This window comes from Diadema antillarum, unplaced genomic scaffold (assembly GCF_040938485.1).
Source record: "Diadema antillarum isolate AM-2024a unplaced genomic scaffold, OU_Dant_1.0 scf00000170, whole genome shotgun sequence".
In the NCBI taxonomy this organism is placed as follows: Eukaryota; Metazoa; Echinodermata; class Echinoidea; order Diadematoida; family Diadematidae; genus Diadema; species Diadema antillarum.
This window is the reverse complement of record NW_027271059.1, coordinates 3,450,950-3,520,529: the sequence shown is the minus strand read 5'-3', so window position 1 is coordinate 3,520,529 and position 69,580 is coordinate 3,450,950. Positions and strand designations below refer to the sequence as shown.

Genomic DNA, 69,580 nt, shown 5'->3' with positions numbered 1-69,580 from the left:
TACGAGACCGACACCCACGAGTCATACAGCCCACGAGTTTGACATTGAAAACAGGCCCATGAGTCATACAGCTCCTGACTCATACAGCCCATGAGTCTGAGGATTTTTAAGGGACCATTTGCAGGGGGAAATCCAGGGATTCCCTTAAAAAAAGAGGGAGGGGCGCAAGAAAAAAAAATCTGGTGCTACTTCCGGATTTCATTTCACTTTTTTTCTTTCTATTTCTTTTGTCTTAACAAAAATAAAGGGGGCGCGCACCCGGTGCTCCCACTTTGGATCTGCCACTGCTTTGGATTTAACTCATAGGCGACGTTAACTATATGAAGAGTTTGTTTGCAAAAACCGATAAGTCCATATTTGCCAAATGGAGATATTTGCGATGAAAGGTCAAGAAAATAAAGAGAATAATAAGAAAATGTTTGCTTCTTTTGACCATAACTTCAAAAATATACCTTTATATGTAGTGACCAATATATCATTTAAAAGGTATTATTTTGTACTTAATGACAGAGATCGTACTTCAAAATCTTCAAAAATGGACTTATCGGTTTTTGCAAACAAACCCTTCATATATTCCCTCCACTCTAATTATCATCACAGCTTTCATCCCACCTGGAGGGAGAGATAAAGAGAATAAGAAAAAAAAGTGTGTAAGTTACCGTAAAAGTCAATGACTGATATTTTTTTTTCACTTTAATTACATCATGGTATAAAATTAAAATTTCGCATGGAATTATGTTTTGCTGTCGAAAATGGACCAGGATTCATCATTAGACTACGAAAATCACATTCCTTATTGTGCAAAAATTCCTGCAACAAACAGACAACAGCCTGTATGGTAGGAATCAGTGCCGTATATAAAGAGAGTCTGGCCAACTCGGTTTTCGGCATATGAGATTTGAAGCCTGTGATTGGTCAAAAGCTGGTCCCATGATCTACAGGCGCCATGTCGTTACCAAAGTCAATTACGCGGGCGCGAGCATAGCTCACACGCAGTGCCCATTGTTCATTTCGCGCAGCTACGCGCTAATGTTGCTTACCTTTAGGACGTCCCCAATATTGGTCACGGTGCAGTGGGTATAATAATTGTCATTGCCGTTGTCTACTTTATCGAAGTAGAAGGTATGCACGAAAGATATTTTGATATTATTATCTTACCGCGATAAACTAGGGAGGTGACTCCCTGGATAAACTGAAGATTCGTCATGCCTTCCTGCGCAGCATGGCGTTGCATGAAAGAACCTGGCACAAGTGTAATTGCACACCGCTTTCCGACAGATCTAAAAGGAAGGAAAAAGTGGGAAATCGGAGTGCGACGAGAAAGCAGATCCAAACACAAAAGGAAGGAAAAAGTGGGAAATGAGAGTGCGACCAGAAATCTGGTCATCGAGTAGCAACTCGTTTCTGTTCCAGGTGAGATTCATTTTACAGGTCAAAGGATCAAAGTTAGGAAAATGTTGAAATTCTACTATCTACAGGTGTGATCTATTGTTGAAATATTAGTACATAGTTCCTCCATACCTTGGGGATTACCCAATGTATATAAAAAAAAAAAAACAGTATTGGCATGCCACCATCACTCCAAATTGACACGTACGGAAAGGTTTTGGCTATGATGGTCAAAGGTCAAGTGAAATACTAACATGACAGGATTTTCCCTATATTTTTAAAATGACCGCTCAAAGTATTTGAATTGTCATAAAGATAGATTAGTCAAAGTAAAAATGCTCAAATTCCTTAATACTTGCTCAGTCTGCGAGTCTTTAACAATAAAATTCCATCCATTCACACCTAGTTTAAGGAAAGTAAACACTCGACGCATTAAATTTTGTGACAAACACGCCATTTTTTTTTTTCTACCAGGTATGTGAAACTTTCGTGTAACATTGGAAAGACGTACTCCAGACCTGTTAAGAGAACAATATGGCGGAGGTCTACCAGTCGCCGTTATCTTGTATAGAGCATTTTCATTTGTTTTTTTACTTACTACATATCTATTCAATGATCATGGCAGTGTAGTTCTAATTTGGTGCGGATGCCACCGAGGATATCCCTCATAACGTAATCCAGGTACTGTCTTGTGCTTAGTTCAATTTCAGATCTTTCTCTTTAAATTATTTTTAAACAATTTGAGATCATTTTACATACCTTAATACGCATTTATCGATGACGTTGCCATGTTGTACATTGTACATAAGTGTATTCCTTTTGAATTACATACTAATGTGTACTAGTAGGCCTTCATGCCAGTTTCATACATATGGGAGTAAATAGGATGGTAATTGATGGTTATGTACGTGCGAATCATTAACAATTGTGGAATTCGTCTATCGTCTGTGCACAGCTAGAATTGTAATTTTATATATCATTTTGTTATACAACAATCTTGTTACCTGGACAACTTGCTAAATACAATATATTTATAGCATACAGTCTGGTGACAGATAATGACCCCGCCATTGTAACTTCCTTTTTTTTTTACAGCAATTTATCATGATATTCCTATAAAGGAATTATGCCTATCATTCATCAAGTTTATGTACCTTTGTGTTTGTGTCTATATGAATGTGTAAGAATGATTGCCATGACAGTTGGCTTTGTTCAACATGGTTGGAATGAAAGAATGTCCCTCCCCCAACCTACCCCCCCCCCCTTTCTCTCTCTCCCTCTCTAAGAAAAAAAAAAAGTTAAGCATTGCAGACAGTATGTCCCTTGCGCCTTTGGGACGCCTGCGCGTACACGCTAGTTCCCCAAGCGCACGCGCTAAAACCTTAAGCGCACTGTCCGCTGGGTAACGACATGGCGTCCAATTCATGAGTTGGCCAGACTCTCTTAATATACGGCACTGGTAGGAATACTGTAGAAATATTTCTATTCATTGCTTCAATTTGTCCCTTGTTGGATTTGCGTTTGTTTGTTTGTTAGTTTGTTTGTATGTATATTTTTTGGGCCGCCGAAGATTGATTCTTTTGGGAGGTAATTTTGTAGATATGTAATCTTAATCAAACAGTACTATCGATTTTGTAACATATTACGGTGATTATGTACATACTTTTCTGCCAAAAGTGGTATATTTGATATTTCATCTTTTATACAAGTGATTATCATATATGATTACATTATGTACTTATAATGTACGAAAAAAAATGCACAGGTGCCGTTATGTCTTATTGTAGCAAACTCAATTTGTTTTATTGCGTGACGTCAAGTTCTGAGAATCACTAACGTTGATATAAAATTTGAGCTTTGGGGCAAGAAAAAGGGAATTCTAACGGGAGATTGGAATATTATTTTTGCAAGTACAAGCATGAATGCGCTGTATTATGCATGTTAAGATCGTTGAGCTGATATCAGACTTATATTTACAATCTTAAACGCCAAGATATAATTTTGATCAAGAGAGTATATGTCTTAGATTGGCTAATTCTTAATTTTCTTGTCAAAAATACGATCTACCTTGTTTGAATTGTATCTCCAATGCTAAGTCTTATAAGGTCTTTCTCGTTTACAACGGTCTCTATAATTATGGGCTCGCAAAATCCTAAATGCGTGTAACTTTCACGAAACTTTCTTTTTGTTTTTTTTTTTCTTCTCACCTGTTATATAGTCAAGTCGTGCTACATCAAGATTAGATGTGCTGTGTTACAAGCATTGCTTCCTTGGTTACTGTCCATTGGCCAATATGGTTTGATATAACTTACGTAATACATTCACGAAAATAATAGTACTGCGTGCTTTTGCGTGAACGTGTGTGATATACGAAATGTATGTAAGCAAACTACCGCAGGAATATTGTGTTAGCATTGTTTCGTTGGTTATCAATGTTATATGACCGTTCTGGAAGTGGTACTCCCTTTGATCACAATGAAATACCACCTAGATTGGAATACTGTTAGATTACTTATACAGCTGTGATAGGTATGGACTTCAGTCCCTGAGTACGACACGTTAGTGTACTGTAGAATTTTTTTCTTTTTATTTCTTTTGTTTTAAAAAAAAAATTAAAGGGGAAGGGCGCGTCCGGTGCCCTTCCCCTGGATTCGCCGTTTGTAGTTTTGTCAGCACAAAGCACACATCATTTGTACATGATTTCTAGCAGACCCAGATGTTCACTCTTGTATTATGATGTTAAGAGATCTTTCCACGTGCTGTTAAGTCATGCAAATTTTACTTAGAATGTATACTGTTGTTCCTGTGCTCATGTCATTCTGTTTATTAAAAGGCTGAATTTCCTTTACGATGTCCAACAACCATGCAGTATCTGGAGGTTATTGTACTGGGCAATTTACAGTGTATTTCACTTGACATGCTTGAATGCATTGATATGAAGAACGTTGCGATAAATTATTTTTTTTTCTTCATTCGAATTTCGTTCAGTGCCACAAAATCAAAACAAAACATTGTACGAAGACAAACAAGATAATACACAAACTTTGTACAGAGATATGTCAATCGTACAGATCTGACATTATGACTCTTCAGAGCAAAAACGAAAGCAGCTTTCTTTTAAACACAAATTATTCTCGACAAGTGCCCAAAACTGGACACGATAGTTTTCTTAAGGCAATTAGGCACATTTTACCACACGTTTCTTGAAAGAAAGAAAGAAAGAAAAAAATCTTTTTTTTTGTATTGTACATAGGCCTAAGGGTGTTTAAGAATGCACGCAATAAACATGGAGTAATACAAACAGGACTGCGAGTTGTTAGCAATACTACACGTATGATGCAGCTGTACTATCAATACGAAACGTGACAAACCAAAGAAACAACAAAACAGCTTTACACAGAAACACCAGACAATCAAAATCGCAGGACATGTAATAATTTACTAAAATTAGAGCTATGTTGGACTGAACTAGGTAACTCAAATACATAACTAAGAAAGTAGTAGGGGATCAATGTAGGCCCTATATCGAATTCTCCTTTTTAACAACTTTGAAAACTTTTAATTAAGATCCAACACTGTGTAATCACACTGCACTGTTTTAGCTGGTGATAAAGCACGATCAGTTCTTTTCCAATTTCCCGTTTCATAACCTGCCTTAATTTCACTGCCTCTCCATAAGTTAGTCGGGTTCCTGTTCTATATACTTAAAAAGAAGTTTGAAAAGAATACTTGTTTTAGGACTAGGAAGCCAGATGCGTCATGATTTTAGCGCTAAAAACCATTCGACTTTCCACAATGGACCTACATACATCATCACAGTATAGCAGTTATCACCAATCGCTACCCTTGCGGTACTGGCGGACCTGATGCCGGTCTCTGCGAGGAAAACATATTACATGTACTCGTTCTCTGGCAACCCTATTATCCGTTATAAAATGGGTTTCAGAATCTATGCAATCTGATTGGTCAATTGTCATGCATTGATTTTTACTGATCCACACTGAGCCATGCGTCCGGTGAAATCCGAACGCATGGCTCAAGTCTTGTACAGTGTTGTAAGTGCACCGAGCACATGATGGGGAAAATGGTTGTGGGCCCATGTTATAACACAAATGATGCACAGGCCATTTTCGTGGATCAGTGAGAATTGGATGCTCTTGTTTAATTCTGGAACAGCCACAAACCCAATCGCTGCGCTCGTGGGTTTAAATAGTTAAACTCGCGCATCCAATTCTCACCGATCCACTCTGTCCTGTGCATCATTTATATAACTGCTGTTGTTCACATGTCATTGTACAAACCCCAACGCTGCAATAGTCGGAATGGTGCCTCTTGTTTGCTTGGTTGTTTTTAGAATAATTACCTTCTCACGTTCTGGTTTCACACTTATAGTTTAATCAGTTACAGACTGATGTTTTGTTATAGGATAAGTGTTAACAAATTTGTCTTGTTTTATCTTGAATGCATAAGGTTGAAATGATATTAGATAAACAAACTGCTACTGAGAGCCAAAGATGACAGCAGATGTTCATTATAGCTTATAACTGACGTGAGGATGATCGTAAACAATTTTCCACTTAAAACGTTTGAAATTATTGTTACTGATAGATGTTAAGTCTCATCAGACGTTGCCTTTCTGTCTGTCTCATTTTTTTTTCGCAAAGTAAGTTCCTTTATATCGCGGGAATGAAGTACAAAAAAAAAAGAGATAGAGAGAGAGAGAGAGAGAGAAAGAAATCATAGCGTAATTTTATTTACAAGCACTGGTGTACTCCAAGCCGGAAACTTGTTTCTGAAATGGACAATTTTCATACGAGAAAAATAATTACAAAGCTGTATCTTCTGAAACGGTTTTTGATTTTGCTTTGTTTATTGAAATCTTGCTAATTCATAGTGCAGGACCATTTCCTACGCAAATATTCTATGAATTCCTGAACTTTTGCACCCAGATGACAAGTCAGTGTGTCATGTGCTGATGGGAATTCCCACTTCATAGGATTGCGACATGATGGAAGCAAGATCGCAGTCTTTGTTGATTCTTTTATGGTTGATCAAAAACGGTATGTGGGCAGGGAGAGAGAGAGAGAGAGAGAGGGGGGGGGGGTGGGGGAGAGAGAGAGGGAGGGAGAGAGAGGGAGAGAGAGAGGGAGAGAGATGGGGTCGGTGGAGGTAGCTATGAGAAAGGGAGAGACAGGAAGAGAGAAGGAAAGAAATAAAGAGAAATAAATGTTAAGTGAACATGATAGAGTGGAAGAAGCAATCATCAATTATCTATTATCTATTGTCTTTCTGATGGAATGTTCATAAAAGATATTTGTTGTTTCAGGGGAATTAGTGAATCGTTTACAATATATCGCCGCAATGTGGTTGATATAATTATGATAATTATATTATATATAAAAAAACCTATTACATGAGTGTCTATACATATACTAATATTAATTGTAATAGCCTCTCGTAATGCACTGAAGTCCATCAAGAATGATGCTCATGGCGCTCGTACATAACCAGCATGAACAGTACATAATACGGGTGCACGTCACGTGACCGACACCCACGAGTCATACAGCCCACGAGTCATACAGCTCACAAGTCATACAGCCCATGAGTTATACAGCTCACGAGTCATACAGCCCATGAGTTCGACACTAAGCTAACAAGGCCCACGAGACCGACACATTAAGCGCTGTGTTGTATCTGTCGAACTCGTGGGCTGTTTTCACTTAGTGTCGGTCTCATGGGCTTTATTTGCCTAATGTCGAGCTCACGGGCCGTAGGACTCGTGAGCTGTATGATTCATGGACCTGTTTTCAATGTCGAACTTGTGGGCTGTATGACTCGTGGGTGTCGGTCTAGTGGGATGACCCCCATAATACCACCATACAATATTTAGGTACGATAACTTATCAGAGCAAATGAAATACAAACAAAAACAAAATGCTTTGCTGTAAATAACGAAATTAATCTCAGAACATAGTACAAACCCATCATGTACGAAATATGCAGTAATGCGTACAAAACAATTCAAATTATAGCAATCATACTTCATTCACACTAAGAATCAAACAGATATGTTTTAAGGAGTTGCTTAAAGGATTTTGGTTGAGGAAACCTGGCGAAGAAAAAGGGGAAGATTGTTTCAGAGAGAAGGACCAGCATGGGAAAAGACGTGGTCCCCCAAGTTTAAGAGGATCGAGGGACCTGGAGAAATGAAGTACCAGCTGAACGGAGTCTACGAGGGGGTTGATATGAATGTATGGAGCTCTGGTAGAGTGGCGAGGTCCATGGACTTTGTGGAAGAGCAGTAAGAGAACTTTGAAGATGATGCGCCTTTCGACTTTTAACCAGTGAAGGGACTGAAGAACGGGAGTTATGTGACAGGATTTCTTAGTGAGGGTGACAAGTCGAGCTGTAGAGTTTTGGAGGCGTTGGAGCTTGGAGAGCTGTCGTTGGGTTAAAGGCCGGGGAGAGAGTTATAACCATGCCCGTTTTAACGGCAGACGGTGCACTGTATAGGCCTACTGGAGCTATGTTAAATACTTGCTGGATCAACAATTAGTGTTTAAATTGTGCCGGGTGTGCACTGGAAATTTGTTAGATTTGTTTGCTGGATGAGTGTTTAATTTTCATGACTGAAAGTTAGACGGGGATTTCAAATATGTTGGGGTAATGTTTTAATACCAACATCTCTTGAACATTGAAGTTGTCAGTGTGTTTCTTTTTCATCATGCCAACTTAACGTTGATCAAACAATGCTAAGTGATGTCGGTGGAAGATCTTTCGAAGATGATGCAAACACACACACACAACCACACACACTCACACGCACACACACACCCACACGGCACACACACACACATACACACACACACACAATCCAGCTTGGAAAGAATGAGGGATCCATATTCTTCGAACTTAAAAAAAAATAATTATTTTATTTGAGACATTTATCCAGTTCGAAGGAGGTACATCTGCCGCAGTAACTCCTTTAGTCACTTCCCAGCGTCGGACCAATATAGATTGAGCACATCGTTAGAAAACGACGTTGGTTTAACAAGATCCAACACGCACTGCGTCAACGCTTACCTAGCATTGTCCCAACTTTCGTTTCATGCTGAGAGAATGTAGCTTGCGCAACGATAAACTGGCGGGGAATCCCAGTCACAAGAGTTCCACACAAGATCCGATTGTTGCGGTCTTCAAGTACATTCAACAGTAATTCGCTTCTTGACTCTCCGCAAAATTATAGAAAAAAAATGAAGAGAGATAAAGAGAGAGAGGGGGGGGGGGGGTAGAGTGCGAGATAGAGAATTTAAAAGAATAAAACAGAATGCAACCGCACGAAAAAAATTCTCTTTCTGGAAAAAAAAAAAACCGAATACAAAAAGTATTGGGGCAAATTTTAATGCAGCTGCATGAAGCTTCTTTGCGTGTATTATTATGGACTGATATTCGGAATGGGAATGTAAGAAAAAATGAGGAGGGATCGACTCCAGTCATGTGGGCGTGATCTAGACTCACTCCACTCAAAATGAAGATTTTCCACAAACTGCGCATCATTCTTTTGTGGCACAATGAAAATTATTCTCGTGGTACATTTATTTTTTAAAAACACACAAACTGTGAGATAGAGTTCGGTGTTGTTAATGAAATCTTCAGAGGCGTTCCTGTTTTGCAGCTTTATGTCAAACTTTTCGTTCGCATTTAGGGCTGCCTGCATCCAGTACAACAAAAGGAAACTAACAGAAATTAGGTGAGTCCATTTCGTCTGGTATTTGATAGGGCAAATATAATTTTCTTACATTGTGCCATTGTAGAATGCTGGAATAAGAGACATTGAAATGATTAAACTTTTCTGCGGAATCACCTTCAGTAGGAATTCATCAGCATAGTTAGACTGCGAGTGAGTACTTATTTCTGTTTCATTTTTTCTTTCCGAAAAAGGGGGGGGGGGGCGTCGTGGACTCTTTATTATTTTATAAAGTGATATCATAAAATAAAGAGCTTTGTGGAAGATAATGCAGACAATACCAATGACAAAAGGGTACCAATATAAACATGAGCACTCTCTACCTGTGTATTTCTTGATAGGAGTATAGCAAGACTATTTCTTAATGTAATCTTTGCTTACTTTGCTTTACTTTTATAACACATTTGAATGAATTGTTAAATATAGTGATTTCAGAATTTTGATGATAGTTCATCTTCCACGTAGTCAGATATATCCATGATATTATTCGTAGCCACCCACCATGCCTTAAACGCACATGAAAAGTACATGTGGAAAGAATGAAAGAAACTGGATTACAAAACCAGATTAAAAAAAAACAATAAAAAAAAAACATTTGTCTCCTCATTTTCTTTCTGTCAACTCAGAATGGCGGCAACTGCAACGTTCATATTCCTGGCTACCTGCAGTATTTTCCTTCGACATGTTCAAGGTAGGAATCAAACACTGAGTACCTAGTATTTCCTACTAAACAAATCGTTATCATATCGTTATGTGGTAATCACAATAACAATATCATCTATCTATGTGAACATGCGGGTAAGTGATTAATTTGAAGGTGATATGAAAATGTGAGGAAAATGATTTCTGTTTTGTTTCCTAGCAGATATCAATTAGAGAGATGGAAAATGTTATATTGATGAATAATTTTCCTAATTTCCATTATAAGAACAATAATATGTTTAAAAAGAAAAAAAAAACTGTAAGGGTTTTATTGTCAAAGTCGGCTTTACATGCATTTTTGTTTCATTTATGATCTCCGACTTTAGACAGGTAACGCGATAACGCCCCATCTTTACATATATACATATATTTAATGAGTTTGAGTTTGAGTTTGAGTTTATTTATAAAAACAACATGTACAAGAAAGTTTGAATACAGGTTTATACATTAACATTAATACATAGCACACGTAATAGTCCGGGAGCCAGCGGGGGTCAGCCTAGCTGAATAGGTTTCCAATTTTTATGTATATAGCAATTTAGTACATATGCCCCTGAGTATGGAAATGCACGTCTGGCTGGTCATCGGTGGTGGGTGTGGCCAGGAGGGCCACAAAAAGGACCCCCCAAAATTAGGCTAGCCTAGCTGGAAAAGTAACCCCATGAAAACAACTGGAACTTGTTCGTTACACTTACAGGATAAATGAATGACCATTGCCAGACGTTTTAAGTGGTGGGGGGGGGGGGGGTAGCCGCCAGACGCTCTTAAAGACCCAACTCCAGCTAGGCTAGCCTAGCTGAAAAAGTAACCCCATGAAAACCACTGGAACTTGTTCGTTACACTTACAGGATAAGTGAATGTCCATTGACAGACATTTTAAGTGGTGGGGGGTAGACTACAGACGCCCTTAAAGACCCAAATTTTTCCAGCTAGGCTAGCCTAGCTGAAAAAGTAACCTAATGAAACCTACTGGAACTTGTTCGTTACACTTACAGGATAAATGAATGACCATTGCCAGACGTTTTAAGTGGTGGGGGGTAGCCGCAAGACGCCCTTAAAGACCCAAATTTTTCCAGCTAGGCTAGCCTAGCTGACAAAGTAACCTAATGAAACCCACTGGAACTTGTTCGTTACACTTACAAGATAAATGCATGACCATTGCCAGACGTTTTAAGTGGTGGGGGGTAGCCGCCAGACGCCCTTAAAGACCCAAATTTTTCCAGCTAGGCTAGCCTAGCTGAAAAAATAACCTAATGAACCCCACTGGAACTTGTTCGTTACACTTACAAGATAAATGCATGACCATTGCCAGACGTTTTAAGTGGTGGGGGGTAGCCGCCAGACGCCCTTAAAGACCCAAATTTTTCCAGCTAGGCTAGCCTAGCTGAAAAAATAACCTAATGAACCCCACTGGAACTTGTTCTTTACACTTACAGGATATATGCATGGCCGTTGCCAGAAGTTTTAAGATGTGGGGGGGGGGGGGGGGGGTAGCCGCCAGATGCCCTCATAGACCCAATTTTACCAGCTAGACTATAGCCCTGGCTGGAAAAGTAACCTCCTGAAACCCACTGGAACTTGTTCTATGTTTGTATCTCACCTGATAAACACTGTCGACATAGTATTCTGGTGTTCTTTCAATAACTTTCCACACTTTTGAGCCATATATGACCACCAAATTCACTCCTCAGATCATCTAATGCTAATGATTGCTGTCAAGTGCTAATATTGGTGAAGTCCGACTACGTCAACAGTCAAAATGTCAATGAACTATACCATTTGAAAATCTCTGTAATCACAAAGTCGATAAGTGGACGAGACATCACTTCGCTTTTGCCTTTTTAGATGGCGAATATGTGTAAGCTTCCGTTTCTTATTCATACAGCACCAGCATACATGTCTGAGAATAGCGGTAAAGAAGATTAGAGTCTTTGGCAAACAAGTGCAAAATTAAATTCTGTGCCTTATTTGCTGAACAAACGTCGTAGGAGGACAACGACCTGTTAGGCAATATGGCGAACCAATAGCTCTATATTATTAGTGTTTTAGAATAAATGACAATGATGTAGTTCTGAAGCATACTCTTCATTAGATACTTTTGCAATGACTCAATGTATACTTTTAATCGAACTAAGTATATATCCATGACTTGCTCATGAATTACGGCAGAACAATTCGTTGAGGAAAGTTTTCTGTCATGTCATTACGGAAGAAGTGAACGTGTCAATATTTTGATATTTGTTCCATAATTATTTTTGAAGTGGTTAACTGTATTTCCCTAAAACATTTGTTCTTTTATATATATACCTACGTTGCATCCAAATGCCTATTCGTTGAAAAAATGCAGGCCATGTATTCAAAGGTCAAAGATCATAGGTTATGGAAGTAGGGTATACAACATTTCACTAAGTTGTTGGTTGTTGTTGTTGTTGTTGCTTTTTTTTTGGGGGGGGGGCATGATTCAAAGTGTCCTAAAACCTTGTATAATACATGTATTTAGTTTTGTAGTCACGACTCTTGCTATGTATGATGCCAAACTCTTCCCGCTCATACAAATGCAGCCATTTCAGGGAAATAATTATGATATATTAGTTCATGATTTGGTAATGCTGAAGTGGTTCATAACATTCCATTGATACTATGTATAGAACAGAAAGTGAATTTGGCGATGGTATATGATATCCGCAATTTACTCTTTGACAGGTTCTATCATCCGATTGATAATGTATAAATTGAATATACAGTAGTCCCCTATTCAGTAACTACAGGTTAAGTTAGATAAACTGCATTCATTTTGCACGCGACCATGGCGTTATAGCCAAAGATGATTGAATTCTGTAAATCCCTGTGTGCCTGCACAGGATTGGAAAACGAAACAACTTTCTGTGTATAGAACAACGAAACAGAAACTGGTGCATGCATTATTCTCAGTCACTTTGTTATTCATAATGATGGTTTGCTCATTGCAGTTCCGGAATCTCAGCTCGAGGGACTCGAATTGATCCCAAATCAGTCGGCATGCGTGTATCACCCAAAACAATATCTGAACACATAACTGCAGTCCCCCATAGTCTCTATTGGTTGCCGATAAGGGCTGGTATCAAGTTTGATTTTCATATTATTTACAGTACCTTGTATTTAAATGTTTTCATCGAAATGCCCGTATACGGTATGCGTATCTCAGTTAACTCTTTAAACCATAGTTGTAATCTACGTGCCAAGAATCTCATGTTTTCAATAAGCGTGAACTCCAAGACATGTCGTGATAAGGACTTTAAGACAATTGGCATCGTCATTATAAAACGAATTCCCCTTTTACAAGACACGTTTCAGATTTTAGATAGAAATATGGATTCGTTTGAATGCATACAAACAGCTTCTTAAATCTTCTTACATTTTGTTTTTAAGATATGGTGTATACTTTAGAAGTGTAAGAAGCATGCTCTTGTTTTAGAGGCTTTGAGTACTGGTAAGAAGCATATGTTATTCTGATAGATTATGTGAATAAGTACGCATTCAAGAACGTTTTGAATAAAACGTATCCAGACAACTGCATATCATATTTTCACCTCTTCCTTCATGCAGATGTATACTCTTGCCGAGGAGGTTTGTTTGATAGATATAGTGCTCACCTTATTGAAAAGGTAACTGGGTAAATTTTTGGTTTCAGTATATCATTCAAACACAACTAAGTTAACTTTTACATTAACATTTTCACAACTCACAAATTCCACACGCACACACATTTCATGATTCACAAGATCCAAGTAAAGGGCCGTTCACATTGGAGCGGTTTTGCGGCAGCGGCAGCGGCGGCGGTTTGCCGCTAAACTCTGCCGCAGCGGCACGCTGTGCACACTGGAGCGGTTTGCCGCGCGTAATATGCAAATTAGATTGTTGCCCTTGGGCACCTGCAGTTTACTAGTTATCAATTACATAATTATCATGCACATGTATACCGTGAATACATTCCCCATGGATCTGAGAATTTACAAAATCACCTTTCCAAAACGAAACAAACAATAAAGGAAATCAAGGATGCGTAACATGCAAGAAGACTATTGGACAATCAGTACTGGAATCTCAGTTCTTCAACTTTTTGCTTAAAAAAAAAAAAACCCACTTTCAACACAGACTGTTCAATGAAACTGCAAAATATTCCTTGTGTTACTGATATTGGTATGCCAGCAGAAATGATTGCATCGGATCACTGCCATATATACCGAGAAGGCGGTACATAAAATGTGTACATCTAACACCTCAATATCTCAAATATGATCTGCGAATGCCACATTTTCCTTGTTTTAGTTTTATTGTTTTTTTTGTTTTTTGTTTTTTACAAAATTAGTCAGCATCCAAAGTAATGATATCTTGTCTTGTTTCATTTTAACGAGAAAATGACTATTTTTTTTTCTGGTGTCGGCAAAGTAGTCAACTGTATGAAAGATGAGCTCTTTAAAAAAAAAAAAAACAAACAAAAACAAAAACAAAAAACAAAAAAAAAAACAGCAACATACTTCTTTATTTGTCATTCCAATCTTTTACCATAGAATAGTATACCGGTATTATGACATATATACATATATTTTTTAGATCATCATGATTGTGTCATTCATTTTCATGTGCATGTTTGTGTAATGATTTTTGTACTTCATAACTCACTTTTCCTACTGCGCCTTGAGCACGTTAGTCATGTGGAATTGGCACATTAAATGTATACTGTATCATTATTGTCATTATTACCGATGAACTCTATATGGATGAAATGTTAATGTTTGATATGATTTCTGTCACAGTTCATGCTCTTTCTGGAAGTGTAGTCACAAAGGTGAGGGGATGTTTTAGGGAATATGCCTACCATTCACTCTCCTACTCAAACCTACTAGATCTACGTATGTACAATGTAGAGTATAATGTAATCCACAAACGGCCCATCATAAACTCACCCACATACTGTACTCCCAGCTATGGAAAAACAAGAGTAGCATTTTCACTCTCCACAACATGTGTTTTATATTATGCATGGGGAAGAAATTAATGGCAGATTTGCATCCTCTTAGAAAAAACAAACAAACGAACAGAAACAAAAACTACACACACACAAACGATCTCAGTTTGGATTTCAAATTCATACACCTGTATTACACCATCAAATCTACGCTTTCAGAAATCTGGATAGCATTTTAACAGACAGTCGATTTCCAAGTGAACCACACAACTGTTGGGTAAAGTGATTACCAAAAGCCAACTGAGGTCGGTTTTTATCTTAAGCAAGTTTTGTGGAATTGCACTAAATCTTTTCTTCGAAATTTAACCAATGAAAACATTAGTTAACAGGAATTTTAACCAACTTATGTCGGTAAATGACAAACATCACTCGAAATACACTTCAAACAATGTACATACACTATTAATACAAACCACACATGTCAAATTTAGCACTTGAGACACTAATTCAGGACAATTGTTGCAACATACAATCTCATTTGATGTGATCTAATATGGCAGTCTGTTGCAGAAATAAAGTACAGTGTATACATATACTGTTAACATTTGCGAAGGGAAGTAATGTAGCACATTCACATGTAAAATGAAAATTCACAAGATCTGACACTGTATAAGCAACTTTGTAAATCTGAATGGATAGACATGAGTTGTCAAAACAATACAGTAATGGTAGTATGGTACTGGATTTTATGAATGATTGAAGTACATGTATGATAATTAACACCAATGTAATTTGTATCTTGGACCAATTTTCTATAAGCATATTATTCTCATCTCCTACATCTGAAAAAAAGTAGAAATTACGCGGTGCGTAATATATGTGACCCTGCACCTCAAAATAAACAAAAAGTCGCCAGACATGAATTTTTAGTTAAGACCATATTCTAAAAGAGCAGACTTTAAGCTTTAAAATGATGTATAACTCAAATCAAATGGACTCTCCTAACCTATCTAAATATTGGAAAGAAAGCACAAACTCAGGAAAAGTGCGAACTGAGAAAAGAGGCTCTGAAGTACAGTGTCTATTCAAGCGCTTAATCTTTACCAAACCGTGCTGGCTGTGCGATGAATGGGACAAAAACAGGAAGTAAACCACCAGAGTAACAACAATGAAGGTATTATCAGATTAAACTGAAATTAAATATGCCTCATTAACACATTCTGTCCATAATTAATGCCAACTTTCAAAGCAGTAGCACCATCATTTCAAAAGTTATTAGAGTTGAAAGTGAAGAGTATGGACAGGGTTTCTTAGAAATGAAAAGGGGATTCTGAAGACACACCTAATCACACTATTCTACCAAAAATGTTCGTGATAAACTGCTAAAAAAACACTTTCCTGCCCGTTTTATGATACCAAATTTTGGCATAATGTAGAAGAAGACCCGTTCTTTTAGAAAATATGAAAAAGTCAAGTTCGGCTAGGTTGACCCATTTCACTTATTTTCAGTCCTCACGCAAAATCAGTGTGTGCGACTTTATGTTCGTTTTGAGGTGCATGGTCACATATGTCCCCACCGGAAGTAGCATTTAGTAGCAAAATGTACAATATAGGTCAAAAATCAAGATCAAAGGTCAAAGAAGTCAAAGGTCAAAATTCTGTGTAGAAGTTTTGAAGCCCTCACCTAGTGCCATCACATAAAGCAAACAGAATTGAAATCGGGTTAGAAATGGCAAAGGAGTAGCAATTTTAAAAATGTACAATATAGGTCAAAAATCAAGGTCAAAGGTCAAAGAAGTCAAAGGTCAAAATTCTGTGTAGAAGTTTTGAAGCCCTCACCTAGTGCCATCATATAAAGCAAACGGAATCGAAATCGGGTTAGAAATGGCGAAGGAGTAGCATTTTGTAGCCAATGTACAATATAGGTCAAAAATCAAGGTCAAAGGTCAAAGAAGTCAAAGGTCAAAATTCTGTGCAGAAGTTTTGAAGCCCTCACCTAGTGCCATCACATAAAGCAAACGGAATCGAAATCGGGTTAGAAATGGCGAAGGAGTAGCACTTTGAAGCAAAATGTACAATATAGGTCAAAGGTCAAGGTCAAAGGTCACAACTGAAATTCTGTGTAGGAGTTTCAAAGCTCCCATGTAGTGCTATCATATAAAGCAAACAGAATCAAAATTGGCTCATAAATGACAGAGAAGTAGCAAATTGAACATTTTGATCACACACGGACGCACAGACGGACGGACAGACGGACGGACAGACGGACGGACACACACACGTACGGAGCCCGTTTCATAGTCCCCTGCTCGAACTCGTTCGGCGGGGACAAAAAGTACTTGTATCACATGTACATGGGTCTAGGGCAATTACCCCCTGGGCAATTACCCTGGACCCTTCCCCTGGTTCTAATCCTAATCCTGAACCTAATCCTAATCCTAACCCTAACCCAAACTCCTAACCCTTGACCTAATCCTAACCCTAATCTCTACTCTAAACTTACCACTAACCAGTATTTAGCCAGGGGGTAATTGCCCTCTGGGGCAATTGCTCGGATACGCATGTACATACATGTAGGACAGGAAAAATATAGGAGAGAATAGGATTGAGAGAAAAGAGCAGTACAGTGTTCATGAAATGAAGTGAGCAAGAAAGAGCGGATACATAGGGGTGGATGAGGCTTGAGATTTACAATGATATGGACATGTATTGAAGTTACAAACACAAACACACACAAAAATCAGGATAAGCAAAGGAATACAACAAAAATGGGCACCTAGGTGCTTACATGGTTCAATTTAGCTAGTCAGATAACAAAATCAAGTAGCAAACAGAATAGCAACATATTACGCATATAATGCGATGACCTGTTATGAGTTATCTGACATCAAATACTAATTTAATGCAAGGAAAATACAAACTGAGTATTCAAGATTATACATGTAATGAAAATGATATTTAATGCCATGTCAACATTTATAGATTTGGGTTTCAAGATGAACTTGAAGCTTTCAAAAATCTGTAGTAACATGCTTCAGGTACACTATAAAGTGCTTGGTCTACTGCTAATTATTTTACTCATTGCCATGCAGCATAATACAATATTGCATCCATACTCCAAAGTCAAATACACACATGTGACAGGTACAATTGTACTATGTAGGTACATAGTGAAAAGGTGGAATTTCATCACATTTTTGAATAGTATGTTGGCTACTGGCCTACCTGGGAGCAATGCAAAGAATTCTTGTGTTGTGGACCTGTACATGTATTATGCTATCACATTTCTCCTGAGTCGAGTTCTAACTGCGAAGTGATACACAATAGCCTGCCTTGTATGATAATCATGAAGAACTTGATAACTTCTTACGAACATAGATGAAATTGCTTGGGGTACATCTTCACTACTCAAGTGATACATGAAGGATGCCAGTTGAAGACAATTATATATTGTGTTTTCAAATTACCATTCACATTATAAAGACTGAAAGTAGTTTGATCCACAATATCTTGGTTAAATTTTCTATAGATTTTTTTTTTCATTACCATGGCAACAATTAATTACATACCACATTTACCTGTAATAGTGGCCACATATGCCAAGTTCTAGGTCAACTCCTAAAAAAGCAAGAGAGTTGTTGTAACTTGGGTTGGAACCAGGTGCAAGCATGGTTAGCAACAATACTGTTGACAGATATTTAGGCCAGGTGAGGTCATTTAGAACTAGTCTCCATGGCAATGTCACAGTTTGGTGCTCTATACATCCGTTGTCAACTTGTACACACTATGTGTGGGCATGGTGTGTAATAATGGAATTAGCAGATTTTCACATATTCGATACTTGTCTACATTATCATAAGTAAAACTAACTCCTTGAAAAGTGAATACATGTTTCAAAGAAGCATTGACCACTAATAATATCAATATAAAGGTACCTTATCATTCATACATGGTACAGGTGTATAGTCAAAATACAACAATATCCAAATGGCAAATGGCTTGTGAAATAACATGGTCACTGTTTATGAGGAGATCACAATTAATGGGTCAGTACCTATTTCCCTATAACATTGTATGTACTTCTCAAGCAAATGCTGTTTTATTATGCAGACTTGATACGGGAAGGGTGGAGATGATAAATAAATGGTAGCATTATGGTTGACTCGGCAAATTTAGAAAATAAGGGATGGATGCCAAAGTTTCAAATCCTCCTTGTTTGTACAGGAGTCCCTTTTAAAATGGTCTCACCGCCATGCAATGTGGCCAGTAGTTGCGATTTAGAACAAAGACCAACTTGAAGACAAGATCAGCTGCACCCACAATGCCTTGAGGACTGTGCCCTGTGCTCCACAACTGCAGATACATGTACCTGAAGAGGGTATAATTTGCTTTCTCCAATAAGAAGAATGAAGGGCTGTGACTGCGGATGTTCTGTGTCGACCACATATGAGTAGTTAAAACAGTCCTTCCTGGAAGAATGAAAAAGGCAGGCATATTATGGAAACAGTGTAAAAATTTTGAAGACATGATGTGCACTATTTTCTTATACCTTTATACACATGGTATTTCCAGTAAGTTTGTATCATATATTTACTAGCAACTCCAGCAAACTCGGAGCAAGAGTGACCAAGATCAGAAGGTCATTCTTTAAAGCTGAAGATCTACTATGCACATGCAGGAGTGAGTCAAACATGATATCTGGAAACAGGGGGGCAAAATTATTTCAGAAGGGAATGGGGAGGTAGTACAGGCCTGTAAGAAAGCTACAGATCACAACAGAACAATTCACACAATTCTGGCCTTCATGGTGCTATTTGTTTGTTTGTTTGTTTTTTTTCCATGTCTAGCTTAATTACTAACCAGAACTATCTTTGCAAAGAAGTGTAACTTTGTCTTAAGTCAAAATTTTTTTCGGACCACCCCCCCCCAAAAAAAAAAAAAATAAAGTAAAAGTGACAGACAATTTTACATTCAAAGTTATATTTGACTTGCATTTTCATGTCCTCCAAAACTGATTAAATTGGTATGGGCCAATTACTAGACCTAGGCACCTATGGTACACTAAATGTACACTATTAAAATGATTGATTGGTCCACGTTGCATATTGTCATACCTGTCAAATGTATGGGATGTTGCCATATACATTATATTTAGAAAGAGAAGAATCTACATACATGTACATTTCCTTGAATGAAGGGGCAGGGTAAAGATTAAAAGATGTGCCTTCACAGAAAAGTTAAGTTAGTTCTTTAGTTCTAGGTGACATACAAAATAATGTACCTGTGTTGTCATTAGAATTATCAGGTACGGTACAATACATGTACCATCACTTCCAAAATAAAGTTGTTGTTTTTTTCCTCCCACAGGAATAAGGTCAAGTTCTGAACAATGGTTTACCATGGTAAAAATGTACCTAGAATGTCAATCTTTTGAATAATGCACTTTAAGTAAATCCTGAAAGCTGAAACTCACAGCTTTCCAGTCAGTGAGTGAGCTTGCATCAAAGCCTGGTCAGGGATGAAGCCTCCTCTGCATGGTCTTTCCGCATTCGCTGAATAGGAGGGAAGCAGATTCAATCACTGTTTACCTGAGGGTAAATAATATTCATACAAGTGAGGTGTTATACAAATGATGTGTTATACATACATGTACAATGCATTATAACGTTATTTCCTTACATGAATAGGGGGAACTTTTTACTCAGCACAAAGAAAATGTAATATAAACAGGTCTCTTTTAAAAAGCACCTTAGCCCTTCACTCCCATAAATAACCAACACCACATGCAGGAATTGATTGCCTGAACTTTTGATATCTGATTTTTGCTCTTAAATTGCTCATTTTGCAGTACAGTGTAAGTGCTACTAAAAGTTTGTATATCAATGAAACTATTCATGAAAATATACATTTGGTATTGCTACCAACATGAATTAACGCACTGAATTACGTGCAGAACACAATACAGAGGGTCATCTTTCCTACCGAGGAACACAAAGGACTGGCACAGCCTCCCAGAAGAAGTAGTGGCTGCTTCAACCCTTGATACAATATGTCAACGGTCAGCAATTAACCAACCACTGCATCACTGGCATTTAAACTGTATGAATGAGGGTACCACCTATCGGCACCCTATGAATTTGCAGCTCGTTTATTCCAAAAGTATAAAACAAATTCACCAAAGTTTTTCCTCAAATAAGCTGTAAATACTGCAGTTTCAAATCTTGTGACCGTTCTGTTGATTCCGAATCTCTGTTGTAAAATTATGCAATTTTAGTGCGTGCGATGCATTTTCTTTGCGTGGCTGAAAAAGGGTACCTCACGATCTGCACCCCTTCCCTCCATAGGTAATACATGTGAATTTCATAGTCATGCGTTGTTACTGTGTGGATGTGTAATTGAAACGTGTTTAGTTTGTTTTGTTGGCTTGATTTTCGATTCTTTGTTACTGTTTTCATAGCTATAAAATGGCACTTAATCCCACGCGTACCTTTTTGTTCTATACGCAAACAGCCATGATACGCAGGGTGTCGATGTACCCTGCCGATAGCTGGTATACCCTTACCACACATTGAAGAAACCGTCCAAGTCTATTGATTGTGGGAAATGTGGGCATCTTTGGAAAGGAAAGACAAGATAATGCACACGCATGCTTACCAGCTACAGTACAGTTACAGTTAAAATGATTTTAAAACATTACCCTTAACTTGGTCAGACTCAGCCTGAGAGGATTTGATTCACTTTCTAAGCAGACAAATCAGTCCTACTTCACTGCCTGTCTGATGATGCGAGACTGAACGCAAGTAAATTCAAGTAGAATCTAGATTGTCTTTGTCATACCAATGCCAATGGACAAAGTTGTGGTTATGTGTATGCATTTATACCACTGCAGTGGCAGTATGGCAGTACAAAAACACCTACGTAGTACATGGGTACGTGACCTAGATCTAGGCCTGTATAGAGGCAGAGTCAATACCCAGAACATACCTTTTTTAGGGCCTAAATGCACATTAGGTCTAGAAACTTTGTTAACGTTTATAGACATAGTTCTAGACTCTAGTCTAAAGTCTTTGGACTAGAGTCTAGAACTATGTCTAACGTTAACAATAACAGTACTATCAGAGTATCAGGCCTAGAGGCTAGGTGTTTCTGTTGTTGTTTTTATTTGAATTTATTTGCCATCTATTGACCATTTTTCCCCGTATTAGCTCTAATTAACGTCAAATTTTTACAAATGAATTACTTTCTAATTAAAAAAAAAAAATTACCCTAGGCAGGGCCTACATTATTTTAATTTTATTAGAAATAATTCAAAAATACTCTATATCAAATATATCTCACGTTAGACTCTAGTAAGTTAGAGTGTCTAGACTAGTCTACTAATTTATTTAGGGAGAGACTAAGAAGCATATTGTAACGTTTAATATGTTGTATACGCTTGCGGCCTACGTAACCTTTTTTTTTTTCTTTTTTTTCTTTTTTTATGAGGATGTTACAGCCAGGCCCTACCGCCTGCCTACCGGTATACAATCGACCATATTGTGGTCCATTTATCATATGAGAAGCCCTTCCCATCTTGATCTTGATCTTGATGGTATGTACGTTGATCAGCCCTGGTAGAGCAACACTCAACTTTGATTCATAGGTCATGGTGGGAGGGACATGGACTCATACGTTACTGGTCATTAGTAGGTGTGGGACTAGTCGGATAGTAGGAGTGCTCCTACTGGACGGCTAGTAGTTCTAGATCTACTCTAGACTTCAAGGCTTCAGTACCACGGCAGAATACTATCAGACATAGATAGGCGTATATGGGACTGTGATATTGATAGACTGCTTTCTTTCGCTGGCGAGTCTGCGTCTATGGCAAAATACGTGGAAATTACAATCTGCAATGTAGCCTCTGCAAGAGAGTGACCGCTGTCAAGGGTCGAAACAAATGGCAAAACCTTGAGAAAATCAAAGGAGCAACTTATCATTTAGCCCGATTTCATCACCAATGGTCTCCAATTCAATATTTTCCTCAGGAGTGTTTTTGTGAACATAATTGAGTTTATTGTACAAAAGTTGTCTTTTCTGGACGTCTTCGTTCCGCTCTTCGACCGACGTGTTGCACCTTCGCGAGACTCTTTTTCAAGCTAAAGTTTATGACCCCACCCACATAATAACGTCACGAACTGTACTCAATTATGATTGGTCAATAGCAACCTCGCCGCAGCGGCAGACTAGAAAAATCGCTCAGCGGAGCGATTCGAGAAAACCGCTTGCGGTTGCCGCTCTGAAAAGTCACCGCTACCGCTCCAGTGTGAACGGTTGTACATGAACAACACGCGAGGGATTTTTGCGGCACGCCGCTGCCGCTGCCGCAAAACCGCTCCAGTGTGAACGGCCCTTTACACTAATCCAACAACGTAAGTTATATACTGAGCAAATAGGCTTATATCAGTTCGCACCTTTCAAGGTTTAGAGTATTAGTTAAGGAACTAATTCGTACCCGATTATGTGATGCTAAGTTGCACCTTGAGATGATGGGCAATATTGCCCCTATAAAGGAGCAGGCAGTGACACTGACTTGCTCCTTTAAAAGAGCAATTTTGCAGCAGTCATGGAGCAAATAAGCACCACATAGGTGCAACATCATACCAATAAGGCACAAGATTGCACCCTCAAGAGAGGGTACATTCTTGCATCCTTCGGGTATAAAGTTGCACCTATTAAGGTACGAGGTTGCGCCTTTTTCAAGGGGGCAAAGTTGCTCCCGAGTGTGTAACTTTCATCCTTTCTTGCGGGTACAAAGCAGCACCTAAAGTTCCAAGATTGCACCCTCAAAACAAGGCACAATCTTGGAACTTTGGGTGTTTCTTTGCACCCTTACGAAAGAATGTAAAGTTGCACCAAGATGTAAAGGCTACACGGGGTGCAAAGGTGCGCCGAAAGGTAAAGGGTGCAAGATCGCACCCTCAAGAAAGGTGCAACTTAGCACCACTTAGTGTGGGTGGAAAGATGCACCCTCAAGAAGAGGTGCAATCTAGCACCACTTAGTGTGGGTGGAAAGATGTACCCAAGGGAACATTTTCGCACCCTCAATAAAGGGTTTAACTTTGTACCCTCTCTGCAGTATTATTTTATACACACGTGAATTCCTTGTTCCTGTGAGCTACATTTAATAATATGAGCGTGACCCAGTATCAGACACGTGTCGAGCCTTTGCAGACACAGAATTTTTTTCTTCATATTGTTTAAAGGTCATTAAAAAATTGATATATATTTATTTCTTTTAAGTTAAGAGGAGCAAATGTGGAGATCATGACCTGTGATACATGTTACGGGAAGTCTATATTTTTATGTGTACTCGTTTTTTCAATTACAAGGAATTACCTATGAGCTAATTGGATAAAGAAGCTGAGCATTCTTTTTTTTTTCATCAGTTAATGTCAGTGCTGGAGTATTATTCTTGAAAAGTTGGCATCTAAAAGTCCTCCAAACCAAGTACTTACTGTATAAAATTATATTCCTGTGAGTTACGTTTCTTACGAGCATGACAGATCTGTAGACACGTGTCATAGTGGTTACAAACACTAAGTTTCCTTTGCTTTCATCGTTATCATGCAAGAAGCGATTTTGAACAATTTCAGGTGTCCTGTTTTTTTTTTCAATTTCCTTACGAGAAGGCAAAAATTATTACATGTAAAACATATGTTAAGGAAAGTTGATAGTTTGGTTATTTTATCATTACTCATCTTCGTCTTCTCAACAAGAAGATGATACACATGAGCTCATTTGCTAAAGAAGTTGAAGGATGTTTAATTGCTGGTAGCCACGTAGGGGCTTTTGTCATAACATGTCGAATCTTAATCCCTCGAAACTAAGTACATGCAGTATTAGTTTATAGATAACATATTTTTGTTGTTGCTATGAGCTTATTCATATGAATTTTAGACATGTTTCTCATATGTTTCTGTCATATGCTTTACTGAAGAACAGCAAATGTTGAGTTTATTGGCCAGAGAGGTTGATCATTACTTTACATTTAAGTTCATTGAAGTGCCGGAGCATAAACTTATCTTGAAATATGAGCATCCAAAACCCTCCAAACCAAAAACGTGCAATACTAGACACGACAGGAATTCCTTGTTGTTATGAGTTATGTTTCCTAAAAACACTGAATTTTTCTGCTTTTGCAATGTAATATGTTCAAAAAAACTCTTGAACAATTTTCAGATTTCGTTTCTTTCTTAAGAGAAGAAAACGGTGAGGTCATGTGAAGCATGTTCCTAGAAGTTTTATTACGTTAATAATTTTTCTTTACCCATATCCTCAACCGTAAGGTGATACGGTACCTAAAAAGTCATAGGCCAAAGGTGTTGAGCTTTACTTCCCCTTTTTAGAGGAAAGAAACTTAATTATAAAAAAGCCTTCAAGAAGAGATACTGTAGGACACAATTTCATCAAAAGTTGTGATTTTCAACATTTCCAAAATACAAATGATGAATATTTCTCCTCAGGGCACAGAAAGAAAGTAGTACTCCTGAGGACGGACAGTCAACTGTCCGAAACGTTGAGTCTCTTCTAACTCTTCTATACTTCCTTGGTTCACAGTCCTTTTCAGGACTACACTCACTCCAGAAAGAATACTCTTACTCAATTTCTCACCTCTCATCCAACCTTTCTTTCTATCTTTCTCCTGTCATTTCAACAGTCCTTCTAAGGACTATACATACATGGTGAACCGCAAACCAAGTGTATCTAAAGTAGTTTTTGTTTGTTTTTTTCACGTATGTTATAATACCCGCGGGTTTACGCCCATCCCACCAATTTCCATCCGGATACTGTACCCGGCCCTGTTTTCTGTTTTTTTTTTTTTTTTTTTTTTTTTTTTTTTTTTTACACGGCAAAGAAAATGAGAACACTGATGTTTGAGAAAAATCCCGACATGTTTGATTGGGCAATTCTTTTTTGCTGTCTATTATTCTTTCCAAATAAGTTTTTTTTTTTTTTTTTGGTTATCACTGAGGACAAATACAAATACCCTATTTCTTCTACCAAAACCACAGCACTGTATATTCTCATATTTCTGCAGTATTTCGTCTCAACACTTGCCCTATTGATATTTCAAAGCATGTTTCCCTGTGCGCTCAAGAAACTCCCCCATTAAAGGAGACCTCCGGGTGATTCTCAGAGTTTTACATTTGTACAACTATGAATTAGTTATACTGAAGACAGAGTTTCAGAATTTGTGATAATTGGGATGAAGAATAAAAATATTTTCAAAAGATAGAACAAATTGCAATGAACAAGGATGGTGACATGGGAGAGTCACCATAAGAATGCATGAGTTGGGGCTCAAGGAAGCAGAACAAAAGAATAAGGCATGCATAGATTATAGACAGGTGAACTCGCAAGCAAGCGGTATTGTTATGGAATTACACTGCTATCATTTCTGAAATATGTGAACCTTATAGCTGGTAAAATTGGGTCTTTGAGAGCGTCTGGGGGCTACGCCCCACCACTTAAAGCGTCTGGCAACGGTCATGCATTTATTCTGTAAGTGTAAGAACAAGTTCCAGTGGGTTTCATGGGGTTACTTTAATTTTCAGCTAGGCTAGCCTAGCTGGTAAGAGTTTGGTCTTTGGGGCGTCTGGCGGCTATTGTCTGGCAACAATCATTCAATTATCCTTTGAGTGTATCAAAAGAACAAGTTCCAGTGGGTTTAAGGATGTTATTTTTCCAGCTATAGGCTAGTCCAGTGCCGTATATTAAGAGAGTCTGGCCAACTGCTAATTTGGACGCCATGTCGTTACCGCGCGTATTACGCGTCACAGGATTAGCGTGTACGCTCAGACGTAACAAAAATAACCAAGCCAAATAAGGGGCAGTTAACAATGGGCATTGCGTATGAGCGCACTTCAGTAACGACATGGCGCCTGTAGATCACGGGACCAGCTTTTGACCAATCACAGGCTTCAAAACACGTAAGCCAAAAACCGAGTTGGCCAGACTCTCTTAATATACGGCACTGGGCTAGTCTAGCTGGTAAAATTGGGTCTTTGAGGGCGTCTGGCGGCTACCCCCCCCCCCCCCCCCCACCACCACCACTTAAAACGTCTGGCAACGGTCATGCATATATCCTGTAAGTGTAAAGAACAAGTTCCAGTGGGTTTCACTAGGTTACTTGTTCAGCTATAGGCAAGCCTAGCTGGAAAAAGTTTGGTCTTTAAGGGCGTCTGGCGGCTACTCCCCACCACTTAAAACGTCTGGCAATGGTCATTCATTTATCCTGTAAGTGTAACGAACAAGTTCCAGTGGGTTTCATTAGGTTACTTTTTCAGCTAGGCTAGCCTAGCTGGAAAAATACTCAGGGGCATATGTACTAAATTGCTATACACATAAAAATTGGTAACCTTTTCAGCCAGGCTGACCCCCGCTGGCTCCTGGACTATAACTGTCTTAACGATCTAAAAACATATCGAATATAACTTTATATAATGGATACATGATTATGTAATGTAAAACTATTTATCAAAAAAGAGCTACAATATGGCAATATTGTACACAATGAGGTTGCTAAAAGAACCAAGAGGTAGCACAGGTGATAGTAGGTGTTGGTCCTTTAACCCTATAAAGCCCAAAGGGGGGGGGGGTACATTGTGCCCCTACCAGATTTTCCTTTGCCACTCCTTCGCCCTTTATCCGATTTCAACCAAATTTGATGAATTTTCCTAAAATCTTATTGCAAACATTGTTGTATATAATTTAGCTATATTATTTGTTGCTTGTTGCCATGGCAACCATAAACTGACAACAATGTCAGTTAGATTTGCACCTTTTTTTCTGTTCCCATTTCATTTAATAGCATTACATTGTATGAAATGGATGTGTCCTGGCTGAAATTTGTTGAAGGAGCAAAATATGAAGTAATTATGGTCTTGGAAAGTTTTTCTTTTTATTTCCTTTGTTTTTATGTGACAAAGGTATAAAACAATAGATACAATAAAGATAATGTGGCATAAGAAAAAATATCATGCCTGTTCTGAAAAACAAAAACAAAAACAAATTCTATAGCATTCCCCCAAAAATGTCCTTGGTTATGATTTCTTTCTTCTTCTTTTTTTGGTAAAGATATATAAGGGCCTACTGGCTCTTATCCATTGATTATCATTATTATTACTATTTTAATGCGGAATAAACGTTGGATTGACTGACCTGACACCGTGACAATAATTTTGCCAAGGTTGTCCCGGACAGCCTAAGATGGTGTATACTCCGAGGGTTGTACAGGACTTCATGTCGTACTTTTTGAGCAAGACAAGGGAAGATCTTGGGCTTCCGATCGCTCTTCCCATCGGTCTTTAGAGTTTGGAACTTCTAGTGTTTCTTTACATTGCTTTTTGCCGTTGCAATAGGCACTGTGAAATGCTTGGATATGGCTCTACAACCCATCCCATCATTGTGAGCAAGTACAATGCACAATCGGCGATCTTCATAAAATTCTTTAGTCTTTGCCATATTGACATGAACTGATTAAGATTGCATTGCCTGAGCATCATTGGTCCTCTAGAAGCAATGCCTAGTCCAGTTAGATTTTGTTTGCGAGTTTGAACCCCAAATAACTTTTAGGGTAGTATACTTTTAAGGAGAAGTTGACTTCAGACCATAACAACAACTTCAAAATCGAACTCTTTGACCCAGAAAGCAACTAAAAATGAATTTGTTACTGATTGTGACCATTCTATGTTTTTAATTGCCAGAGGATGCCCTTGACCATATATCTTCATTTTCTCAGCCCTCAGCAACTGCAATTCTATAAACAAGAATTAGGCTCTCATACCTTCTATGTTGGCCATGGCAAACCACTTATAAATTACCTGTTACAAATACAATGCTTTGACCGCCAAATGACCTATAGGGTTACCTTTTAAGAAAAATACGGTCAAAAGGGTCTGAGCTTCCGATCCTAGCAGAATCTTCATCAGAGGCAAGATGTGGTCATTCTGCTTCTGACGAAGATTCTGCTAGGATCGAAAGCTCAGGCCCCTATTGAATCCATTTTACTCAATTGGCTTGCCACATATTGGATAAACAGTTTTCAGCAGCTTTTTTGCTAAACACTTGTGGGAAAAATTGATTATAAGATTAAGGGTTTTATGTAATGGAGTTCGTGTTGTAACTTAGTGAAAAATCAAAAGGTTAACATAACATTACAGCTTCAATCACACAAACAAAAGGCGTGCTCAACCAATCTCCCTTTTTTAACTTTATGATCCACCTGGAGAGCAGTTCACACAAATGATTGAAATAAGTCAAGTATTCCCTTTTCTGTTTTTATTATTATAAAATATAAATCTGGTAGGTATGTTCAAAGCAAAATATTGCACAAGTCAGGAGAGTGTAATTTGACATCGTAAGACACTCAAAATCAAGAAATGTGGGAGTTCACACGTACGACATGTAACAAGAATGTAGCGCTACTGAGTACAATACACAATCAATATAAAAATGAGGACATACCAACTAAATGAAAGTCAGCGTACATGAAGTCCAGATAAAAACAAGTGTATGGCGGTGAGAGTCCACAGTCCACGGTCCATTTAACTGAGCGATTTAAACGTGCCGACTGGTTAAGGTGAGCGAATCGCTGTAGCAGGAGACCAAAATGAAGAACTGAAAAGGTGACAGAAAAAGGGGCTCGACGAACGGGATCCTGCGGAGCTGAGCGGACGCGATGCGATGAAGAGCTCGATGCGGAGATCGTTCGGAGACTTGATGCGACACTCCGTCGTACGGGGCTGAAGAGCCAACGGAGGTTGAGATGGAATGGCAGCTCTCTACCAGCGCGGTGAGTCGGGCGTCGGCAGGAGGCTAAAAAAAAAACAGTTCGACAGGACGGTGAGTCGCCTGGAACGATGGTAGACATAAATGGTGGTGCTCAGCCGGACAGCGGGTCGTCCATGGCGGGAGCGATATCTGGTGTGCGGTCACACGACGACAATATCAATGAAACGTGTCGGAGGACGAATAATGAAAGTTCTGTGTCGGAGGCAACACAACTGCGAAGCTCCATCCCCGAATCTCTGGTACGGTGCGCAGAGAGGACGGCGGCCGGGTAGAAACTTTAAACAGCCAGCGGGCCTATAAAACACAGTTCTATCAAACGAAAAAGGTGAAGGGTGACTCTACCGCAGGACAGGTCCGGAGGTCGTTCCTCAACGGCGGTTGAAGCGGGAGTGTTTCGATGATGCGAAGGATCGTGTGACATCTCGCACGTGCGATGGGTGACGCGCGAATAGAGGTCGCGATTGGTCAAAAGTAGCGTTAATAATACTAATTACGCACTTAATACGCACTAAAATCTACAGTGATTGGATTAACACTATATCATGAATATTAAATCTACGTAACGTGTGCTACATTATTGCGACACGACATGACAGTGAACCGGTCTGAACCAGATTGGAAGGTCAAGGAGCTACATGCATGGAAATTTCCACTAGCTATGTTAGGCTGGGGAAATCTTACTGACATTTATAATAAACAGTGACAAATTAAACTAGCCAAAACACAGGGCTGCGACACACAAAATAATGAGCGGCTAATCGAGCCACTACACACTTATAAGAAAAAGTTGACTTCAGACGATATTGAAAACACTACTTGAGCCAGAAAACTTCTATAATTGACTTTGTACTATTCATGAATGTAATTTCTCTTATTTTTTACAAAGTGACCTTTAATCCTATATGGTGCCCATATTGGATTTTGGTGCATGCTGAATAATTTGAACCAAAAAGTCTCTTGCGCCATCCACTATAACGGGATTTCCCGTCTTGTGTGAGGAACTATTATGCAAAACACCAATTTCGAGGACTGAGACAGCACCCCCCTAATAAAAGAAAAAAACAAAGAAAAAACAAATCCTTTTCTGTTTTGCCACAACTGGACGGTGGTAACACCGTAGTGGGGAATTCAATTCAATTACAAGCTGTTAAAGACTCAAAGAACTTAAAGTTTCTGTCTATTAAGTCCACATATCCCAGCATGTGCCTGCACGACGTTCCCGTGCATGGGCACACAATTACAGACACTTACATGTACACACACCCACACATGCACACACTGTTAACATTGGAAAGAATATACAATTTGTCATTAATCCGTTAGCAATGCAATCAAGTCAAGCTTTGCCTTTTATGGTTGTGCACTTAATTGCTTCCCATCTCTTCGTATGCTGTCGTTTACGATAAAAATGTAATATGAAAAGAAAATACAGAAATAAGAATCACAACCAAACGAAGAAAGGTCTTGCTATTCTTTTTTTTTTTTTTTCATATTGACACCAGTCCTGCTTTCTATACTGTCACAGGTGAAGCCATAACCTGCTGGAGTGGGTCCGACATTACGATGAGCTATGAACCAGGCTTTCCTGAGGAATTCAAAGATATTATTAACATGATGTTCCCTCAGAACGGGAGACGTCTTGTTACAAAGGAATGTGACACGGATGAATGGAAACCAGCATGTGCCTTGCATGACATAAACATGACGCTATCTTATCCAATGGGTAAGTCGGTTTTTGTTTTGTTTACTTTGTCAAGAGGCAAATGCATCTAGTCAGTTTGAGCCGGGTTTTTCTTTTTAGTTACCACTTGTAAAACATTTTTTAGGCTTCCCAGATAAATCACACAATGCCAAGCAAGTAATCTCTGTAAAAATTAAGTGTTTTATGTTTGTTAGACTGTGTCCTTTGTCACCTCTGTTAGGTCGACGAAGCTAATAGTTTTCTTTCTCTGCTTGGGAAAGGTTTTATGAAGAAAGTGACAAATATACTACAATGTAAAATTTAGCAATGAAGATTTGTTGAATAATATATCATTTAATGTTCTATACTTTCAACATGAAAATGCTCCCTAATGCCAAAGCTTGCGCCAGAATACTAAATTCCGCACATTGAGTACGATATAACTTTGGAAATATTCCACACCCTTTTGAGTATTTTAAGTTTATCGTCGCAAATTTGAGGGTCCATAAAGCAAACATTTTTTATATATTTATTTTTTTGTGAATCGATTTCGAATTTCATCGAGAGTATTTTCATCATATTGTCATCATATTTTCATGATATACGTTCTTGAAAAAAAGAAAATGTATGTAAGATCCAAACGTTACGAATATTAGTTGTGTAAATGACTATGTAAGTGTTTTGTTGATTTGTTGATTTGTATTGATTTTGAAATGCAGAAAATAAAACTGAACTGAATTGAACTGAACTGATATTATTTCAAGTCTATTTGATTGAATGTGGCATTATTTAGGCTTTTCAAAGTTGGATGTCCGTGTTCGCGTCAATGCGAATATACAGTGTAAATGTGAGACAAAAGTGGATATATAAAATCCATAGTGGCTCATTAGAATGTACCCGTGGTGTATCTTGTTTGTCTGTCAGTCTCGGCTATGCTTGATTTGTACAATTCATTTCGACTTTAGTCAGTTTCATCCACCTCCTAAAACAACATAAATGTATAATGATGTTTAATTTGGCTAACTGATTGAGCAATATGTAGTTTATAATATGTATTTGGTGTAGGGGTCATCCCACGAGACCGACACACACGAGTAATACAGCCAACGAGTTATACGGCTGAAGAGTCATAGAGCCCATGAGTTCGACGCTACGCAAAAAAAAAAAAAAAAAGCTCACGAGACCGACTCTACGCAAATTAAAGTCCACGAGACACGACACTACGCAATAAAGGTTCACTTGACCAACAGTGTATAGGCAAAGAAGGCCCACGAGACCGACACTACGGAAAGAAGAACAGCACCATATATAAAATGACGGAAGCAACTACAGCAAAGCCTGTAAATACTTGTCACTGCTTGTTGATTCCTTCGGTTTTGTGCGTCCTTTGGTTTGTCTAATAAAAGGTAAAAATCTTGAAATGGAAATGAAGGTAACAACGAAATATTTCACAGAATGGTCAATATCGCAGCGCGCACCAGTTTTTATGATCTGGGGGGGGGGGGATCATCAGCGAAGGTATTGACTTAGTATGAATTCAGCAAACAACGTAATTGTCCATCAAGGTATTTAGGAAAAATGATGTAGAAAAAGAAGATACATCCATGAATGCTTTATGTTCCTCATTTTTGGTTCCTGTTTAAGGAGAACATTATCAAAAACACAAACCACGAATCGAGGATGCATCGCTGAAAGATAAAACGTTTCAATCAATTAGATATCCGTAATTAATCATGAATGTACATTCGGGTATATATATTATGCATTGTATGGTTGTTTCAATGTGTGCATGTTTACAGGTTGATCAGATTAGAGGAGAAGTTTTAATTATTATTTTTTTTTATAGCTACAGTACACTCATATGAAAAGAAATACATTGTAGCCCACCGAATCTTGAATGTTCTAGGACTTGCCGATATATTTTGCTGAGTGATGCAAAACAGACACTGTACTTGTAGCCAAACATGATTGGTTGCAATATTTGGTATGATGTCATGCAATATACACTCTGTCCTTGTAGCCCAATGTGATTTGGCTTTTCAGGTAGACAGGAAGTCAGGGTAGGGTTCTGGAAGGCTCTTGAAGTCACAAGTATGTACAAATATGTAACCCCAGGTTGGAGCAAATTACAGAACACTCAAGATGGGTGAATCGATCTATATATGCCTCAGAAAGTCTGAAGCAGACAGAGTACCCAACACCTCTGCTCTGGAGAGTTACGTCACTTTTAGCTCTGAAGAGACTTATTACAGTCAGTCCTGTGTCGCGGAGATAAGGCCTTGGAGACATATTGCCTTGGACACATACTACCGATGGAGAATTGATTCTTCTACATTGGTGACTAACTCCATTCTCATGTCAATGGACAATAATTGCTACATGGAAGCTGTGACGGGCTGGATTCCTAGCTAGACATTTTTATTTTGCTGGATTATCATTTACGCATCGACTGGAAGGGGTCGTCATAACGGCTTGATTCTGCACGTGTCGCTTTCGATTTATACCTCTGATTTATATCTCGGACTACCGTAACTTGCGCCCAATGATTTACGTCAGAGTGATCATTCAAGGACCACCCATCTGTACATCGAACAATATCCTTGGACATTTCAAGGGATTACACGGACATGATGATTTTACTTTGGACTGACACACCCGTGTAAATGACTTTATGATCTTGTTGAAATGTATGTAATTGTCCAGTAATCGTCTTGATTGACGGATCCATACACAGAATATCATTGTCAATGAACCTCTTGAACATTGGTTTAATGATTCCTCCTTGTGATTATTCGCAGTGGGATTTCGTCGTAACAACAGTTAAAGAGACAAATTGGTTCTCCACAACGTCTAAGCAGTCGGATAGGATATCTAAATACTTAACTTGTAGAGCTAAAGAGAAACTGGAAAAATCTTACATCCTTTTCTAGCTAGAAACGGGGAAAGCGTATTACCACGATGAAGCCAGCGTTCTGTTTGTTTTTTGTTTGTTTGTTTGTTTGTTTGTTTGTTTTTGCTGGGGGGGGGGGTCCATGAAGAGTACAATGTTATCATGGAAAACAAAACATCAACAACGTCGCTCCTGATAGGGTGACAAAACTGCCCTTTATACCAAGCCTCTAAAAATACTTAATTGTCGATTTATAGATGACCCTGTTCAATTACTTCCAACCTCAAGCTCGATAGTGCGATGAAGGTGCACCAGGCAGTATGTTGTTTTCCCTTTTTATGTCATCAATGCAACACCCTGTACAGGTGTATACTTGTTGACATATAGGTGAAGCTGTTTATCCTTACACTGCCTGTGGGTCTCCTGGACCCCGTTTCTTTCTCGTAACATTGGTATCGATCGGGGCCTTTGTTTGCGAATTGTCGGTCCCGTGAGCACTTTTTCTTTTGCGTGGTGTCGAGCTCATGGGCTTTATTTGGGTAGTGTCGAACTCATGGGCTGTATGACACGCGAGATCTTTAATTCATATTAGGTTGCAGTTAAAACCTTCGATTTTTACTTTAGTTTTATTACCCGAAGAAAGTACTGAAAGAATAGAAGGTTTCAATAAGTTTGCAGGGTTAGACTAGAAAAGAGTTGACCCATTCTTGTAACCTGTTTTATATGTATGCTATACAGATGGGGATGTAACTATGCACATGAAGCTGCACGACTGTAGTCTGGAAACAGCGGACGAACTCAACTGCAAATATTGGGAGTCCCGGGATATGCGTAAGGATGTGCTCAACTATCTGCCACGTGGTCTAGAGGCACTGGCTGATAGCGCGGAAATGGGTTACTGCGTCTGCGACTCTGCCAAATGCAACGAATCTCCCAAGACGATGAAGTGCTGTAACCCAGTGAAGGTAACGAATATACCTGTTCGCACAAACTGTTTTCCATATATGTCATCTTTACAACTTTTTTGTTGATGTTGGTATTTTATCTACACCCTTGAAGTAAATGCAGGGAAATAACCGATAATAAGTACATCATTTTTTTTTAACGTTTATGTAGTCTGGATATTCCTTCACAATGGTTTTCATGAAGTTTCTCTTTGTTGTTGTTGCTGTTGTTCTACATGGCCTACAGTAATTGATGAGTGCATTAAAATGTAATTTTAAAGTGAACAAGTGAACCTATCAAGCCCTCTCTCAAAGGTATCCTTCCAACAGGGTCGCTTTTCATTGTTTATTCTAATTGTTGGGCAAGACATTACAGTACTTTCTCTAAAATGAATGGTACTCACTCTTATGTAAAATTTGTCTTCTGTCTACTCTGTCGTGATTTTGCGATGTGAGTGTCATTGTTTTATTGATTCTATGTTTCGGTGTTTCTACATCTGTGTCTTCAGGGAAGTTCGAGACAATCTAAGACACTGGGAGAGCTGTAACGGAAGGCCGTGTATGAAGAAAACCTGATCGAGAGAGCTTTGTAGTTTGAAGAGGCGTTCAGTGTGAGCTACCTTTAAATAACGACAAGCGTCTCCCCTTCGATAATAAACGTGCACCAAGACTCAAAGTGATCAATTAAATATTCACCTGATCGTTAAAATCTGGTCCTGGTCAATGTAATGCTGTATACAGATTCTTATTTTGTTTTGTTAGATGTTTTCTGTTCTTGTTGGATATGATAAAAACAATTGATATCATAAAGATCCGACAAGTAACTCGGTAGATGTTATATCTCTAAAATCGCATCCAACCGTAAGAAACAAATTGAAACTTTCACATCTTTTAAATGAATGGTAGAAAGCCTTTCATCGTCCCAGTAAAATGTGCAAATAAGAAGAGGTTCTAAAACCATCTTAAACGATGATTCCTAGAATATGGTCTTGTGTGGGGATCATTGAGCAGGGACCTGAAAATAAACAAATATTTATCTATTTATTCATTCATTCATTCAGCAATTACTAACTTAATGTATTTATTTATTAATTCACATCTATTTACAGTGACATTCCGTTCAGTTCTATAAATAATATTTACAAACGGCACAAAAACTATGAATTTATAAAGTTTCGCTAACCAACCACCAGCAAGGAGACAAAAAGACTGGTGCTGCAGTATAGGGCAACGATATAAAAAAGCATGTAAAAAAGAGTTCGACATATTTTCACATTTCTAGCATCATGAAAGAAATCTTACTTGACGTACCTCTTTCAGAAGGCAAGTTGTATAATATTACACTCAACGTATTTATGCCAGTAACAAGGGAAGGAATGCATATTTTTCATGAGATTTTCTTCTTTGTGTGTGTGTCGGGGGGGGGGGGGAAGGAATTATCTTATTTTTGTACACATCTTTCTGCTACTGTGCCGTCATGAACTGTTATAGATACCACAATTGTAAAACTTGTTAACATTTGAACGGATGATCAGATTTTCCTCAAACTTTACTCACGTATTATTTATATTCATGAAATCGTCAGGGTGAAAACATTAATTATCAACATGAATACTCATAAAACATTACTTTACATAAATCAGCGTAGAACTGCAAACAGCACGTACTTTGAGATTGAATACAAAGGAATCCACTTGCACATGTGATATCGTAGTTAAGGTCATTATCAGCCGGTAAAACATGCCCGTCCACGTCCTTCATTAAATAGGATATCACCAGCTTGCAGTTTGATTGGGTGATTTTTTTTTTTTTTTTAGTATTCGTGTATGGGGAGGAAGTCGTTTTGCTAACCTGTTCATTATTATTTTCAAACATTGATTTTCTGTTCTTTGATTTGATTTTATTTGATTGTTCAAAAACTGCATAACGTACATTATATATATATATATATATATATATATATATATATATATATATTATGCATGTAACTGGTTTGTACACGGCGGAATTGTTTCTATATGTCACATACATTTATGAGTGGATCGTCATAAGCAGTTGATCTAAAGTTGAATGGGACGTTCAGTAGATATAACTATAGACACCTGCATCCATAAACATTACACAAGTTACACACACACGCACACACACACATGTATCGTACATGTTTAGTATGTGTAAGATTACAGAAGGAAAGGGGAAGAAGGAGAAATTGAGAGGAAAAATAGGAGAGGGGTACTCCACCTCATGCTTTTGATAGGTATCAATTGTATTTATTCTGGTGAGGTGAAGAAATGTTTGAAAAAACATGTATGCTGTAAGTGTTTTGCTGACTTTTGTTGTTTGTTCTTGCTTGTAAATGTATTGGAATTATCCTCAGCAAATTTATAAACCTTCTTTGGTGATATGCAAACAAAAAGATACATCGTTTTCATCCGTAGACAATTTCCGTTTGCAGGTCACTGTTGTTTTTAATTTGGTGTACATTATTTGAATGTTGTTCCTGTGCTCACGGCATTCTTTGCTGTATTGAAAGGGCGTATTCCTTTATTCATGGCCAAGGGCATATGCATAATGGCTCTCTTTTTTATTTGGCAATTATTATTTTTTCTTCATCTATTGGTATCAACAATATTGGGATCATTTATTACGCTTACTTGGAATTATTCGCAGGGAAAATCACATGTCAACATACGTGTTATAAAAAGTTATAAAACTATTAGACAACAGGATTGCAGTACAAATAATGAAAACTGTCAAAACGAAAAGTGACAAGCAAAGGTAAACTACACACCTATGCACAAATGAAGCTATTACCCCTTATCTCTATCTCACAAAGACTCTACTGGGTTGATTTTCCGGTAAGTCCTGAAAGTGTACAATGGTATCCATCTAAATATTTTTTAGAGTGTTAGAGTTTCGAATTGATGGATTCATTAGGAAGGCATGGTAAGCAGAATAACATACATGTATAGACTCATTTATCGTTCCCTCAAGTTTGTTTTCTCGGTTGCCTATCATAATGTTTGTGAAAGTGCATGAAAGCCTATCTGTGTGAAAAATAAGTCTGTTGCAGCTTTTCATTCTTTATTACAATAAATGGAGTCTTCTATGTAATTGACCAGGATTGGAGTAATTGGATAATTCTTTCACACGTGGTGTCACATAGATCTAAATGTTTTCTTTGATCACGCACAAGATGACTATCAGGGAACTTTGATAGGCTGCACTTTTTATGGTCGATCTTCCCTCAAAAGCAGTAGTCGTGCCTGGTTTTCAACGGCTGCTGGAATTCCAAGCAACTGCTTGGTGGGTGAGAATGTCTATTTTGCATGAATTATGTATCATTATACTGCTGCAACAGAATTTGATCCTAATACCCAATTCCATAGAAATTCCTTCTCATCGGTCACTCGTCGGAGGCAAAGTTTGATGCTTCCGGCCACCCATCGAAGTGTATCGGATCGCAGTTTGATGAATCCGACGTGCGTTGGTCGACTTTCAGGTCAGTGACGGACATGTCATCCTTACTAGACGATCGAGCCTCATGGGATCACAGCCGGCGTATCTGACACTGACCTGATAGTCGAGCAACACAAGATGGATTAATCGGACTGCGATCAGACACACTTCGGTGGTGGCCGGTTGCAACAAACATTGCTTCCAACAAGTGACCGATGTGAAAAAAAGAGAAAATAAATATGTGGAATGAGAGTATTTTTGACGTGTAGGCTGGTGACTTGTTGTAGGCTCATGTTTGTTCTCCAAGCTACAATCGCGAAGTACAGTACAACACTTACTGCACATTACGCCTACTTCATTTATAAACTAAAAAAAAAAAAAAAAATCTAAGCGAACTTTGCAATATTAGTGCTGTCTTAATTTACGTATAACTTATGCGGGGAGATCTTTCCAGTGCTTTGGTCATAATTACATGATTAGTAATTCATACATGGAAAAAGATCATGTAAAATTACATCAAATCTGACAGCAGCAGAGTTGCCAGAAAACTTGATTTGAAAAAACAGACTGTATGGTTTTCAGCAAAAAAAAAAAGAAAAAAAAAAGAAACGGACGCATTAAATATAGTTATGTAGGTATGTACAGCCACAATGGGTGATTTCAAGTTCGGTGATAGTGCTGGTGCTAGTGATGTCTCAGCATTATCACCGGCGATAAAACCGAACTTGAAATCACGTCGGTGTTGGGAGGTTGACCTCAAAATTGTAACGTATTTCCAGTTGTTGGTGCTAGGCTCGGTGTTGAAAGTTGTCTGCTGAACCGAGCTCCGCCGTTTGTGTTGGCGGTTTATGTGAGTTTTCCCCATTGACTAACACTATCCCCCGTCAGGGATTATCATTTTCGTCACTTCACGTTCGGTGCTGGTGGTAGCGTTGTCGTGCGAGACCCACATTCACTTCCATAATAGAAGCACGTTTCACGTGCAAAGTCTATGCAGGGAGGCTTCCACCTCCCTGGTCTATGCTAACGCAATGGTCGCCTACGTAACGTACACGAATACTCCAGACATGGCTATATAAATCTGAGTCTGGGGGCAAAATCAAGATAATTGTGTTTTGAAAAACAAATGAAATGTTGGCAATTTAGTCCATCTTCCTCATTAAACTCTAAAACTAAGCATTCATGGCTACATCTTTTAATATTTGACTTTAACTATGCGCTATCACTTTTTTTTTCGTCGCACAATTCCCGCGGACTTCGCGATGGTGTGATGCTAGCACATAGTGTTGGATCTGATAATTTTAATCGGTATCTTTTCGTTAATCTGACCCGTCGGTGTTGGAGGGCGATTTGGGGCTGTTACTTGGGGGCTAGCACTAGCAATAGCACGAGCACCGAACTTGGAATCACCCACTGTGGGATTTAACAGGCCCTCATCCCCATCCTGATTCTAATCGATTCTGATCCTATCTAACCTGTTCCTAATGCCCTTACCACCTGTACCTACTGCATCTTACTCCTGTCTGATGTGTTTGTATCACATTCTTTTCTATACCGGCAAAAATGTTGTAATGCGTGCAGACATGCTTACTAAAATTAGATCACACATACCTTAATTAAGCCTTTATGAAAATACCTCTTCATAACACAATACTACTGTGAATACCTGCACAACAAAGTACATTTTTAAAGAGACCGTTTAAACGTTTGAGCCAAGCCTAAACACTTTAGACTTCCATGTGTTGTATCTGCTTTTACTATTTTTTTGGTCAAATTTTAGATTTCCTCATCGTATATCGATAAATAAAACTGAATATCAATAATTATACATAAATAATCATGATGCTCTTATTGGCCCTATGTGGGGCGTATTAAGTCCCTACAGGAATTAACATGTGTCAATTTTTCATGTTTGTTTAATAATAGGTCTGTGGGCTTAAGTAGAAACCATTTTTTTTTATGCCTCCGCCACGAAGTGGTGCCGGAGGCACTATGTTTTCGGGTTGTCCGTCCGTCCGTCCGTACGTCCGTCCGTCCGTCCGTCCGTACGTATGTCCGTATGTCTGCACGTACGTCCATTCGTTTTTAAACGCGACAACTTGAGTAATATTGACTGGAATTTTACCAAACTTGGTCCAAGTATAAATTATGATAGAGCAATTACTTGATTAGATTTTGAGTGAAATCGACAGAAGGTCAAAGGTCAAAGGTCAAGGTCAAATCATTAAATTGTATCTGTTTACGCGATAACTCAAGACTGGATTCAGCAAATTTCACCGAACTTTGTCTAATGATGATGTATGATGGGACAATTACTTTGAATGAAATTGGACAGAGGTCAAATGTCAAAGTTCAAGGTCAAATCCTAAAATTTATCTGTTTACGTGATAACTCAAAAGTGGATGAAGCAGCTTTCACCAAACTTGGTCCAAGGTATGATATATGATGGGGCAATTAGTTGAGTAGATTTTAGTGACATTAGCAAGAGGTCAAAGGTCAAAAGGTCAAGGTCAAATGCTAAAAACGTTGCTATTTCCCCATATCCATGCAATGCCCGAAGGTATTTTCTTGAAACTTAGTGTAGACATGTACTACTGCATAAAGACTCTCCAGAGAGAGTTGCATGTCACAAGGTCAAAGGTCAAAAGGTCAAAGGTTACGTGAATATGTCACAATTTCACTTTTCTCGCAAATGGTTCAATGTATCTTCATGGAACTTGGTACATACGCATGTACTGACTGGCAGGGATTTTCTAGGGAATGTAGGGGTCATGGGCCAATAGTCAGGGGTGAAAGATCAAGGGTAACTCTTCAAAATTTTACTAATTCCCTCATATACTATTATATGCAATGCTTGCATTATTATCTTTAAAACTAAAACTTGATATACACATGTATTCCCCAATGAAGATTCTCTGGGAAATTTCCAGCCAGAAGGTCAAAGGTCGAAGGTCAGGTCCAAATGCAAAAAGAGATGTACACTCTTTCTTCATACCTTAAAAATTACTCAATGCATAAACTTATCAAAGGGTCGGTCAGAAGTCAAGTAAAAATTCTCAATTCCCCAAATACAGGTACCTGCACTCTATAGACAATTATAGCAAACCTAGTTCAAGGAAAGTGAACATTCAAGATATTTCGGACAAACCTGTCATTTGAATATTTTGTCAGTTTTGTGAAATTGTCATAACACATTGTGAAGACATTGTACCATACACCTATTGGGAGAATCATGCATTATGACGGAGGCATCAGTCGCCATAGCGACATTTCTAGTTTAATTCTTTATTCGAATTTTGTTCAATTTCATATCACAAAATTCACTTTCACAGAAACAAAAACAAAACATTATTCAAAGACAAACTGCACTATATAGTAGAGGCTACTATGTAATCCCGTGAGATTTTTGTGCCAAAATTGATTTTTTTTTGTCTAACTTTGTCAATTTTTGCGTGCTGAATCCAAAAAACTTTGGTTCCATTTTTTCCGACCACGTCTTCAGCCGCCATTTTGAATTTCAAAATGGCCACCATAGCAAACTGTATTTCTATCCATATCTCATTAAGTGAGCATTGTAGAAGCTTCAAATTTGGTGCAAAATGCATGGTTGTGATGTGAGACATACTGGTTTATCTTTTTCTGATATTGTGGATTGTTCTGACACAATTTATAGGCTGCCATCTTGAAATTCAAAATGGCCGCCAAAGCGTTTTTACCCATATCTCATGTTGGAATTATTGTAGGAGCATCACATTTTCAGTAATGCACATGCTTGTGGTTTTCAACGTTCCAGTCAGCTGTTTCCAATTGTGGACCATTAGACAGGCCACCATCTTGAAATTCAAGATGGTGGCCATAGAAAAACATATAATACTTTGGTAAGCGCCTTAGATGAATTTGCCAAAATTGTCCTAGTTAGACCGAATTCATGTTCATGTCATTCAGAACAGCCATCTCTTAATTCAAAATGGCCGCCATAAATTCAGACTGTAAGGACGAGGTTCCAATGACGTCATCAAGCCATCCCGGGGGCAAAAACTGTGTGGGGGGAGGGGTCCCATACCACTTCCCATAAGTGTGGGTAAGCGTGTAAGTGTTACATCCCACATCGTATAATAGCCAAGCGGGTATGTGGTTCGCCTACATGTGATTTGTTTTTGCCTCTCAGGCAAAAACATTATTTGCTGTCGCGGAACTTCGTTAATAGTTCTATTTAATCCCAGTGTTTGAATATTATGTACATGTACAAAAGCAAGCATTGATGCGATTAAAGGTGATCTCAAAAACTTGATGCTGCCTCGAGAGAATGAAAACAAACAAGGAAAAGTCTCGCAATTGCAAGAAATGCCATGGTCCCCCTACCAGGCATCCCATTCAAGCTTGTTTGTTGACCACAAAATGAAACAACTCATCAGGGAGCTCATAATTGCTGGATGTATTTCTGGAATAACACAGAATGAATAAGGAATGCCAATGAGTAAGTTTTCTTCTAATTGCCCTTGTGTGGGTCATCCTCAATTATCGAGACTTCCAAGATGCTTACTGTTGTACCGCCAATGATTCTAAAACTACAAAGGAACAATAATAGCTCAGTTCTGTGGCACTTTGGATGCATCAGAATTCCTCAACAATTTAGAACACCATCACACGAGGGTAATCTCAAAAATTTTCACTGCAATTGTCACTGGTGAATGTGGTGTTTGGCAATCAGGTATCGGACACATTCAAGGAGGATATTCTAGAAAGAGATGAAAATGTAAGTTTTCATGTTCTGTACTAAGACATTGTATCAGAAAGAATTTCAAAATATATATTAAAAAAAAAAATCTGTCTATGATAACATGAGAAAGGCCAGACATTCAGCTCTTTCAATTGAAATACACCGTGTAAGATTGGATCAAAAGTCATTAAGCTTAAGAGGACTACTACCTTCTTATAACACTTCTACCGGTACAACAGTCTGATAGACCTGTCATTATCCTGTCATTACTGGACGATACAATGATAGGAAGTTATAAGTTCTACTGTTCTAAGTAATTCCACAATCACTCTTCATCTCAATTTTTTATGGTCTTCTCCTCATTCTCTCAAACAGGTTTATGTTTCATGCCCATGCCTTAGAAACCTACAAAACTGAGCCAAATAATCAGCCTGAAAGTTGAAATACTAATTAGTCAATTCCATCTGACACAAAAACGGGGGAAAAAAACGAAACAAAGGGTTCATCAAAGATGCCATGGGAGCTGTCACCCGCCACAACGAGGAAGCAGATATCCTCATTCCATTGCATGTATTGGATGCTACTTCAAGAGCAACAGGGAATTTCAGAGATATGGATGATTATTACGTGTAGACACTGACATTTTCATTCTCCTAATGGATCTTTGCTTTACTTTTGATACTGCATCGCTTGTTGTCTGCTCCATCACTGGAAACAGAGATGATAAAGTACAATCGATATTGTTGAGAGATCATGTTCTGCAAGTTGTTGCGAAAAACAAAGGTCTGCTTGGTCATGCCTTTTATGGCGCAGGCTGAAGTTGACAATTTGAGGATGTCTCAAAGAGCAGATGGATGAAGAATTATCTAAGCCTTGAATCATGCAGAATGTGCAATGACACAGTCCATGCCTTCTAGAAGTTGGGCGTGGATGACTTCAACCTGGACAATCCCCCGCTTTGTTCTCGGAGGGAATGAGCCTAGAAGAATTAACTAAGTAAATTTCCGATAAATTTTCTAGTACACGGCTAATATTGTTTTATTATTCAAACTCTACAACCAAGTCGTCTAAATGGGGGCATCTAGTTCACTCAGACACAGTTATTGAGGCACTTTTGAAAGTCATTTGCTTTGACACCAGAATCACATGATTTCCCATTCACAAGTTTTACCCAAATGCAATGCTCTTAAAGGAATGTTTCCCATGGTACCCATTTTACATTTCAACTTGGCAGTGTACCTACAGGAAGCAGTCTCGCCTATACAATAAAAACACTATTTATTTAAGTAATTGACTTACATATAAATGTATATATAGGTCCTACATGAAAGTTCTCCAGCATGCTCGAGTTTGCAGGGTAAAGATTCTACAGCACCAAATATGGGTCGAAGTCCATCTTGAATTTCAAGAGTGGCAGCCTATGCGAATAATCCATTATTACAGAATGTATATAATTAAGTGTATGTGTTTGTAAAAGAATGTACAATGTACACCACCATAAACATTTATATACCTGAAAGTTGCTTGTAACCACAGATATTAGCTGAAATGCAGCCATTTCGAATGATAAAATGGCAGCCTCAAAAATGATCTGCAATTTTAGGGAGGAGTTCAAAGTGCATCTGAATGTTCAACATCATGAGCCCAGTTTATGCCTGAAATGTGAACTTTCTGCATTGTTTACAACGTGAAATATGGGTCAAAATATACATTCTGGTATGGTGGCCATTTTGAATTTCAAGATGGCTACCTATAATATCAAAATGGACCATTTCAGAAAAAGATGGTTCAGAAAGTCTGATAGCATACGCATGCTCTTTGCCCCAAGTTAGAACCTTACACACTGCATGCGATATAAAATATGGGCCCAATTATATTTGCTATGGTGGCCATTTTGAATTTCAAGATGGCCGCCAACCAAAATGATCCATCATTTAAAGCAAAAATGTATATATTAGCATGTCTCATATCATAAGCATGCTGTTTGCCCCAAATTTATACTTTCCATAATGCTTACAACCTGAGATACAGGTAAAAATACATTAAGCTATGGCGGCCATTTTGAATTTCAAGATGGCAGCCCTCAATTTGTATTAAAACAATCTGCAATATCAAAAAATGGGGTATCAGAATGTCTGACATCATAAACATGCTTTTTGCATTAAATTTGAACCTTCTATGATGCTCACATTATGAGAACTGGGTCAAAATACAGACTGCTGTGGCGGCCATTTTGAAATTCAAATGGCGGCTGAAGATGTGGTCGAAAAAAATGGAACCAAAGTTTTTGGATTCAGCACCCCCAAATTGACCAAGTTAGCTAAAAAAATCAATTTTGACACGAAAATCTCACGGGATCCAATATTTCGACATAGTAGCCCGTACTAATACACAAAACAGTACGAAATAATGTCAATCTTACACTCTATAAAGACAAAATGCAGTGACACAAACATTGTGCAAAATAATGTCAAACTTGAATTGTAACTCTTTTACCAAAGAAACGAAATACGCTTAAAAACACACACACACACACACATATATATTCTCGCAACATGCCCGCAAAACGGGGACATGATAGATCTATAGTTCGATCAAAGTAAACGGGGCATATTCCATTGCTTCTCAAAAGGAAAAAAATCGAGTAAATTGAGGCTATAGCGAGAAACACACACGCACATGCACATCCACCCACCACACACGCAAGCATGACCAACATGCAGCCCTCAGGTTTTATTCACACTTGAATAACTCTGACTGACGTGTAAATTGCCATTTTTTCTCATACAATAAAACACATCTTACTTATAATATGGAAATCATGTCGAAGTGGTAGGAGCAAAAGAGAGGGAAAAACAATCCGACAACGATGTGATAGTAACCAGGAGATACGGCAAAATCAAGACAGAAAAAGAAAATCACATTCATCTTCGGCATGCATCATAATATTTCTACATTAACGAATGCATTCCAACTGTTATCGCTATCTTTTTTTTTTCTTCTTTTTGCCCAACCTAAAATACTTCATAACATCATTAAACTTTGAGACATCCCCTTCTTATCTCGCGAAATATAAGATATATTTAATCATCAATATGATTATATTCCATCCCTTGATTTTTAATGAGTTCCGGATATACCTGTATAAATAACTTTCAAATTCATATTTCCCAGTTCTTCTAAATTCAATTTCTAAATAATAATGCTTACACACACAAGCACACACATACACACAAACGCACACCTACATCCCCTCACACACACAAATACACAAGCACACATTAACACTTACACACATTTCTTTCTGTTCCTGTAATAATACAGTTTATTTTTTAACAGTGTGATTACGTACGTTGACATATTTGATGTGCTCAGACTGAAATGCGCCGTGTCGGCAAGAAAACAATTATAGGCCTGGGGTGGTATTCTGAACACCGTTTTATCTCTGTTGTAACTTGTGTTGTAACTTGTGTTGTAAGTCTGTGAGTTACAACACCGCTAAAACAGTTGTAAATCGGTATTCTGAAAACTGTTTTAACGGTGTTGTAAGTCATGATAACCCCGCCCATCGCAATAATCATATCTAATAGGAAATATTGTTAGAAGTAGCATCTAAGACATTTCAACCAATAAGATTGCTCCCTTGGGCAAATGCGCCTTGCTTAACTCTGCGCCTTGCTTAACTCTGCGCGTTTTAACAAGCGCTCATTCTCTGGCGTGCGCACAAATAGGACAATGGCATGCGCAGGTAAAGAGAGCCAGAGATAGAATAAAGTTACAACAGAAGCTTGATCATTTATGCCTTCTTACCGGTTTTGACGTATAGTTGGTGCGGAAGGGGATTCGCAAAGCTATCTCAGATTGAGTCTTTTTATTTGAAATTTTGTCTAAAAAAATAAAAAGATATCTGGCGTTCATAAGAGGAACCCAAATTTCATGGTTTATGGGGAACTAGACGCTTCTAAATTAAGTTAAGCCCTTGCAATGCCATGTTATTATCATCATTATCATCATCATTGTTGTTGTTGTTGTTGTTGTCACTATCTTCACAAGATATCTCTTGGAGATCAATATCACGTCAAGTTCCATCATGGAACCTTGGACTTCTAATACTTTTCTCAGGATTCGCGCCATTCCCAGCAATAAATATTTTTGAAACACCCAAAGGTACTGATAATGAATTCGAATTGGTGAAGATAGTGAAATCATATCAAAAAATGTTTAATATTTGGAAACACATTTTTGAAATGAATAGTGCTTAAAATAAATTGCCGACGGTGCCGGTAACCTTTGTGTTCATTTATACAACGCGTATGTATACTTGCAGTGTTACTGTTACCAAATTTTGTATTGTGGAATGAGTTTATATTTTGTCAAACTGCTATATCTTTTGCCTTTCTGTACATACATTGCTTTTATTTTTTGTATATCTTTTTATTTTGAACTCGCATACCACAATATTGACTTGATGAATTATCTCATTATCTAACCTAAGTTAAAACGACAGTTACAACGGAGTTAAAACACCTTCCACCCTGTTTTATCTCAGAAGCATAAATTTGCACGGGGCGTGACTTACAACAGAAGATAAAACAGTTTTCAGAATACCGTGTAATCTAATGGGTTTTCAGGTTTGCGCCCACTGTTACGCGCGTGCGCATACCCTAAGACAATGGTATGCGCAGGCAAAGAGTGCGCAAGATAAAACACAAGTTACAACAGAAGTTACAACAGAAGTTACAACAGAGATAAAACGGTGTTCAGAATACCGATTTGTTACAACAGACTTACAACAGAGATAAAACGGTCTCAGAATACCACCCCTGCTCAATCAAAACGGAATTTTGGTAAAATAACATCAGAGTCTGCATTGAAATTAAATCTCCAGCAACCTTTAAAACGAATATCTGTAAAAATGCTACTTATTAATAATGTGCAATAAGCTACATTAAAAATGGAAATTTCTATCTAATCAAAACGACATAATATAAACGGAATTCGGGTCAAATCATCAGTTTCTGCATTAAAAATTCGTTGTTATACATGAATACATGACAGAGGGAAAGTTAAAGAAATTTTCTGTGCAACCAGCAGTGATAAAACACATTAATTTTATCTATTTTAGAAGGTAGAGATTTCAGGTCAGCTTAAAACGGGGGGGGGGGGGTGCCCTCCTTTTAGCCCCCACTTTGGGAAAGGGGAACAAATTGGACTTGTTGTCCCTTCGAACAAATGGGATTCTATATCTAGGGATGATTCCTCAAACGTTTGGTGAAAACCCATGGAAAATCCGTGGAAAAATCTTGCCCTCCCTCCCCGCCCCCCCCCCCCCCCGCCCCACGATTGGGGCATCCCTGGATCCGATAAAAGGAAACGCAATCTTCAGTAATTAATTTCTTCATAGCATTAATTTAGCTCAACTCTTTTTTTCGGTTTGACAGAAGAAGAAGAAGAAAATCTAGAGTTTAGGGACTCTGAGGCTGTAACTCCCTCCCCCCCCCCTTCGGCGGTAAGGGGTAGGGGATACCCGCGGGGGGGGGGGGGGGTCATGGGGCTCATTTAAAGATTAAAACAATTCATGAGTTTATGGACTCTGAGGCTTCAACTGGGGGGTGGAGAGGGAGTTGAATAGGGCTCATTTTAACAAATTAAGATCACATCACCATAAAGATCATATTTGCCAAGTTTGGGGAAAACGATTTTTCAAGAAAATGCTGAGTATGTGGAAAACGCCCCTCACATGCTCCCCTAAACACCCCCCCCCCCCCCCCCCCCGCGCGATCAGGGCACCCCTGGATCCGCCATAATCAAACATGGAATTTCAGTAATTATTGTCTTCATAGCACTAACTTCGTCCTATCTTTTTCACTTTGACAGAAGAAGATTGAAAAAAAATCTAGAGATTAGGGACTCTGAGGCTTCAATCCCCCCCCCCCCTTCGGCGTTGTGGGGGGGGGGGGGATGGGGCTCATTTTAAAAAATTAAGATGATGTCACCATAAAGATGTTATCCTGCCAACTTTGGGGAAATCCCGTCCTAGATTTTTCAAGAAGATGCTGAAAATTTTGACAATATTATGTACACTATTATAATGCAATCAATGAGTTTTGGCATTTGCTGTTGACGCGCTATGAAATTTGCGGGTAATTCTGGGGTCAACCTTCATCCATCCATTAAGTTTTATCCCTTTTTTTCTTTTTTTTTACAGACAAACGGACAGACAGACCAGGGAGGTGGGAAGAGACTCCTCTCACCTGCCTGGGCAGACAAACGTTCATCAATTTTTTGAACGATCCACTATTTTCAAGGAAGCAACGAGTTTTGACATTTGTGGTTGACGTGTTCTGACATTTGTGGTTAATCAGATTTTGACATTTTTGGTTGACGTGTTATGATATTAGTGGTCATTTTGTCATCTGTGGTTGACGGGTTATGACATTAGTGGTCATTTTGACAATTGATGTTGACGTGTTATGACATTTGTGGCCATTTTGACATTAGTGGGGCTCGACAAGCTAGGGGATTGCTGTGTGCACGGAATCTTCGCCCCGCACCCTTCCATGATCAAGATGATCACATGAAATTCTGTCATTATGTCTATATTTTCTTTTATTTCATCACGTTCATGTTGAGCGATTGCATGATTCATCTTTCCAGTTCATGCTATTCATTGGACTATGATGTGGAATACAATGTGGATTTCAGAAACGCAGTGCATGACGAAGTTACAAATAGCTTAGTCAACAACTCCTATTGTACATTTCGTTGGAGACATAATAGATGCGGAGTACTGTAACAAATGAGACTGAGCTGATTATGATTTGGACACCTCTCTGTTGCCATGGTTGCAGAAAACTTTACATGCACCTGCCCCACAGTGGTTTTCTGCTAGTGGGATCTAACAACCCCCACGCCTCTGAAGTTTTTGCACCAAACCCATGCACTGCCACGAGCACGTACTCTGTGTCATAGTTCTGTACGTGGTACCGGAGTGTAAAGTACCTCAATAATCTGCATGCGTTTAGTGTGACTTGAGAGCCAAAACATTCCCTTCGTGGAACAACAGTTACTGCTCAAAAGTATATTGCTAATTATCAGCAGATTATTGACATAATTCAGTCGTTTACGAATACTGTCTTGATTTCAGAATGAAATGTATTGTCAGAGAATATAACCAGCCAGATGAATCATTATAATGGTTCATTTTGCCGTGTTTGCTTTTCTTAAGTCTAACTTTGTCGTGGATCTCCATTATCCCAAGAGAGTATTCCATGCATTGCCCAACATCTGGACGACAAAACAATGCGTCCGATGCTGGGAATCCCCACTCCAATCGAACAATAACAAGATCAAAGAAGTAAGAACGCAGATTATGACCTCGTTACCTGCTGCTGAAGTAGAAGAGGGTGAGAGAGAAAGAGAAAAAAGAAGAAAGAAAAAAGGACATAAAGAATGACAAAAGAAGAAAGGATGATGAAGCGAGTGGCAGGAGTATCAAAATGAGAAAAAATATGTGGTTAGATATTCACACGGTTTTCTTGTTGTTGATTGAGTGAAAGGAAGTGAATATTTACACTATAAAGCCACAATGCACGCACACGCATATTAGACACTTTAATATTTGAAGCGTTTGATGAAGTTTCGAAATATTTTCTGCTTATATACATAATTATGTTTACTTCTTGAAAATAAAATAAAGCTATAGCTTCAGACATATCATTTAAAACATTGTAGCTTATGTCAACATATAACATGATATAACATATACGTATGACGTTGTTTTTTATGCCTTTAAAGGAAAATGGCGCGATGTGAAAATAATAACATGTAGTTTGCTCAGTGTAGTTCCCCGGGGAATCCCAGTCAAAATATTTCGACACCTGCTTTTACTACGGTTAATAACAAATCTCTGCACTACTGTCACAGAAAAGTGTGAAGAGAGATAAAGAGATAAAAGCACGGAGAACAGAAAAACAAAGCGCTGTCAAAAAAACAAACAAACAAACAAACAAACAAAACAGAACAACACATAAAACCATCGGGGCAAAGTTTCAGGCAACTGCGGCACTTGTTTTTTGTTGTCGCAATACTTATATCACAATAAAGATTACACCTTGTACTAACAGCACTGTAAAATAAATGTAAGAAACGAATAAAAAGGAGGGAGGGGCGTGAAGCTTTCTGTGGGAACATGGATTAAGCCACTCTTAGTGATAATTTTCCGCATACTGCGCATCCTTCTCTCCTAGCACAATGACAATTATACATCTATAAGAACACACAAACTGTGAGACAGTTTTCATTGCAGTCGATGAAATCTTTCGAGATATTTGCATGCTGCAGAATTCTCCATCGTATGCCAGTTTTGCAGCTTAACGTCCTATTTTCCGTTCGCATTTAGGGCTACTTGCATCGTGTACTACAAGAGAAAGGTAAGTGCATTTCATTCACTCCGTAACTTTACTCGGTGTTTGATTCACAGACTAAAAGACTTACATGCCTATGTTTGTTACTTAGCTTTCACAGAGTGAGTAATCTACTTAGCTACCTGTTCGACTTTGCCGAGGCCAAGTAATGCATTCATGCATTGCCTACGTATACATTACAGGTTCTCATCTTATGTAGTCTTCGTAACAAATATGGTACAGTAAATTAAAATTCGAGTCGGCGCTCCGGAATTCTGAGATTACGTGAGATTACGTAGTGTCCACACCGTACAGCCCTGTCGCGACTTACTAGTTGTGTACAGCGCAAGACAGGGCTGTGTATTGTTAACATTATACGTGCTTTTGGATTAATGTTTGATTTTTGCCGAATGTTTACTGGATATCATTTGAATCTGCACTAGACAATTGCCAGAATTCTTACTGGTTCAGTGCAGACATTTGCTGGATATTGAGTGGGCGCTAGCTGAAAGTGTGTGCATTTTTTTTTTTTTTTTTTTTTGGGGGGGGGGGGGGAGTATACATATTACATTGGCCTTCCCCCCCCCCCCCATACAACAAACAAACACACAAATGAAGAGTTCGGTTTCAAAAGGTACTACATCCATAATTTCAAGTTGTGAGAAAAACGCGATTTTTTTTTTAAAATCATAATAGCAAGCTCAGACTGGAATGATATTTCCCCCTATTATACTGCTAGGTGATACAACACTAAAACCACTCTCTAAGAAAATCCAGGTCCATTCATTTATTTTTTATGAATTAAACATTTTTATATTTTTGTGGATGTAGTACCTTTTGCAACCGCAAGTGGATGTAGTACCTTTTGAAACCGAAATTTAACATGCCAGAGATATATTTAGTGTGATGTTATGACATGTTTCGCGGATTTATTTTTTTTTTTCAGCAATGGTGTTGATGGGGATGGGATATGAGGTCAAGGGGGCCTAGGTAATTGACAATGCCTTGCCCTATTTAGCATCAAGAATAACAAACCAATGTGCATCGCTAATGCCCTACTTCTCCCTTGCCGACTAATATTTTGAATGAATGCTTGTCATTGGTCATAAGTAGGGGGGGGGGTCCATTATGCGTGAACAGTTATAGATGGGGAGGGGTCACAATATCTCACCAGGTGATTTCTTTCTTCCGTTTTCTTCTTTTGTTTTTCTCTTACGAGCTTTATCTCAAGATTTCTTATCTTTTGCCTCTTTGTATTAAATTTTTGGCTATTTTTCTCTCTGTAAATTGTCCCTTCACGTGTCTCAAGAATAATGTATTCATTATCTTTTCTTCGTTGTTTTTTTTTGCGATGCAACTTCTAAGGGAAAGGTAGAAAAGCAGCATCTGAATGTGCTGTATTTTCTCAAGGTGTAATTAAATTCATTACATGAATTTCATTCTTGTATGTTCTTTATAAGGTAAGATAAATCTGATAAACTAGTAGCTTATAGAAATCAAGACCGTCGATGAGTAATGTGACCACCTATATTAAACGCACATTTGGTATTACCTTTGTGACATCGTATAAGCAAAAGGTGTCATTTACAAGAATGAATAGAAATCTAGTGTTCAAAGCTGTATGTCACAATGTACTTTCAAGCCCTGGGGCCTGGTACTTGACATCATGCACGTATAGAATATCACGGCATACCCACAGGTAAAGCACTGTTGGTAGGGATGTCAGAATTTCATGCCACTGTATACATCTAACAAAGTAACTTTGCTTTCAGACTAGTTGTCAAACACTTATTAGCTGTTAAGCTATTTATGTAAGAAATAGACCATACCTACAAAGTATCTGTACTTTATTCAGGGGACAATTAATGGCTCAAACTCAACACCCTGCTAGCAGTAACGCACGGTACCGGGAACTGACAGTAGATGCAGTATGTGGGACTACATGAGAGTCTCGTAATTTCTCCAGTTTTCCCTTTGCTCTTGTCGACTGCTTTTAATTCACGATCCTTCTCCTGGGATGCTTTGTTTTGTCAATGAGTTCTCCTTCATTTTCCTACATTGCTTGATAAAAATGTAGTGAGTTTTTTAAGATATTGGTCAGATTTGCGTGGTGATTTTAACGGAAAGCAAAAGAGCCAGAAGCCAACCTCTTTTGCTTACGGATTAAGTCAGTAGACAATGAGAGAGGGTCAAGCCAATGCTGCCCTCTGATTGGTCAATTTCCCGATGATGTCATTGGAGTGGATGTAGTACCTTTTGAAACCGAACTAAAATGGATGTAGTACCTTTTGCAACCGAACTGATTTTTAAATGTAATTTTTTTAACACTTTCTGGTTGGAAATTCAGCTTTTCGTTAATATAGGTGTAAAGAGGTCCTGAAAATGAGTACATCAAGACCAAAAAGTGGATTTTGATGGAAAACGGATGTAGTACCTTTTGCAACTGAGCTCTTCAAATAAGCTAACAAGCAAATAAGCAAACAAAAAAAAAAAAATCCCGTAGCCCCATAGAAAGATCGTTCCAACATGTACATGTAGCTAACAAACTTTGAGCTTGAAAAGAATGAGGGATTCTACATCCTTCTGATTCCGATGAAAAAATCAAATTAAGGAGCTAACGTAGCTTGACTCGGTAACTCTATAGTCCCGATCAAGCTTTGGACCAATTTCAGGTTGGTTCGGCCAAGCAACATCGAGTACGGTATAGTACATCGTTGAATAATGACGCTGGCTTAACATGATTCACCACCTGTTGCTTCAACGTGAACCTAGCTGACATTGACCTACGAAATTATTTCATGCTTATAAAGAAAAATTGCGTGATGTTAAAATAATATGTGCGGAACAGTCCGGAACCACAGTATGTATTTTGCTCAGTGTCATTTTGGCGGTGAATCCCAGTCACAAGATTTTGACACCTGCTCTTTTTATGGTTAACGATTGTCTGCACTACCCCCACACAAAAGGGTGAAGAGAGAGAGAGAGAGAGAGAGAGAGAAAGAAAGAGAGAGAGAGAGAGAAGCAGGGAGAATAGAAACACGAAACAAAGTGCAATCGTCAGAAGGAAGAAACGATTGTTTGAAAAAAACACATCAAAAACAAATAAAACCATTGCGGCAAAGTTTCAGGCAGATACGTCATTTTTTTCTCACAATGTAGCAAAATGAAGATTACTCCTTGGACTAATAGCACTGGCAAAAAAATGTAAGATACGAATAACGAGGAGGGAGGGGAGCGAAGCTGTCTAATTCATGCACTCTGAGTGGAAATTTCCACAGACTGTTCATCATTTTCTCCTCTCAAAGTGAACATCATATTTGTGGTTCATTCAAAAGAACACACAGACTGTGAGATATAGCGTTTAGTGTTCTTGGTAAAATCTTCTGAGGTATTTGCACCTTTCAAGAACATTTTTATTTCATCGCATCCCAGTATTTGCAGTTTTACTACTAATTTTCCATCCGCATTAAGGACTACGTTCATCCGAAACACAGTAAGAAATTTGCAGATAGTATGTGAGTTCGTTTCTTCTCGTCTTCGAAATGGCAAAGAAAAATTCTGATTCGTTTATCCGTTCCCGACAACGCTTAAAACGATCACGTCAGTGGGTATTTTCATATTTTTTGTTGTCTGAAAATTATCTTTTTATGATTTATAACACTTTGATTTTGGCTTACGTAACATACTGCATTCGCATTTGGTTAAACTGCTGTAAATCAAAATGGAAAAGAAGTATTCTTTTGAAGAAATTTCACCTTCAACACCAACTATCTCTTTATTGCATCCATTAAGAGTTCTCAAATCAGATATTTGATATTTATGCTCTTCAAACAGCAACATTCATGTTTAACTTTACCAAAATATGTTACCTCAAGATTTCGATAACGGTTTCTCTTTATACAGCAAAAACATTAATTGATATACGGCTAGTGAAGCAATAACATTCATCAAAATAACCTGAGAATTTCGGTGCCTCATTAATCCTGAGGGCATCATGGATCTGATGATTATGGATACTCCCCCAATCATGCGAAACAATTCCCATTTTTTAAATCTTAACAAAAAAAAATATCAGAAAGAATGATGATGAATGAATATTGTCCTTAAATGGATATGAATAAACATTTATCAGAAAATATAATGAAATAAAGTGCAGTATGAATTAGTAATCACAGATTCTTTTTGCTGTGCTACTTTATGAAAACTTTATGTACATTCATTTTTAAAACTTGCTTATAGAAAATCAAAACCCAAATATAAATGTGAAAGAAGCAATATTATTTGAAATCACTATTGAAGTTTGAGTTTGACTTTGAGTTTTCAATATTTATGAATTTTTAACGTTTCGGTGAAGTCATCATTGGACAAGGAGACTACATTGTACTACAATTTATGACGTATATTCACATCTGACCATTCGTATCTTTCCCGACGGATGAATAAATCCTTGAGAATAGTTTGTTGGTCATTCTGTGAGGGAAGACCTGTCGTCAAACATCATTACATATGACTTTTGTGACGGCCCCTGCTACGTGAAACATGTCATGAAAGTGAAAATTCAACAACTTACTGTTTTCTGTTTTGAAATGATTTATCAGTTTGGTTCGTAGTTTTCCTTAGTGAATGTAATTAAATCAATATCGGTGTTATTGTGTATTGTGTATTATTGTATCTTACTTGAAGCTTGTAATAAGGCTGAGTATTTTGCAGAAACCTTGATATCAAGACTTTGCCTTTGTCAAAATGATCTGGTATTTTCTTAAATAATGACACTGTATCATTTCGAATAAAAGAGACGGAAAATTGATTAAACGTATCTCGAGAACCATCATCAAATGAAGTTCATCAGAATAGTTAATAGTGGCGAGAAGGGATGAGTAGGAGTGAGAATCATTGTCTTTTTTTCGGAAAAGAAAGGGAGGGGGATGCGCGTCATAATTATTTTCAATCAGTTGTTTCATTTGATTAAGAAATCTTTCTGTGTATTGAATAATATGCGTCTAAAAAGACTTGTTTTGTGTGATCTTCACTTTCTTTGCTGTACTTCAATATAACTAAGTGCATGATTGGTTAAATGTAGTGATTTAAGATTACAGACATTTATTTTCCACGTCGACACGTGTAGCCATGGTATCATTCCTAGCCATTCAGCACGCTTTAAATGCATAGGTGTAGAAAGAATGAAATAAACCATATTACAACAAGAACAACAAGAACAACAACAACAAAAATATGTTCACATCAATAATGTTTTCATTTTTTCTTTCTTTCAGACTCAAAATGGCGGCAGCTGCAACGTTCATGCTCCTGGCTACCTGCGGCATTTTCCTTCAACATGTTCAAGGTAGAAATCATACACTGATTATTTCCTGCGGAATAATAAAGTGTTTGATCAGAAAACGGGTTAAGCGCCATTTTTTAAAAAGAATTTGAAGTAAATCTTTTATTAGATACAGCAAAATAAGACATATCTTATGACACCTCTCTTGTTGCATAACAAGGAATATCATGCAGTATTAATGATAAAACATATCTCAAAGATTCTTATTTTTCTCCTCTCTCTCAAAACAGGTTTCATCTCCGAGTTATGTTTTTTTTTTTTAAATTACATCAAGCTTCTCATAATAATGTATTGCGAATCAGGCAACACACAAGCAAGGAAGTAATTCAACGTTATCTCAGGGAGATTGTGTAAAAGAAAGGAAAATACGTTTATGGTTGTTCTCTCTTTATGTATCTTTATGTCTAGACAGAAAGATTCGTCTGTCCGGAGCAGTCTTTTAAATTTTTCACGTTATCGCTCTCCTCCGTAGACAGACGGAAGGCATTATTACCCATCGCTGTGTGGATGTTCTTAACCACTGTCTCTATGGAAAATTGGGTGAGGTACCTCACCCTTCTCGATTGCGTCTAATTCACGGTCCTATGTCAGCAAATTTAAGTTTGTATGGCAAAGTCAACATTTCAAGAATGCACTAGACTCACCAGATCAATGAATAATCCAACATTTTGGCGGAATTTTCAACGTAAAACACACATCAACCAGCCCGTCGCGTCGTCCCGTTCAAACTGCAGAAACAAATAGTATGAATCTACTAGCCAGTCACATGCGAGGTAGTTTCTACCTTTTTTTTTTTTTTTTTTTTTTTTTTTTTTTTTTTTTTTTTTACTAGAACACGTACCTGGCATGTGATTGGCTTACAGATTCAAAATGGCGACTTACAGCTAGCGAACGGCGATGTTGCGATATGGATAAATTTCTGCGTTATAACCGAGTTACTGTGAGTATTTCGATTGCACAATGTGAGAAATTTACCCCAAATATTGCTGCATAATGTGTAATGTCATGTCAAACTTGTTTTAATGTAAAAAAGCTGTCTGAAATTTGGTTTATCGTAACGTTTGATCAGTGCGCGACTGCTCCATACAGGAGCATTGACTTCGGTCTGTATACGCAGGGGATCCGAGAAGCCAGACGCGGAACATTCCCCGACGGCCCGATACAGACTGATCTTTCGATCAACTTTATGTCATGATAGATAATATCTATGTGAACATGTGCTGAGGTTATGTATGTGTAGGCGATGCGTCACAGGGAAAGCCGAAAAATGCCGAAAAATACTTTGTTATAGCTTTTGTTTCTTAGCAGATATAAGTTCGTTCTATGGTCGATGGTAACTTTGAAATTGATATGTAGTTTGTCCCATTTCCATTATAACGTCGGTTTAACAAGCATTTTCTTCCTTTTATGATCTCAGACTTTATACTGGTAACGTGTTGACGCACCTCTCTCTCTCTCTATATTATATATATATATATATATATAGAGAGAGAGAGAGAGAGAGATACATAGTAGGCCTACTTGTATATAAATATATACATATATATTTATTTATATATTTATATATGTATTCATTCATTTATTTATATATACATATATAAATGAAGAGTTTGTTTGCAAAAACCGATAAGTCCATATTGGCCAAATTCAGATATTTGCGATTAAAGGTCCAGAAAAATAAAGAGAATAATAAGGAAATTTTTGCTTCTTTTGACCATAACTTCAAAAATGTACCTTTATATGTAGTGACCAATATATCATTTAAAAGGTATTATTTTGTACTTTATGACAGAGACCGTACTTCAAAATCTTCAAAAATGGACTTATCGGTTTTTGCAAACAAACTCTTCAAATATATGTATATGCATAGGCGCATCCATAAAAAAAAATATGATATCTACAGGCTAGTCAAAATTGCACATCATCTCTTTAACATAATGTTGCAACAACCTGGCCGAAAAAGCGAATTGCGCTGAGATTTCCTAAGTTCAGTACATGAACATGTATCATTATCTGAGAAAGGGATTGATACTTCAGCCCCTTTTACATTTTCACGGATCGCATCACGGATGACCACGGATCGTCGATCCGGGATCATCCGTACTGTTTCCGGCATGACCGTGTTGACTCCGTGAAGTCATCCGGCATTATCCTTGACCACCCGGCATGTCCGCGGGAAAAATTAAGCTTGCTTAATTTTTCATCCCGGACATCACGGATGAAAATCAATACGAACTCTTCCTTGTCGGCACCGTCAACTCCGTGTTGCCTCCGAATTCCTTCCTTGTAGGCACCGGCTATTCCGAGATGCCTCCGTACTCATTCCGGGACAATCCGTGGAGACATCGGGATTTCCGTATTAGCATCGGCTCCATCTGGAATGAGACATTCGTGTGTTTTGCCAATACAAGCTGATAAAGTCCACGAAATTTGCTCACATCTTCCCCCATCAGTACAGCCAGCAACCCCTCATACTCTTCGAATAATTGTAGCCTGAGAAGCTTCAGTGACCCACACACATTTCCTTGATGGTTTTGTGTGTGTGTGTGTGTGTGTGTGTGCGTGCGTGTGTCTCGATTTGATTTTTTTTTGTTTTGTTTTGCTTTGTTTATGTCATGATGTTCCCGCAAAATCAAAGTTTGCAAGTAGAGATTTGCCTGATGTCTACAAGCCCAGGCGTATGTAGGCTGCTGTAGATTTTCTCACGGTGTGCTTGTTATTAGCTCTGGAGGCATGTTGCCCGAGAATGATAAAGTATCAAATGCAAAAGTAAATGTCATCTGTCAACATTTTAGAGAATTCCGTGTAAAGACCGCGAAGGGACCCAGTTGCATTCGTGTTCTTCCTTGATATCCGTGTTAGCTCCGTATCGTTTCCGCTTTGGTCCACGTTCGTTCCTTGCCTGTCCGTGTAGGCACCGTACTTGTCCGTGTAGCCTCCATACTTGTCCGTGTAGACACCTAGTTGGGATCGTATTCACACCGGCATTGAGAGGAAAATTGATCTTTTGCATGCCGGAACACCACGGATGACGATCCGTGTTCATCCGTGAAGCAATCCGTGAAAGTGTAAAAGGGGCTTTAGTTTGCACTATAGAAGAAATACGAAAGATTTATTATAGTCGTGCATATCTGATAACTCGGTCAAAAAAGATACTCTGAGAATTGCGTATAAACATACTAACACACACACATCATACACACATACAACAAATGCAGTTCGACCTCGATTATCCGGCCATGTCGGGACCGGCGCTCATCCGGATAAGCGAATTGGCCGGATATGGGAGACACAATGTTAATGTGTATAGCTGCCGTCCAAGCTGCAGTGCACTGGCAGCTAGGCAGGCAGCGTACCCCGCAACGGTGGTGTAATCTATGCTAGCCTGCGCGAAATTGTAGTCCCTTACGTTTACGGTGATAATTCGCTTTTTCAGCCAGGTTGTTGCAACATTATGTTAAAGAGATGATGTGCAATTTTGACTAGCCTGTAGATATCATTTTTTTTTTTTTGGATGCGCCTATGCATATATATATATATATATATATATATATATATATATGTGAGAAATAGTTCCCTGGGTCCCGAACGTACGCGGTGCCGCATTGTTGGATGCATATAGTTGAAAGAAATTGGACTGAGGCATATATATATATATATATATATATATATATATACATGCCCCTACAAATAAGTAATGAATAAGCCTGTAAAGAACGCAGTGTTGCCTGCATTGATTTTCAATTTTGATTAACTTGAAAACGAAAAAAAAAGAAGCAACAAAATCACTTCTCTCCAGATTAGTCAATTAGGACTGAAACAGGGTTACTCGAATATAACTTAAAAAAACAGTACACAGGCGTTTGTATTTCCTTTGTACAATTGAGACGACTGTTATTCTTACTTGGCCGACACGATATAATCACAAAAGTTGATTACATTAAACGCACAGATGTTTTTCGTCAAAAGCTCATTCAAGACCTGCCTTGATTTAAATTCCTCACCCAGTTTCCTTCACAATAATTTATAAATAAAGTTGCTGTTTTTTTCCTTTAGAAGCTATAGATACCTCACGATTTGTGTAGATTTACAAATTGAAAGGATATTATATGTAATCTGAACTCATGTTACTTTAGTTGACTTGAAATAGGCCTACCCTCAACATCATCTGTGAGACCAAATTTATGCCTAAATATATGCAATATACTGTGGGATAATTTCTGTACCACACTAAGTTTTGAATTCCGTCTAGGGAAATCCAGAATCCAAACTTAGAACCTGTCAATGGCATCCATACTTAATGCCTACTCAAATACCAATATAATCAATACAAGACATTTGAATAATCCTTTCTCATGACCGAGTTTACCTTGCACGTCTCTATGTTTATACTAAATGATACGACTACCAAAAGACATGGAACATAATTTACGTTAAGGGGTGGTACAGTATTGGTGGAGATGAGAATTGGGCTTTCACCATTTTGCGAGATACCACAACAACACTTAGTAGTACTGGGCCCCTTTTTTATCAAAAGATAGATTTAACGTTAAGTCAAGATAATCTATGATTAACTTCTTATATCAACTCTAAGTATAGTTGATCTATGATTAACTTCCAAGTTAACTTAAAGTCCGTTTTATCAAGACTCCCACTGTTCGAAAAAAATTATCTTCCTCCAAAATCAACATATAAGTTTTCTCAACCGCTCCAAATCCATGATTAACTTTATTATAATAGTTGATAAATATTAACTTTAAGTAGAAACAGTCTAGGTAGACTAAATTGTAAGGCAATTTACAGAAGAAAGATGACTGTCACACTTTCCTAGTCTAGCTGGGGTCTTGTCACAAATGTTTGTCTGCTAACTGTTCACCTTTCTCTAAATTGCGTTTCTTTATATGTGATTATGGTCTTTTCCTTACATTTATTTATTTATTTATTTATTTATTGCAATTCTTTATCCAGAGTAGCCTGATCAGCATGAGATATATAAACAGGATAAACTATTACATTTCAAAACAGTATAAAGTAATCACACACATCAAGTATATAAATAAAATAATATCATACAATCATACAGATTTAAAATAGACTAACTGCCGGTCTTCCTCAGGGCTCTGTTTTCGTAAAAATCCATGAAACATGAACAACAACATCCACAACGGTAACAACACCAACAATAAGAAAACAATTTGTTTAAAAATAGATGATTGTGGCAGATCAGCACGGGACACGTAATACAGTCAAATATAAAAATGAAGTGAACGCACATGTACAAACACCTGGAAACACGATAAGACAAAATAACATCTAGAAAAAGGAAAGGAAATGATTCAGTATTTCCTATTAGGCGGCTGCAACTCATCCCGCTGTTCTACCGCGAGGTAATGTGTGTTATAAACAGGGGTCCCATTGATTATCAGTACAAGGTTTTTAATTGCCCTCAACACACTTTACAATCAGTTCATTCAATCATGCAACATCTGCTCCTCACAGTTATAAAATATTTGCTTCCTTTCAATATTGTGGCCGAAGCGCATGTACGTTATAGAAAAGATGGGAGAATAGAGGTGATGAGATGCTCCAAGAATGGGTGCTCAACAATTGATCGGGGACAGGGATTAAGCACCCCTTTTATGTGTGTTTAAGGTGGTATTTAAATGATGCTATGCTATTTGTGAAGCGGACAGGTTCGGGGAGTCTGTTCCAATTTTCTGAGCCTGCATAAACAAAAGATTTTTGATAAAAGGCTGTACGACATTTCGGGAGTCTTAAAAGGAGTTTATCTGTACTACGGGTTACTCTTGACGACACATCGTCGACAAATGAGAATTTCTCATACAGTATAGCAGGAGATAGTTTATATACACATTTGTACATCAAACAGCAGGAGCATAGGCGTACCCAGGATTTTTTAGAGGGGGGTGTTCAGTGGCGTACCGTGGGTCAAGACATTGGGTGGGGGCGCACCTCATGGAAGCAACATCAGAATTGCATAACTGTACAATTAAATGCGAGCGAGCGGAGCGAGCGAGCTTGAAAATTTTGACATTTTACAGTCCCCAAACTGCCGTTTGTAGCTATATACAGCTGTATAATAATATATGTATATGTATATATATATATATATATATATATATATATATATTTGCTTTGGAAATTAAGGGGGTTGCACCGGGTGCAACTGCTGGCAGTTGCTGGCAGTAACATCAGGAGAATGGCATAACGATTAAATGCGAGCGAGCGAAGCGAGCGAGGCTGAAAATTTTGACATTTTAAGTCCCCAAACTACCGTTGGCAGCTATATTTTTTTCGCTTTAGAAATTAAGGGGAGGGGGCGCACCGGGCGCAACTGCTGGTAATTACTGACAGCAACATCAGGAGAATTGCATAACGATTAAATGCAAGCGAGCGAAGCGAGCGAGCTTGAAAATTTTGACATTTTACAGTCCCAAAACTGCCATTTGTAGCTATATTTTTCGCTTTGGAAATTAAGGGGAGGGGGCGCACCGGGCGCAACTGCTGGCAATTACTGACAGCAACATCAGGAGAATTGCATAACGATAAAATGCGAGCGAGCTTGAAAATTTTGACATTTTACAGTCCCCAAACTGCCGTTTGTAGCTATATTTTTTCGCTTTAGAAATTAAGGGGAGGGGGCGCACCGGGCGCAACTGCTGGTAATTACTGACAACAACATCAGGAGAATTGCATAACGATTAAATGCGAGCGAGCGAAGCGAGCGAGCTTGAAAATGTTGACATTTTAAGTCCCCAAACTGCCGTAATATATGTATATATATATACATATATATATATATATATATATATTTGCTTTGGAAATTAAGGGGGTTGCACCGGGTGCAACTGCTGGTGCAGTTGCTGGCAGTAACATCAGGAGAATGGCATAACGATTAAATGCGAGCGAGCGAAGCGAGCGAGGCTGAAAATTTTGACATTTTAAGTCCCCAAACTACCGTTGGCAGCTATATTTTTTCGCTTTAGAAATTAAGGGGAGTGGGCGCACCGGGCGCAACTGCTGGTAATTACTTACAGCAACATCAGGAGAATTGCATAACGATTAAATGCAAGCGAGCGAAGCGAGCGAGCTTGAAAATTTTGACAATTTACAGTCCAAAAACTGCCGTTTGTAGCTATATTTTTTCGCCTTAGAAATTAAGGGGAGGGGGCGCACCGGGCGCAACTGCTGGCAATTACTGACAGCAACATCAGGAGAATTGCATAACGATTAAATGCGAGCGAGCGAAGCGAGCGAGCTTGAAAATTTTGACATTTTACAGTCCTCAAACTGCCGTTTGTAGCTATATTTTTTCGCTTTAGAAATTAATGGGAGGGGGCGCACCGGGCGCAACTGCTGGCAATTACTGACAGCAACATCAGGAAAATTGCATAACGATTAAATGCGAGCGAGCTTGAAAATTTTGACATTTTACAGTCCCCAAACTGCCGTTTGTAGCTATATTTTTTCGCTTTGGAAATTCGGGGGGGGGGGGGGGCGCACCGGGCGCAACTGCTGGCAATTACTGGCAGTAACATCAGGAGAATGGCATATAACGGTTAAATGAGAGCGAGCGAAGCGAGCGAGCTTGAAAATTTTGACATTTTAAGTCCCCAAACTGCCGTAATATATGTATATATATATATATATATATATATATTTGCTTTGGAAATTAAGGGGGTTGCACCGGGTGCAACTGCTGGCAGTTGCTGGCAGTAACATCAGGAGAATGGCATAACGATTAATGCGAGCGAGCGAAGCGAGCGAGCCTGAAAATTTTGACATTTTAAGTCCCCAAACTACCGTTGGCAGCTATATTTTTTCGCTTTAGAAATTAAGGGGAGGGGGCGCACCGGGGGCAACTGCTGGTAATTATTGACAGCAACATCAGGAGAATTGCATAACGATTAAATGCAAGCGAGCGAAGCGAGCGAGCTTGAAAATTTTTACATTTTACAGTCCCAAAACTGCCGTTTGTAGCTATATTTTTCGCTTTGGAAATTAAGGGGAGGGGGCGCACCGGGCGCAACTGCTGGCAATTACTGACAGCAACATCAGGAGAATTGCATAACGATTAAATGCGAGCGAGCGAAGCGAGCGAGCTTGAAAATTTTAACATTTTACAGTCCCAAAACTGCCGTTTGTAGCTATATTTTTTCGCTTTGGAAATTCGGGGGGGGGGGGCGCACCGGACGCAACTGCTGGCAATTACTGGCAGTAACATCAGGAGAATGGCATATAACGGTTAAATGCGAGCGAGCGAAGCGAGCGAGCTTGAAAATTTTGACATTTTACCATCCAAAAACTGTCGTTTGTAGCTACATGTATATTTTTTTCGCATTGGAGGGAGGGGGCGCACCGGCGCCCCCTGGATCCGCCACTGGTAGTCAAGGGTGTCGGTTTATGTTCATGATTGGGGGAGGTATGACCAGCGAGGGGGCGTCGAAGTGACCAAGCGGGAGAAGGATGTCCAAAATCTGCACTTTATATAGAGCATCCCCTAAGTTGTTTGTGTTTGTGAGTGTGTGTGTTTCATATAGATGGAAAAGTTAGGAAATAGCCAAGGTCAAGTCTTATTATTGGCAATGCAAGGCATTTTAATATAGACTAGTATGTAAAGCAACACTGCAAAATCAATGATCAAGCTTTGATAGCAAATGTGTACAACCTATCAAACATTGCGCAACATTGCAGCGACTCTTTTTGCCATTCCGATATTCTGAGTACACTGCGCACATCCTGCTTGTATTCAAAATGCCAACCAGGAATCACGCTGAATCACAATCTTTTGTCGTCTCCGGGCTTTTTGAACAATGTTATACCTCTTTGATTATATGGTTAAAAGAAATCTAAAAAAAAAAAAAAATATCTTTTTTTCTTGATCATCGTTTCATGTCGATTTCAAAAGCAGTTTACTAACCCTTGAATTGCCATTTTCGTAGGTTTTTTCTTTCTTTTTTCTTTTTTTTTAAATCAGCGGATGGGGGGGGGGGGCACGTGCCCCCCCCCCCCATGCCCCCGTAGTTACGCCACTGTTCCTAGACCTAGATATCTAATGAATTTTAGGCGCAATATTTAGTCATCCAACCACAATTTGTAGACTCACATTCAGTTATCTTTCAGTTTTAACTTTCAGTCATTGAAAAAATTCATATCTACTATTACTAAAGATTACCAAGTCCATGTGCTATTACTAATTACATTGAGTAGCAAGTAACTTGCTACTCCCAGAGCTTCCAGAGCTTGCTGCTTCCAGTAGGCTACTATACTGACTGTACTTGGTAGTCAGTGGCGTATATAGGGAAAACGGCGCCCGTGGCAAGCGCGAAAATTGCGCCCCTAATTTCTGAAAAAGTGTTCAACCCCAACCCCATCCCGGTAAGGACTTTAAAAAAGTCCTCATGATATGCTTTTTGAAGCACTTAAGAGGATTCTTTTGAGGGTGATTTAAATGTATAAATAGGCAACCCTAAATTTTGATATATTTTGGCGAGCGAGCGCAGCAAGCGAGCCGAAAATCTTTATATTTCAGCTTTATACATAACATGGAATTCTTGTCATTTTTGGTTATTAAATCTTCGAATTACAATTCTAATCATAGTGACGGCCTTATAGATAACGATTTGTACCAACAGTGTCCAACCCCATCCCGGTAGGGACTTAAAAAAAGTCCACATGATGTGCTTTTTCAAGCACTTATAGAAGGGGTCTTTTGAGGGTGTTTTAAATGTAATAGATATTGAAGAATTTTGGCGAGCGAGTGCAGCGAGCGAGCCGAAAATTTTTGTATTTCAGCTTACAAAACATGGAATTCTTGTCATTTTTGGTTATCAAATCTTCGAATGACAATTCTAATCAAGATATAGTGACGGTCTTATAGATAACGATTTATACCAACAGTGTTCAACCCCAATCCCATCCCGGTATATGGACTTTAAAAAAGTCCACTCGATATGCTTTTTCGAGCACTTAAAAGGGTTTTTTGAGGGTGATATAAAATCTGATAAATTTTGATAAATTTTGGCGAGCGAGCGCAGCGAGCGAGCCGACAATTTTTGTATTTCACTTTACAAAACATGGAATTCTTGTCAATTTTTGGTTATTAAATCTTACAATTCTAATCAAGATAGATAGTGACGGCTTCATAGATAACGATTTATGCCAACAAACTAAGGACTTGGAAAAATACTCTGAATTACTACAAGTGAGTGAGCCGAAATTTTTATATTTCCACGTCATCATTACGTTTTGTTCTTCTTATTTTTTTTTTTGATAAATTTTGGCGAGCGGGCGCAGCGAGCGAGACGAAAATTTTTATATTTCAGCGTTACAAAACATGGAATTCATGGAATTCATGTTTTGTTTTTATCTTGTTTGATTTGGTTTTCTGTTTGCGCTCAGCTTCGCGCGCGGTGCAGTAACGTAGTATTAACACGTACTGTACACGAGTTCTTTAGTGCGTATGATATTATGTAACTCCATAATGTATCATCATCCACACAAACATTAAAACAAGGAAGAGAGAGAGAGAGAGAAAATGAACGCAAAAGAAAGGAAAGGCGGAATTCAAAACGGAAATAAAAGCGGTAAAGACAGCTTTTGTTTCATTTGTCAACATCTAAGTATTGCTGAAGAGGGGTGTTGAATAGCTCAAACACCTCCCTTTTGCCCAAGGGGGGTGTTTGAACACCTTAAACACCCCCCTTTTGGCAAAGGGGGGTGTTTGAACACCCAAAACACCCCCCCTCGGTACGCCCTTGAGCAGGAGGACCTATGAAAAATTTGATGTAACTGGGGCCAATTCAGTTTTCTGAAGACCTCCTCAGAGCGGGTTTCCCATGAACAATTCGCTATCATGTATGCTGCTCTCTTATGCAGCCTGTTTAAAATATCATAGATTCTGATCTGCCAGACCATACATTGCAGCAATATAATATGTGGGGTATTATGTAACCCCAGTATAATTTCATCAATTGAGAATCATTAAGGCAGTATTTAATTCTCCCGATAAGCCCTAATTTTTGTTTCATTGTTGCTGCTACAAACTCAATATGTTTTTTAAAATCTAAATAATGATCAATTATTACACCAAGATATTTTACTTCATTCAGGCATTCCAATACATGCCCATTCATATCAATTGATAGATATTGATCAGGGATAAAGTTCAATCTTTGTCTTGACCCAAGTAACATTACTTTCGTTTTCTTTAAATTCAAAATTAACCTGTTTCTTCTTATCCATACTTGGGTTTCATTTAATGCCTGGATGAGTTTACTCTCTAGTACTTCTTCTTTAGATTTTCCTGGTACTGACACGGTTGTGTCATCAGCATACATGTAAATTGAAGCACTTGTGACATAATGTGGAAGGTCATTTATAAATAATGAGAACAAAGTGGGGGCTAGAATGGAGCCCTGTGGGACACCTATGTTAGCTTCCTTTGTTGAGGATATTCCTTTACCAACTAAAACAAACTGTTTGCGGTTTCTTAGATACGATGCAAACCATTTCACACTGTGTGCAGTACAACCGCATGCTTTAAGCTTAGCTAACAAAATAGAGTGATCTATACGGTGTCAAATGCACGGCGTAAATCAATGAAAGCAATTCCGTTCATATTCCCTTGGTCTACGTGGCGGGACCATTCGTCAACCATACAAACAGCGTGTTTCTACAGAACCCCAAATTCCGGGTCTATCGGATTGTATCCGATAGAGGGGGCTGTAGAAACACACCAGTAACGGTTTCTTTCCGATGCAGATTCCGATACCGATTCCGCTTAACTTAACCGTCTAATGAGGTAGTTCTTTCCGGGGCAGTTTCCAGTGTCAGCGCTGTAGAAACACGCCAGGTTCAATAATCCGAAACTGACCCGGAAGACAATCACCAGTTTGACAGACATGTGTACGGTAATGTGGCCATGACTTTCATGTGCATGCATGTTGCAGCTATTTTATCTAACGTTGAATAATCCACTTTTACAGTAGTTGGGTGTCTCCAAAACGTCCGAGTATCATGTTCTAACGTTACTTGTCACAATTTGCCTCAGATTTGACAAACTTGTAAAGAAAATACTCTGAATTTTAACATAAAGAAAAGACACACGAATAGGGGCAGGGGTGTTATTTTTACACAGTTGCGCTGTAATTTTAAAATTATATAAAACCAAGGCAACTAACAGAACACTAGATCTAGTATTAATAGTAACCGTTCTCATATAGTTGGGCATAATACTTTTTAACGTTAGATTCGAGCTACTAGAACCTATAGTTGTTACGAGTACGACTAACTTGTTAATTGACAATACTTAGGGTTCCTATGTACCAACTAGCGCTAACAATACGTGTGAGATGCACATAGAATCTAGTAGGGGTCTATTAAAACTAGATATTCTCTAGGCCTAAATACTTTTTAGTTCGGAAAAGACAAACTCTAAAGTCTAGCATTAAGCAAACTAGTGTTAGGGTTTGTTTTACGAACTTTTTGTCGTTATTC

At 38.4% G+C, this 69,580-nt stretch overlaps 1 protein-coding gene across 1 annotated transcript; it reads left to right on the top strand.

Moving 5' to 3' along the window:
- Window positions 1–9,027: 9,027 nt before the first annotated feature.
- On the top strand, window positions 9,028–37,076 carry LOC139722740 (uncharacterized). Its single transcript, XM_071634024.1, has 5 exons — window positions 9,028–9,142; window positions 9,766–9,830; window positions 31,147–31,344; window positions 34,931–35,157; window positions 35,646–37,076. The coding sequence occupies exons 1-5, from the start codon at window positions 9,036–9,038 to the stop codon at window positions 35,682–35,684; spliced, it is 636 nt and encodes a 211-aa protein (XP_071490125.1). The 5' UTR covers window positions 9,028–9,035; the 3' UTR covers window positions 35,685–37,076.
- The last annotated feature ends 32,504 nt before the right edge of the window (window positions 37,077–69,580 follow it).

Excerpts from the sequence above, each read along its gene's own strand:
- LOC139722740 (XM_071634024.1), top strand. The coding sequence starts at position 9,036 with ATGAAATCTTCAGAGGCGTTCCTGTTTTGCAGCTTTATGTCAAACTTT. Across the intron at positions 31,345-34,930 it reads GACGCTATCTTATCCAATGG|ATGGGGATGTAACTATGCAC; the intron begins GTAAGTCGGTTT and ends TATGCTATACAG. Across the intron at positions 35,158-35,645 it reads AGTGCTGTAACCCAGTGAAG|GGAAGTTCGAGACAATCTAA; the intron begins GTAACGAATATA and ends CTGTGTCTTCAG.